The following is a 72,089-nucleotide window of genomic DNA, read 5'->3' as shown; positions in this document are numbered from 1 at the left end:
ACTGAGAGAATGTTGCCTAGCCTCTGCCATTACTGTGAACCTAGTCATCTATCAGAAGATTATCAGGGAGTTCTGGGAGACTGCTAAGATGACAAAAGACAATGGCATGATTACCGTTGAAGCTGTGGTGAAAGGATGCAAGATTATGATCACTGAGCAGTACATCAGAGAAACATTTCTGATTAATGGTCAACCCGATTTTCCTACTGAAATCGGGATTGAAGATGTGCAAAAGATCCTCAAGAAAATGGGGTATGAAGGCATCTACCCTCCCACGGTGAAAAAGCTTCTGCCACCCTACTGGAGATTCTTGGCGCATGTGTTCGTGAGCTGTATCTCGGGCAGAAGATCAAGTGCTGATGAAATCTCGCTCAGGAACACAGGGGCAATTGTTTCACTGGCTGCTGGTATCAAATTCAACTTCTCAAAGTTCATATTGGATGAGTTCTTAGTAAACCTCAATGCTATAACCCGGGAGACCAGAGATTCTTTCTTGCTGTATCCTAGGTTTATTCAGCTGTTCATTGACAACCAATTTCCGGAGATGGTCAAAGAGGGAGACACCCTTGATATGAAATCATTAGGTCCCTACACTATTGGTCTCATTAAGCAGAATCGCAAGGGCAAGGTCGTCTTCCAAGGATTACATCCTCTTGTGAAATTCGGAAAATTTGCTGAGATAAATGAGTCCTCCGAATCTCATGGAACGTCCGATAAAGCATCTTTTGAGCCCACTTCCTCCGAGAGAGTTATTTCTGAAGATGTCATCATAGTTTCGGATCATGATGAAGAAGAAACTCCAGCTCCTAACGCTCAAGTAGCTAAGGAACATGAACTAACATCTGTCCAGGTCCAAGGTGATTATAATGAGGGGTCTTCAAAAAGTGGAACGGAGACTGATGTGTATGAAGACCTCGATCTCACAGGGTTCGATAAGGATGAAATTCCTTTAAATTTTGGTAGTAATGAAGACTTCATGACCGGTGAAAGCCTCAACACGTTGCTTGACAATATCGATGAAGTTGCTCATCCAGCAACAGAGATAAGGGAAAATGAAGACGTTCTCGAAGCCACGCCTCCTCTTTCCAATCCAATGGCAGAAATAGCAATTCCTATGGTGACAGTGTCAGGGATTCCTCCCCTTGATGTTGTTTTACCTATATCTGAGCCATTGGAAAGTGATCGCACAACTACACAGGCCTCTCAACCTCCAATAAAAAGACGAAGACTTGACCCTAGACATGGAATCCTTGATTTAAGTGCATTTCAAGGTTTCTCAAATTCACTAACAACAACTCCTGTAATCGTTTCATCTGAACCTGTCAGTGAAGGTCCTAGTACCTTCTATGAAGCTGGTGGATCTTCCTTCCCAATAGGTTTCTCTCCTCCCAGGCCAGACCATGATGTTGCTTCTGTGAGGCTAGCCAGGCATTTGGCCGAAGAACAATTCACAACGCCTCCCTCACGTGGCAAAGGAATTTCTATTGGGGATGGCAGCTCAGGAGAAGAGAATCCTTCAATACTTGGACTTCAGAAGGAGATCGATGCACTGAATCAGAAAAATGTTGATTTAGATTAGAAAAATATTGAGCTGGATATCAAGGTTGCAGACCTTCAGACTGAAAATGCAAAGCTCAATATTCAAGTTGCCGAACTTATTGAAGATAAAGCTCTGAAGACGAAGCAGATTACTGATCTTCAGACACATTTTGGCTTATTGACCGCCAGCTACTACGATCTAAAGAAGAAGCTGGAAGAAGATTTTGGCGACAAATTCAAGTCATCTGTTGATGAGCCAACGATCTATCTTCCTGATCAAGATGCTCCCATAGTTCAACAACCTACAAGAACAACCACCATCATTGATCGTTTTGACAAAGAACCTACACAGGCTCCGAATGTTGTAGCATTGAAGCGCGCTAAACTTGCTAAGTCTGCTGAGAAGGGTCAGCTTTTGTTCAAGAGGAGCTCGGATCAATTTGCTCCTGGGGATCAACCTAACATCACCGTTACGGATCTTGGAAAGAATCGCTTCAGGGACGTATATGGTGATAGGTCCGGGATCATCTCATGGGGATTCCATGACACTCAAAATATGTGGATCGTGAGAAGAAAGAGTGGCAATGCCGAAATGTATAAAGATGCTCATGACTTCCAATCTTGGACCAGGATTGATCTTACAGAGTTATCTAAAGCTCCTTTTTCAAATCCGTCAAATGATCATAAGGCGACTCATTTCAAGCTATTTTTGGAAGATCAAGTGGCAAAGGGCTTTCCCTCGATGAAGACTGCAAAGTCGATTATCAAGATTTACCCAAGTGTCATTGATCCCAAAACAAATCAGCCATTTCGGTCAGTGATGTGGCCCGCTACCGCTCAAGTAAAGCAGATTCCCGTACTTCAGAACCATCCAGATGGATCTCTACAATCCATGCTATACTGGGTGTTTGATGAAACTTCTGCTTCTGCTGTCATCAAGCTTAAAGAGGGTTGTATCTGCTTGTATGATAAGAGAGATCTGCTACAGTTCGGAACGTGGGATATACATCAGCTCTCTCTTCATCAGATCAAGGTTGCTGAAGACATTTTTGAGCCCATTGCTAAGGAATACACTGCTATGGTTGCTGACATTATCGAAAAGGAGATGTGGTATGGAGCTATGGGAAAATCTGATGTGCTGGTGGTTGACAAAAACTGAGTCCAAGCTAGCACCAAACCAAGGGGGAGATTGAAGGGTCCAGTTAATGGTTTGGTCTAGGCTTTCATTGTAATAGTTCATTAATGAGTTTTTAATGTGTTTTGGGTGTTGTTTAGCTGTTTACGGCCCAAGAGTGAGTTTACGGCCGTAAACCCGTTTACGGCTGTAAACCCAGTTTGCGGCCCAGTCAAGTATAAATATAGGAGGTGTAGGTCTTTGTCTAGTTGTTGATACCAGAGAGTTTACGGTGTACTGTGTCGAGTTGTACCAGACGTTTTATGCAATAAACGTGTGCAAGCTTGATTTCTTTTCTTCTTCTACTTCTATTGATTGTTAGTTGCTTGATCATTGGTAAAGATCCGTTTTCAGGACCTTACAGTTGCGGGTAATCATCATAGTCTATTTGAAATACAAACACATAAATCATCAGGGACTAGCTCAAGTGCACACTCAATTACCCACCCCTACATGCTCCTTAGTATCCTAAGGTTCTTACTTGGGTCGCATACAGATCCGGTGCTTTCAGTAGTACGGTCCCTATACTATCTTCCACACCAACCCATTGTCGCTCCAAGTCCTCTTCCTAGGATCCTAATTCACAGGTACTCTATCCCTTATGGATCTCAAACTACTCTCTCAGTAGATTCCTCAAATGCACATCTAGGTATCTCTTAGATTACCCATTGACTCAAAACTCTCTCTAAAAGATTCCTACCTTGTACCCCTACTCAGCACGCACACAGAGGAAATAGCAGTTAATGTCAATAAATAGCATCCCCCTAGGCTAAGGCATCATGAATCATGCAATGCTAGCTCTAAATTCCTGAAATACCTAGCATATCATATAGCATGCAACTCTATTATCTCATAAATATCTCATAATATAAACAAGTGTGGTATTTTGGGAAATCACCATTCGGGCTCTGGCTGATTGTACAAACTACTTCATCTTGTTTCCGCTTAAAATCTTTTACTCGTTTAGAAAATCATTTCTTTTTAGAATTTTTTTCTCAAATCCTCAGTTTGAGTCCAGACATACCCGATGGTACATCCGAATCCCTCAAACCAAGGCTCTGATACCAACTTGTAACACTCTAAATTTTCAAACAAAATTTTCATTTTTAATTCCACACAAAACACGGTTTAATATCTCATACTCAAATCATAATTGTCTCAAAACAAAATCACAAAAACTGTTTGACTCATATCCCAGAATCATCAAAACATAATTTAGTAAGTTGGTGTGTATAATCATGTCGGCGCCTTCCAGCGATCCTGAGATGTACCTGAAACACATTTACACAACACTGTAAGCACGAAGCTTAGTGAGTTCCCCAAAATATCACATACAAATAATTAGCCTCTCATGGCTATATCTCGATAAGGACCCTCCGGTCATGTGTCTCAGTGAGGACCCTCCGGTCTCACAGCTCGGGTTGGACCCTCCGGTCCTAACTCAATAGGGCACAGAATAATATACAATATAAATCACAAATACATAATGCATAATATATCACATAGCTCAGTATAAGCACATAAGACCCTCTGGTCAATAACTCAGGCAAGACCCTCTGGTCACACAGTATTACCACTCAGGTAAGTATAGTGAGAAGACTCACCTCGTAAAGTAAAGTAGTATATCCCGTACCCGAACTGCCGGTCTAGACTCCGCCTAACATATATCATATTTCCCTCTAATTAATAATTAATATTAACAACTCCCAAAAGGTGTTAGGCTAAATTCCTCTACTAAACCCTGGAAGGGTAAAAGACCATTTTATCCCTCCATGGTCTCCAAAGTCCACAACTTGACCAAAACCCTAAAAGTCAACAATAATCAACACCCAGCGCGTACGCTGGGCGTACTGTGACATCCCCATTTTTACGGCCAGAAAGACCGATTCGTTTATGCTTTATTTTCAAATCAGAGTAACCTTTTAAAAAAAAAGTGTTGCGGAATTTGTTCGCAGAAAAACAGGATAAATATGTTACCAAAGCATTTCCGAAGAAATGTATTTTATTCATTTTAAAACTTTGGGATGTCATCGTCAATACAGAAACATAAGCATAAACAGACCTTACATTCATTTACACTAGTGATCTACATATCCTTAATCTCTCGGTGTAATGTAGCTTCATATCGACACTTGTGATACAAATAAACTGAGTGGGTCAAGTTGGAAAACCTGGTGAATACATAGGGTTTTCAATCCCACAATGTTATATCATATATATATATATATATATATATATATATATATATATATATATATATTAGAACTCACAAAGTATACAATTTCAACATATATAAGCAACTCTTACCCCACCCTATCGATCCTCACAGCGACATTATCCATACTCTTGGACTTTAAAATTTATCTCTTTACTTAATCCATACTCTCGGATCTAATCCATGCTCTTGGATCAATAACTATGCCTCTTCCATACTCTCGTACTAGGTGCAATTGTCTATGTCTAAATCTATACTCTCGGATTAATGTCAAATAAGTATGTCCTATACATACTCCCCGACTAAGGACAACTGACTATGTCTTAATCAATACTCTCAGATTAATGACAAGTGAATATGTCTTAATCCATACTCCCGGATTAATGACAACTGACTATGTCCAATCCATACCCTCGGACTATGGACAATAACTGTGTCTAATCCATGCTCCCGGATCAATGACATATTTTAAAGTTCTATTCTCTGTGTATAACTCACTCGTACTCATAAGAAGATACTACCCAATATTCCTCATAATTAATTTTGGTTTACTCTTTATCCTAAATCATCATATATAATCAGGTATGTTCTTTAACACGTATTTCAGGCAACATCAAATAACTCGCACATAAACATATATATTTAATTAATACTTGTATTAAAATCATGTTCATGAAAGGGACTATGCAGTCACTTGTTAAAGTGATGATTCCAAACTCGAGCAGCGCTTCGCTTCTAACGATTCCATTTTCCTTCGACGAAACCTATCATTATTATCACTAAGTTTTAGTCTAATATTTATTGCGACTAATTATTAGTCTAGATTCATCATTAACTCAAAGTCTACTTTCATGATCTATCAAGTAAGGAACAACCAGACAGGATCATATCGGAGGTAGGGTCCGTTTGGTATACGAAGTATACTGTTTGGAAATCCCACTTTAAACACCTCACTAAATCATATCCTAAACATCATCCCCATAAGTAGATTAATAAGTATAACGACTTGGAATCACAGATAAATCTTGTTTATAGGTTCATAATAACGATAATGAACTTAAACATAAGTTATACTTAAAGTAGGGTAAGCATAACTCAACTTACAGGGGCTTTAGCTAAAAACCGGGCTCCGCTGGAGCAGATCTTCTGAGCTGAAAATATCTTTTTCTCGGAGCCTTCGGGTGCTCCGGGGCTTTCTTCTAGTGCTAGGGGAGCTTCCTAGGGCTTAGGGGTGTTTTGGGAGGGTTAGAGAGAGTTTAGAGTGAGAAAGAAAGAAGGGAAGGTGTGAGAAATGAAGGCACTCTCGCATGGTATTTATAGGCTGAATTTTGGACCTACTCGTCGAGTTTTAGCCTCTAACTCGTCGATTTGGTGCCACATGTGACCATCTGGTGGCAAGACTTGGGGAGAAAGCAATGGCCCAGATTCAGCCACGTCACCCCCTTCGTAGCAGCACCCTGCTAACTTCTAAACCCCGTAACTTTTGCATACGAGCTCCGTTTTCGACGTTATTTATATCCACACATAGGTATTGACAAGATCTACATCTCTCCTTTTGACTTCGTCGGCTAAATCTGGACCGATATTAAATTTAACAATATGAGAAGATTACACTGTTAAATAACCATGTAAAATTCATAACTTCTACATACGGACTCTGTTTTCGTCTGTATATTTATTGTTGAGCTCCTATTAATGAGATCTTCAATTCTTATTTAGGTTGCATTGGCCAAAAGTCGATCGATCTAATATTCGAATTTCGGGTTATGTATTGTTATGCGAAATCTTAGAAAAATCACAACTTCCTCATATGAAGTCAGATTTTGACGTTATTTTTATATACGCTCTAGGTTTAACGTATACTACAACTTTCATTTAGATCCCTAAGGCTAAAGAGTAATTTATCAAAAATTCACATTTTTACGTTACGCGGTGTCGTGCCGGTTTAGCCGTAAAACTTCGACGGGTCATAACTTCTTCGTTATAACTCGGATTTCAGCGTTCTTTATATGTACGAAACCCTTGTGATATATACTATAACTTAGTTAAGATTATGCCTTCTAAATAATCTTCCATCAAAAAGTCATTTTTGACGCTTATTGTCTCTAAATTGACTAGCCCGAATCTTTCGCGTTATAATTATCTCCCATTAGGATGATTACGTCCCAGAATTATCAATAAAACAGGGCTTGTATAATGACTCGATACGTTATCTCTTCATCCTAAGTAATAACCGTAACTTCTATGTTCCTTCGAATGAGTATCTAACTTTTGGACTCCTTGACTGCAGGCGGTGCTCAATCTTGCACCCGCTCTCTATCTCACGTTGGGATTTCAACTGTAACCTTCGAGTTACAAAATCAATCTATATTGGAGACTCCTTCTTCTTAACAGACTTAATCTTGAGAGAAGTTCTTTACTTCGATTATCATGAAAGACCGACGGGTCATGTTCTAATGACCTAATGTCATATGATGCAACGCTTAGACTCAGGTCTTTTAGAGTCAAATTCCGGAATGGAAGTTTCCTTCCTTCATGTTCTAATGCGATATAATCACATTCTAGTGCGTAGTACTTCTAGCTAAGAGCTCTTACTTTAACAACGATCACGATACTTCTATTGATCACTTCGCTTACCTTTCACTTCAATCTTCTGGCTTAAGTCAGATGCTACATCGAACTTGGTTCTCTGAACCATGTAACACACTCATCTTAGTCGGACTCGATTTGATATGACCACTAGGGTCAGAATAACAATCATTTTCTTAGTCATTACTGAAACGATGGTAACGACAGACATGAATCAAACATAATCAATTAATAGCGCCTTGGTAACCTTGTGACTTTCCCTAGTCCAAGTGTGAGTCATGTGCTTCCGGTAGTATAGGCCTCTACTACCATTCACACCTACTCAAACTCATCCCAAGTATTGTCTCACAGTTTTCCAAGTCACCATACAATATTTTCACATAGTCATTTAACACATTGGATAACATAACTAAGGTTTATATTACTTCTCGAAACGATTACATGGGTATTCAATTTCACCCTACACTTTGCCTCTTATAATAGACTACACCACATGATCCTATCTATATGGCTACTTTATATCCTGATATGTGGATATATATGGATCCTCACTCCTGATCCCTTGCATCCTCGCCTGCTTCATTAAGGATCATCGGGAATGCTCTTGCCTTTAGCTTTGGTGGTACGTTTGGCTTCGTAGCTCCTTCCCTATTTGGGCAGTCTTGCTTGAAGTTTCCTTCTTCACCACAATTAAAGCAGACTTCTCTCTTAGTCATGCATTCTCCGGCATAGTGACCAGTATTCCCACATTTGAAGCAGTTCACCTCTTTAGAGCATCTCCCAATGTGTTTCCTTCTACACTTGTCACACCACTTTTCTTCATTGTTATCCCCATACCTCTTGTTGTTGGGGTCCGACCTTGGGAACCTATTTTTCTTTTCGGATCTTGAAGACCCATCAAACTTCCTTTTCTCGCCAACTTCTACCTTATTGGTGGTTCTTCCTTTGATCATTTCTTCAACAGACCTTGCAGTCCACATGTCCGCCTCGAGAGTAGGTGCCCGGCGCACTGGCACATAGTACTCCCATGGTAGTCCCTTTGTATACTTATCAATTTTTGTCAACTCGTCAGGGACGATGCGCAAAGCAAACTCCATCTTGTCTGTGAAGGCATTGGTATACTCATCAATGGACATGTTGCCCTTTTTCAACGTCAGAAACTGATTCTCCAGTTCTAGCATGTTTTGAGCTGAGCAGAACTTGCGTTTAAAGTGTACCAAAATTTATGCCCATGTCAGTTGTAGTGGCTCATTGGGGCTTATTATTTTTCCCAATGTGTTCCACCAGCGAACAACGCCACCTCTAAACTGACGTACTGCATAAGTGGTTTGTAGCTTGCCCTTGCAACCACACGTTATGAAAGCTAGTTCCATCTCAGAGATCCAGTCCATAACTCCGATTGGATCTTCTTTCCTAGTGAATGTTGATGGTTTGCAAGTCGTGAAGTCTTTATACTTGCATCCATTTTTTTCAATCCCTTCATCTTGGTTATTTCTTCTAACCACTGGCGGTTCAACTTGGCCAACGGTTCTACTATAGTTTCCTTCTTCTGACTGACCCTCATTTATTTCAGTCTGGTCAACAAGCATAGTAGGTTTATCCCTATTATTCTATAACATCTACCTCATATCTTCCATTTGTTCGGCCATCATAGCCCGAATCATTGCTTGGACTCCTGCCATCTTGATTGACTCGAGAGTAGCTACTACCTATGGTGCATGCTTAATCACTCGTGGCTCAGGCTGCAGGTTACCATTTCCCAATCCACTTCTAGTTCTCACCATGTCGATCTATACACCAAATCAGACATTCGGTGTGCAGTGACGATAATTTAGATAGGAAATCTTTATTTACGATAGACGTATAAATCCCCTTATCTTTTCGAAATGTTACATGCCAGTTCTAATACCGTAATTAAACGTTTAGAAATCTGAACACATAAAGTTTCCAGATCCGGTCGGCAACAGACTATAGATCCGATCAAACGATAGCATAAAGCATCACAAATCATTTAGCACCTAAAGCATTTCAGGAATCTTCCCTAATTAAGCTTAGTGCTTGTGTCTATTCATGTGTACTTCCTAACATATATTAGACACACTCCTCACAATCGTCGCTTAGCATTCTAAGTTTAAGTCTAGAAATAAATCATTATTCCTAGTTCGCTTAAACTAATGCTCTGATACCAACTGTGACCTCCCCATTTTTACTGCCAGAAAAGACCGATTTGTTTATGCTTTATTTTCAAATCGAAGTAATCTTTTAAAGAAAAGTGTTGCGGAATTTGTTCCCAGAAAAACATGATAAATATGTTATCAAAGCATTTCCGAAGAAACGTATTTTATTCATTTTAAAACTTTGGGATGTCATCGTTAATACAGAAACATAAGCATAAACAGACCTTACATTCATTTACACTAGTGATCTACATCTCCTTAATCTCTCGATGTAATGTAGCTTCATATCGACACCTGTGATACAAATAAACTGAGTGGGTCAGGTTGGGAAACCTGGTGAGTACATATGGTTTTCAATCCCACAATGTTATACCATATATATATTTTTTAGAACTCACAAAGTATACAATTTCACCATATATAAGTAACTCTTACCTCACCCCGTCGATCCTCACAACGACACTATCCACACTCTCGGACTTTAAAATTTATCTCTTTACTTAATCCATACTCCCGGATCTAATCCATGCTATCGGATCAATAATTGTACCTGTTCCATACTCTCGTACTAGGGAAAATTGTCTATGTCTAAATCCATACTCTCAGATTAATGTCAAATAACTAGTCCTATCCATACTCCCGGACTAAGGACAACTAACTATGTCTTAATCCATACTCTCGGATTAATGACAACTGACTATGTCTTAATCCATACTCTAGGATAAATGACAATTGACTATGTCCAATCCATACCCTCGGACTAGGGACAATGACTGTGTCTAATCCATGATCCCGGATCAATGATATATTTTAAAGTTCTATTCTCTATGTATAACTCACTCGTACTCATAAAAAGATACTACCCAATATTCCTCATAATTAATTTAGGTTTACTCTTTATCCTAAATCATCATATATAATCAGGTATGTTCTTTAACACGTAATTTAGGCAACATCAAATAACTCGCACATAAACATATATTTAATACTTTAATCAATACTTGTATTAAAATCATGTTCATGAAAGGGACTATGCACTCACTTGTTAAAGTGATGATTCCAAACTCGAGCAGCGCTTCGCTTCTAACGATTCTATTTTCCTTCGACGAAACCTACCATTATTATCGCTAAGTTTTAGTCTAATATTTATTGCGACTAAATAGATTCAACATTAACTCAAAGTCTACTTTCATGATCTATCAAATAAGGAACAACCAGGTAGGATCATATCGGAGGTAGGGTCCGTTTGGTATACGAAGTATACTGTTTGGAAATCCCACTTTAAACACCTCACTAAATCTCAGCCTAGACATCATCCACGTAAGTAGATTAATCAGTATAATGACTTGGAATCACTGGTAAATCTTGTTTATAGGTTTATAATAATGATAATGAACTTAAACATAAGTTATACTTAAAATAGGGTAAGCATAACTCAACTTATAGGGGCTTTAGCTAAAAACCGGGCTCCATTGGAGCAAAGCTTCTGAGCCGAAAAGCTCTTTTTCTCGGAGCCTTCGGGTGCTCCGGGGATTTCTTCTAGTGCTAGGGGAGTTTCCTAGGGCTTAGGGTTGTTTTGGGAGGGTTAGAGAGAGTTTAGTCTGAGAAAGAAAGAATTGAAGGTGTGAGAAATGAAGGCACTCTCGCATGGTATTTATAGGCTGAATTTTGGACCTACTCGTTGAGTTTTGGCCACCAACTCGTCGAATTGGTGCCACATGTCACCATCTGGTGGCAAGACTTGGGGAGAAAACAATGGCCCAGATTCAGCCACGTCACCCCCTTCGCAGCAACACCATGCCGACTTCTAAACCCCGTAACTTTCACATATGAGCTCTGTTTTCAACGTTCTTTATATCCACATGTAGGTATTGACAAGATCTACAACTCTCCTTTTGACTCCATCAGCTAATTCTCGACCGATATTAAAGTTAACAGTATGAGAAGATTACTCTGTTAAATAACCGTGTAAAATCCATAACTTCTACATACGGACTCCGTTTTCGTCTGTCTTTTTATCGTCGAGCTCCTATTAATGATATATTCAATTCTCACTTAGGTTTCATTGGCCAAAAATCAATCGATCTAAAATTCGAATTCCGGGCTATGCACTGCTATGCGAAATCTTTGAAAAATCATAACTTTCTCATATGAAGTCATATTTTGACGTTCTTTTTATGTACGCTCTCGGTTTAACGTATACTACAATTTTCATTTAGATCTCTAAGTCTAAAAAGTAATTTATCAAAAATTCACCTTTTTACGTTACACGGTGCCGTACCAGTTTAGCCGTAAAACCTCGATGGGTCATAACTTCTTCGTTATAACTCGGATTTCAGTGTTCTTTTTATATATGGAACCCTTGTGACATATACTATAACTTAGTTAATATTATTCCCTCTAAATAACCTTCTATCCAAAAGTCATTTTTAACGCTTATTGTTTCTAAATTGACTAGCCCAAATCTGCGGGCGTTACACGTACGTCCCTCTACGTTGGGCGTACAGTCAGCCATGCATGCATCGGGGTGGCTCAGGGCTACGTTGCGTGTAGCTGGGAGTACGCACGGCGTACTCCCCAGATTTCTTCTTTTCATTCTTTTAGTCTTAATCTGTTAAGACCATTGCTACTACTTCAGATCTGGGCTGAATAAGGTCCATTACTCCATAAAGTTGGTGACTTTAAGCCTTAACATGGCTGGACAAGTCTAAATCTTATAAACTCTCATCCTTTACTCACAAAGGTCCTCATATCTCATGCATGGAGAGATCTTGACGACCAAGATCTCATTTTTATGAGTCCAAACAACTAGAAACACTTAAATGGGCATGTATTATGCTCTGGAGTTCACAAAACTCATAAAGCTTCAAGCTTGGGACATAAAAACCCTAAGAATGGACCAAAACATGAACTAATTAAACAATAAGAAAGCTTTGAACTTGATACCTCCGAATGGTGCTCCAACCACAGAGAAACTTAGATCAAAAAGCTTGGACACCAACTCTTCTTCCTTCAAACTCCTTCTTCACAAGAGAATTGCACAAGAACACTCAATAAGCTCACAATTGCTCTCACAAGCTAAGGAAAAAGGATTTAGGGTTTGAGGGAAGTTGGAGGCTGGAAATGGAGGCTGGGAATAAGGCCATCATGTTCCTTAAATAGGGACACACAACACAATTAGGGTTTTCACTCTGAGCCTAGTACACCCAGCGTACTAGGTGGCCTCCGCGTCCATAATACGCACATGAGTATGCTGAGCGTACACACGCGTACGCCCCGCGTACTCATCTGCCACCTTTTTCTCAATTAAGGGCTAGCTTTGGCAATTCAATAAAAGTAAGGGTTATCGATACATACCTTATTTCGGGGTGTTACAAGTTCGCCAGAAATCCAACATCTTAATCCATCAAGTCGTCCTTAACGAAACTAAGAGCTTCATGACTAAGATCTTAACTTAAATGGCCTCAAGAAGGGTTAAGTTTCCAACTTTACCCCTAAGAACCACCAAAATGGGTTCAAAATCCAAACCCTAGGCTTAAAAGGGTAAGGACTTAATCATTAAGCACTAAATCACCAAGGGCATAACCCCAAACTGTAGATTTGGCCCTAATAGCTGAAATACCACGTAAAGTTTCCAACTTTACCTTCAAGTATACTTAGAAGAAGCTCAAATTCTAAAAAGAAGCCATAATATGGACTTAATGAATGCATGGAGCCCTTATGACCATAAAGTTGGCACCTTTATGCCAAAAGAGCTCATGAGGATCATAGATCTGAAAGAATAGCACTTGGGACGTCCTACAATCCCATCAACCACCCAAACATGACTAAAAAGCATCTAAACTAACCCAAAAAGAGATCTAATCAAATATTAAGCAAGGTTAGAACTTTATACCCGAAATATGTTGTAAATGGTGCAAAGAATCAAGATATGAAGGCTTCTACTTGAATCACCACCTTGCACCAAGCTTCTCTTCCTTCCAAGAGCTTCAAACACACTAAAACACACTCAGAATGAGCTCAAAACACTCAAAGAGGCTCTATGTTTTTGAGATTAGGGTTAGGGTCTATGGAGGCTGGGAATGAGGCCAACACCTGAGACTTAAGGTGTTTAAATAGGGTGCAAAACCCTGAAATTAGGGTTTCCTTCTGAGTGGCCAACTCGCCGAGTTGAGGCCCCTCAACTCGTCGAGTTGCCTCATGAAACCCCACGGTCAAGAGAACTTCTACTCGACGAGTTGAGGCTTCCAACTCGCCGAGTTCTCCAATAAATATAATCAATTGAAAAGATAAATTCATACCGGGAACTAGGCGTTACAGAAATTGAAAAAATTAAGTCAAATTTTCGGACCCCGTTTTCTAGGGTTTTTGAAAAAAACTAAAAATAACCATTAAAATGGTGTTTTGAAGCTTCTTGAGTGTAGGGAAGAAGAAGAAGGATGAAATACATACCTTGTTTGCTTAAATCCATGGAAAAATCGAAGTCTTGAATGTGTATGTGTGTTTTCGATGAAGTGAAAAGAGAGAAAACTATATGGAAGGTGTGACTAAGAAGAAAGAAGGAGTTGTATCCATTTAAATTTAAAAAAATTCATCAGTACCCGTTAAACGGCCCGTATTCTGAAATGCACAAATTTTCTCTCAATTTTCTTATCCGCTCGCTTTCGTTCCTCATAAAAATTATTTTTAGACTCCCCTAATTACTCTAAGAACTTTGGAACATAAAAACTTGAAAGAAAATGTATGCATGGAAATTTTACAAAAATGAGAAAAATACCCCAGAGTTGCCTCTCGGGTAGCTGCCCTTGTTTAAAGTCGGTGGCTCGACATGGACCCTAATGATTTGTCAATCTTGGTACTTTGGATCCACGAATTCCTCCACTTCCTTGTTCTTGACTTCAAATCCTTCATAATAAGGCTTTAAACGATGCCCGTTTACCTTAAAAATATTCCCGGCTTTCTCATTTGGGATTTCTATTGCACCATGTTCAAAAGCATTAGTGACAACAAATGGTCCCACCCAACGGGACCTTAATTTAGCAGGAATTAATTTAAAACAAGAGTGGTAAAGCAATACCTTTTGACCTTTTTCAAATACCTTGCAACAAAACATCTTGACATGGTATGCTTTTGTCTTTTCTTTGTAAAGAACTTCATTCTCACAAGCTTCATTGCAGATCTCCTCAAGCTCTTGTATGTCAAGCTTTATCTTCTATCCCGATTCATCTATGTCCATATTGAATTTCTTAACTGCCCAATAAGCCCTATGCTCCAACTCAACGGGTAATCGACATGGATTTCCAAAAACAATGCGGTAGAGAGACATCCCAATTGGAGTTTTAAATACAGTGCAGTATGCCCACAAAGCATCATCAAGACGGGTACTCCAATCTTTCCTTGTTGTGTGATTGTTTTCTTCAAAATACCCTTGATTTGTCGATTGCTCACTTTGACTTGTCTATTCGTTTGTGGATGGTATGATGTGGAGACTTTATGAGTAACACCATACTTCTTCAAGACACTTCCAAGCATACGATTGTAAAAATGTGAACCACGATCACTGCTTAAAGCTTTTGGAACTCCAAATCTAGAAAAGATGTTAGCCTTCAAGAAATCTATCACAACTTTTGAATTGTTAGCACGGGTGGCTTCCACCTACTTAGAGACATAATCCACACCCAAAAGAATATAAGTAAAACTCGAATAAGATGGGAAAGGAACCATGAAATAAATGCCCCACACATCAAAAATTTCACAAACTAAAATAGGGTTAAGGGGCATTTTGTGACATCCCCATTTTCACGGCCAGAAAACACCGATTTTGTTTATGCTTTGTTTGAAAATCAGAGTAACATTTTAAATAAAAGTGTTCCAGAATTTGTTCCCAAAATAAAATATGATAAAGATTTATCAAAGCATTTCCAAAGAAATTTATTTCATTAAAACCTCGGGATGTCATGTTTGATACAGATCAAAATCATAAACAGTACAATATAAGCCTTACTACATTTATTCATATCTACAGGCCTATATTCGTAATCTCTCATCCCAAACATCATATATCTATGCTCGTACGCCACTATCTGTAATACAAGAAACTGAGTGGGTCAGGCTTGGGAGCCTGGTGAGCACATAGGGTTTTCAACCCACAATAAATAAGTTTATTATTTTCATCAACCAAACAAACCCGATTACCCGTTCCCGTTATCCTCACTTTACGTCCCTAAAACATCTAACATAAGGGACCTAGCCTAAGGATTTTCATCGGGGCGACAACACATGCTTTGGTGGTTCCTCAGCAATTCATGTCAAATAAGGTAACCATGTGGGGGATGGAGTACTGCTGGTGAGCACACAGTTCAAATAAACACCTACAGGTTGCGAGCCTGCTAGCGTTCCACCGGACTGTCTATAATAGTCTGTGATCGTCATCTATACTCCGCTAGATGACTAGATCATCAATAACATCTATAACGAGGCATCTCATATTTTATTTTGTCACACAACAACTATTACATCTAGCCATGTTTTACCCAACACATTTTGTAGATATAAAATACATATACAGTTTAAATCATTTAAAACATCTATAAAATCATTCATCCAACATAGATATCAAGTATACAGATAATATGCACACGTAGCACGTAATTTATATAAAATAATTCATATCTATGTGTAAGATGAAAGTAACTATGCACTCACTTGTTAAGGTGGTGATTCCGAACTTGGACAGCACTTCGTTACTCTTAAAACAATTTCCTCCGACAAAACCTAGTATTATTACCACTAGGGTTTAGTCTAATATTCACTGAGACTAACTAATAGTCTAGCTATTATTACTATTATATAAGCGTTAAACAATACTCTTCACCCACTATTTACAGACAGAGGCCAGACATAAAACACCGAAGGGCAGGACCATTTTGGCATATAACACTTCTGAAATCCAACAACCTTATGCGGCCCTTTAAACCAGATTCCCAGTACCGCGAGTGGTTAAAAAGATATTATAACGACACTTATATAACTCATAATAATAGCCTAAATGATTATTATAAGGTCCTAATAATGTTACTATAATTAATTAAAAGCTATATTAAAAATAGCGTAGGCGTAGCTCACTTATAGCGGGTGGTAGGTAAAAACCTTGAAGGTTTGGGGGTATTTGGGAGGAAAGAAGTGGAGAGTTGTGAAGAAAATGGGAGATTTGCGCTTCTATTTATAGGCTACCAGCGCCGAGTACACTGAGCGTACTAAAAATCACGCTGGGCATAATATGCCACGTGTCACCATCTGGTGGCTAGCCTTGGGGAGGAAGCAACGGCTGTGATCGCGCAGCGTCACCAAAACTCGCACAGCACCCTCCCGACTTATAAAAATCATAACTCTCGCATACGAGCTTCGTTTTCGACGTCCTTTATATCCACGCGTAGGTAAAAACAAGTTCTACAACTTTCATTTAGACTCCTTTGGGTAATTCTCGACCGATCTTAAATTTAATAGTACAAGAAGATTATACTGTTAAATGTTCGCGTAAAATTCATAACTTCTACATACGGACTCAATTTTCGTCTGTCTTTTTACCGTTGAGTTCCTATTAATGAGATCTTCAATTCTCATTTAGGTCGCATAGGCCAAAAACCGCTCGATCTAAAATTCGAGTTTCGGGTTGTGCACTGTTATGCCAAATCTTAGAAAATTCATAGCTTCCTCATATAAAGTCAGATTTGGGCGTTCTTTTTTTGTATATTCTCGTTTTAACGTATACTACGACTTTTGTTTAGATCACTAAGGCTAAAAAGTCATCTATCATAAATTCACTATTTACGTCTTCCCGATGTCGAGCCGGTTCCGTCGCGAAACTTCGACGGGTCATAACTTCTTTGTTATAACTCGGATTTCGGCATTCTTTATACCCCCAGAATCCTTGTTTCGACCACTACAACTTTATGTAAAGATATCGGATTTATCTCACACTTTAATTTTGACGCTTATTTTTATTCTTTATTAATTATATCTTTATAATTAAAAAAAACATATAAATTCACATAATTCACATAATACTCAAATAATTCATTTTTATTACTTCAAAAAGAGTTACAATAGTTGACCTGGACTATTACATCATCTAATAATGTTTAGCCCCGAAACACGGGCGTTACACATTTGATATCTTTAAGCTTAAAGAACCCATATTTTGACACTTATCACAGCTTGCACAAAAAACATAAGATTCGTGGAAGATACTTGGCCAGTAAAATCCACTCTCTAATACTTTTCTTGCAGTTATTTGAGGACCAAAATGCCCTTTACAAGAATAAAAGTGAAAAAATGCTAAGATAAAAGATACCTCATGTTGTTCAATGCATCGTATGATCATTTGGTCAACACAATATTTCCACAAATATAGCTTATCTCATACATACCTCTTGGCTTCTTTCTTGATTTTATCTTTTTTTCCATCAATTCAAATCTGGTGGAAATTGATTTGTGAGGATGTAGTTCACAATATCGGCGTACCATCGGGCAACTTTTGCTGAAAATAGATTTTCATTCAAAAATATGTCACGGATGGGAGTTGGTTCATCGGGAGAGATAATCCTACTGAGATGACCAGCCACAAGGTTTTCTTTTCCGCTCTTGTCCTTGATTTCAATGTCAAATTCTTGTAAGAGCAAAATCCATCGGATGTGTATAGGCTTCGAATCCTTCTTTGCAAGTAGGTACCTAAGAGCTACATGATCAGAATAAACAATCACTTTATAACCTAACAAATATTGACAAATTTTTCTAAAGAAAAGATAATAGATAGAAATTCTTTCTCAGTTGTCGAGTAATTAGCTTGTGCACTATCAAGTGTCTTTGAGGCATAATAAATGACATGAGGAACCCGATCTATTCTTTGCCCCAACATTGCACCAACCACATGATTTCTAGCATCACATATGATTTCAAATGGCAAACTCCAATCCAGTGATTGAAGTATTGGTTTTGAAATTAACAACTCCTTCAGCTGATCAAAAGCTTGCTTGCACTCCTTGGAAAATTCGATTCTGCATCTTTTTGTAGGAGCTTACACATGGGACAATATATCTTGGAAAATCCTTGATGAATATTCGAAAAAAATTTGCATGGCCAAGAAACGAGCGTACCTCACGAACACAATTGGGATAAGGTAAAGACTTAATGATATCAATTTTTGCTTTGTCTACCTCTAGACCCTTACAAGACACAATATGACCAACTATGAGACCTTTGTCAACCATAAAATGACACTTTTCATAATTTAAAACAAGGTTGGTCTCAATACATCTTTGCAAAATATTTTTTAAATTACCCAAACATTCGTGAAAGGAATTACCATAACAGTGAAATCGTCCATAAACACTTCAATGATTTCCTCAACATATGCCGAAAAAATACTTACCACACACCTTTGAAAAGTGGCGGAAGCATTGCAAAGCCCAAAAGGCATCCACCTATATATGTAAATGTTCCGAAAGGACATGTGAAGGTGGTTTTTTCTTTATCCTCGGGTGCAAGGGGTATTTGGTGGAAATCAGAATACCCATCCAAGCAAGAACAGTGTGTTTTTCCCGCTAGCCTTTCCAACATTTTGTCGATAAAAGGAATTGGGAAATGATATTTTCGGTTCGAGGAATATTTACCTCAACTTTTCTAAACATCTCCATGATTTCATACTATTCTCTCTCGCTTTGACTTGTTCAATCTTGTAGGAAAAGGAGGTGGAGTAACTTTCACTTCAACGTGTATTGGCTTTGAGGATGCTTTTGAATTCTCATATTCTTTCTCTAAGTCCATTTCTTCATCGTCTTCAACCATCCTTGGACCTTCATATTCTTTACAATTCCTCAAAGTGATGACACATGCATTATGCTTTGGGTTCTTCTCGGTTTGTGCGGGTAGCTTGCCTTGTTACTCCAATTTACTCATAAAAGTGGCGAGTTGAGTCATTTGCTACTCCAAAGTCTTGATACTCACATTGGTCTCGTTTTGAAATAATTGAGTACTTGTATCTAAACTCTTGACAATGTCTTCCAAAGACATTCTCGAACCACTTGAACTACTTCCTTGTTGCATGTTTTGAGGTTGGAATTGGGATTGATAAGGAGGTTGATTGGGCTGGAAATTTGGTTAGTGATACATTTGATTTTGAAATGGAGGTCTAGGTTGATAAGGTGGCGGCCTTGGCTGAAAATTAGCATTAGGTTGATGCCAATTTGGATTGCTTCTTGGCTAAAATTTTCCTTGTTGTTGACTGGAAAATCCCATGGCTTGCACTTCTTCCATGTCCTCTTGTAACATAGGACACATATCACTGGGCTGTCCTACTTGGGTACAAACACTACAAGGTCTAACTGCCGGTTGCACACCCTTATCTTTTGCAAGCATTATTATAACTTTGGTCAACTCGGAAAGTTGACTCTCGGTCTTTGGTGTGGAATTTTCTTTCACTCCTCTTGGTGTGTCAGTATACCATTCTTCTTCTTGAGTTGTATTTTTGGACTCTTCAGCCATATTCTTGACAAATGATTTTTGTAGGAGTCTTATCCGCTGTTGATCCACTACTTGATGCATTGAGTAATCTTATCTCCCAAGGTGACATCCCTTCACAAAAATATTGCAATAATTGGTATTCTAAAATTCCATGCTTTGAGCATCTTGAACACAACTTCTTGAACCTTTCCCAATAAGTGTGCAAAGCTTCTCTTTTCTATTGCTTAATACTAATAATTTCCATGTGTAAGGCAAAAGCTCTCATTTCTGGAAAATATTTGTCCAAAAATATATGTGCAAGCTCATTCCATGTTGTAACGGATCCCGGTGGTAAGTCATATAACCACTCATTGGCTGAATCTTGTAAAGCAAAGGGGAATACCCTTAACTTGATTTGATCTTCAGTGACTTCATGTGGCTTCATACCCACACAAACAACGTGAAATTCCTTAAGGAATTATTGTGGGTCTTCATTCTCAAGACCGTAACAAGTGAATGAGAATGAATTTAAGTTCAAAGTTTATTGTTGCGGGATAATTGATGCACAAAGGTTGTTGGGTAACATCTTGGGTTGCCCATTATCGAAATCTTTGTTCAGGAGGTGGATTTAGAGGACCTTGATTGCCTCAATGGTTGTCTCCTATGGTAGGAGTAGGGATAAAAGTTTTAGGCTTGGGTAAAGGTGAAGATGGTGGTGTGGAATTTTTATATGATGGTGAAGATGTGCTTGAAGGATTTGATGAATAAGCTTCGGATTGTTGTTTTTTCTTTAGAAGTATAGCTTGTTTCATTCTTTGCTTCGCAAATTTCTCTATCTCCAAATCGACTGGTAAAGGTGTACTTGTGCGAGAAGATCTTTGCATAAACAATTAGGACTATCGTATCCCCGACAATAGCGCCAATTTGTTTGGATGTCAAACCAACAAATTAAGGGATATAATAATAACAATTAAACACAAATCAATGCTACTATATACTATATGATAATATAGAGCAAGTAGGGTCAGTCCACAGAGATAAGAAACTTAATGTTTAGCCATGTATTCACACATACACATAATCATTTGATAAAGTGGGTGTTTTGTTTGTAAAATTTAATTTCAATAATAAACAACTTAAAAACTAAACAAATTAAAAACTAGAATTCAAGATTTAAAACACATTTCCGATTCTGATTCCTTGTCGTCTATTTTTTTGTAAGATGTGGTATAACTTCAATCCATGTTCACTCTAGGTTGGTAAAAAATATATTAATAAGCTCCAATATCCAAGTTAACAAAGAAGCTCTTGAATTAAATCACTAGAAGGCTTTGAGTTCATGTAACAATTACCAACAATTTTCAACACTGTTCATATGTTCGTGAATGTAAGAACATTTAATCTTTGATTACACTAATTTTGATCTACTTGAAACCAATTAAGGGCTTGTTACCAACATCAAATCATAAAACATATATGAATTTTACAATTTGATTAACTAGAATAATAAGAACCCTAATTCCATTGATCAAGTGAAATTGAGTACAAATCAAACTTTTTAATGAAGATCAAACCATATATTACTAGATAGAAACATGAAATCAAGTGCATATCACCATCTAAACAACAAATACATAGGAATCTAGAACCGGAAATGATGGAAACGTTAGCTACACATGGCTAAATCAAAGCATAAATTCAACAAGTTTTGATCTTCAAACAAACTTACAAATTCGAAATCTAAGTTTTTCCAAAGTGCTAAGTGGTGATATGATCTCCCCAAAATCGCCCCTTGAAGTATATGGTCGAAGTCCCCTTGAATAATCCCAGAAAACTCTCTTTAATTGGAAGTTGTAAGTAAAAAAAAAAACTATCAGACCTTGTTACACAGCCCGTGTAACTTAAGCCTTGCCATGGCACGGCCATGTAATGGTCTTGATATGCTAAAAGGCTTCCAAAGCGTGCCCGCATAACGTATGTCTTGTTAAAGCGTGGGCCGTGTAATAAATTGCAAAATGGTCAATTTCCGATTTTCCAATTTCTTCAATTTAACTTCGAAAATTCCAAAACTTCACTGAGTGCTTCCCTCGAACATCCTAAGCATACTCCAATATTTAAATCACCCTAAAACATCCAAAAAAATGGTGAAAAATAGATAGATCCTTGATAATAACCGAATATGCAAAATACATGTAAAATTACACTAAAATGCAATGCAATGCTATAAACAAACATGAGATAAACATGTGAGAAGGTGCAATTTATGCACCAAAAATAAAGTCTGAGCATGTTACGGAAAATTGTCCATGTAGAGCGAATTCGAAATAAAGCTCCGATTCAACAAACATTGTTGTTTTTAGATATGATATCATTTCGATATTTCATGTTACAAACATTGTTGTTTTTAGATATGATATCATTTCGACATATATGTAAGATGTATGATGGAAACTAATATTGATCGATAATGAACTTTTATGCATGCAAAAAGGATAAGTTATACCATAAATTCCTTTTCAACAAGTTTCTAACATCTGGTGAAGTAAATCCTTATAGGTGATAGGTCTAAATTGTTGTTACATGTTTATAATGAAGTATGATAATAGTTAGACTTAAAGAATATATGCTTAATGGTTGAAACCATGTTTTCTAGATGTGACAAGTTTTCCATTTTTAGCTAAAGTTGAGATTTGTTTGTTAGATTAAAGTGAGAAATTTGTCCCACATTGGTAGCGTGTAAAAAGCTAAAGCGGTCTTCATGCCTATAAAAGAAATCAAAGACTCCAATTGTAGAGTGTCCCACTCAAATATATCTTATTTATTTTATTATTTGATTATTTCTCTCTTTTTTTGTGTAGCAATGTGAGGTAAATCGTTGGTCTAAGAGATTATTCAATGTGATCATGATATAAGTCATACGTTGGTCTTTCTTGAGAGATTGTTGGGCTTTTATTATTTTTTAATGTTTTAAATGTATATTCTTGTATATATTGTTCTTTATTATTTTTTAATATTCAAGTTTTTGGGGATTTTTGAAAAACATTTTCTCGACACTCTCAATGATGATGCGATGAATTAGATTTAAAAGAGCGAAAAACATTTTGGGAATTTTTTAAAAAACATTTTCTCGACGCTTCCAATTAATTAATTATAATAAACAAACATTCACATTTCATTTTTGAAATTATGAAATGCAAATCCTTGTGAAAGTGGGTTTTCACCCAATTGTTATATTCTCTCGTCTCAAAAGTTAGATGCACCGCATCTCGTCTCCCTGGTGCAATATGTATATATATTTCTTTGAAAACATATACACAAAAAGGTCTTAGCAGAAAACAAATGTTGAATATATAAAAGCAAATTTTAAAACAATAATTTGATGTTCTTAATCAGGTTATTCAGTTAAACAGAATTAGCAAAAAATTAACATAACCCAAGCCACATAAGGTTATCTTTATTCCATTAACCCAACCGAATAACTTGAACCAAATAACCCAAATCTTATCTGTAGGGTTCGAAATGTCTAGTGAGGTGTCGAAGTCCTATTTGGTATGTATAGTGTCGAAGTCCTATTTTGTCCTAATTGATTGATTTGTTTCGATTATGCAATCAGTTTGATAGATCGAGTGTTTTCTGATCAGTTTCTGGTTGATTCATACGTTAGATCTCTTTTTCTGAATCTTATCATCACTTTTGTCCGTATAAAAATGGTGAATTTCAACATGAACACTATGTCAAGCTTTTTTCATCTGCTTGGATCTTCCATGAAGATTCCAATGCTCGTTCCGAAGTATAATGAGCAATGGGCAGATCGTATGGAGGATTATCTCAATGGAATCGACGAAGATCTTTGGCGATGTGTTACTCGTGGAAATTATCGTTCGGAAATGTTTGCTCAAACTGGAAATGCAGGTTCCTCCACTGGTATGGCATCACAAAAGGAAAAGTATGAGGCTAATGATAAGAAGTGTCTTCGTGAACTTCGTGGTGCTCTTCCACCGGTTGTTTACAACCTTATTCGAGGATGCAAGACTGCAAAAGAGATTTGGGATACTCTGAAAGAAAAGAATCAAGGAAGTGAAAAGACGAACAAGATCTATGTGAAGCCATTTTTACTAGAACTAGGTGAATTCAAGCAAAAAGAGAGCGAAACCATCGAACTCTACTATGATCGCTTGAATGTGTTGATATTCAAGTGCAACCGCTATGGTGTTACACACTCAAATCTTGAATACAATCTTACATTTCTGATGGGATTACGAAAAGAGTGGAGGAACATCAGCCTAATGATAAAAACTCAGCAAAGTTTCGATGGCTATTCATTGGGAGATTTGTAAAATGTGCTCAAAGCTCATGAGAGCAAAATCAATGAAATTACAGAAGAAGGAAAGATGAGTCTAGGAGGTCCTCTGGCCTTAATGTCGAAAGTGTCAGCAAAAGACTCTGAGATCGAAACTACTGAACAAGATGGTTATGAAGATGAAGAATTTTTGGTGGGTTCAGAGGATGAGGTTGTGACATATTATTCAAACAATAAAGTGAAAAGGTTCTTCAAGAAACCTTTCAATCCATAATACAAAAGCAATAATGAATTCAAGTGTAACATTTCATCTAGCAAAGGAAAAAGAGTGGAGTCGAAGGAAGAGAAGAAAAAATGTAAGAGTGTTGTTAAGAAGAGTGAGAAAAAGTTGAAGGGAGATTCAGGATTTGATTGTAACTACTGTAATGGTGCAAACCATCTTGCAAAAGACTGCATGCTGAGAAAGAAGGAAGAAAAGAAAGAGAGAGTAAAAGATGAAGCATACTATGTTGAAAGGTTAGAGGAGGTAAGATCGAAGACCAAAGGTTTGTCATTGGTCTCGAAGGGAAGAAACGAAGAGGATGAAACTTACCATATATGGTCATTTGGTTCAGATGATGAAGACATGAGAAACCCCACCCATGGTGCGATGTTTGCACAATATGAAGAGGACAGTTCGAAAGAGGAAAAAGTCACTGGGAGTGTAAAGGTCGAAGTATGTTGTAAGGTGTCAAAGGTTAATGTTATTTACAAAGTCATAGTTGTTTTTGAAATTGTAATGAAGTAGTCTTCTGTATTTTTTGTATGCTTTCTATTTCCTATAAATAGGGAAGGATACTTAGACTAGATAGAACTTTTGCCATATTTATGTCTGTATCTCTTTGTACCTGAAAGCATAATATGAGCTGAAAAAACATTATATTTACTCTCGTAGTTCATATTTAATATCAATTCTGATCTCATTTCTTTACACGATAAATCAAACCTCTACAATTGGTATCAGAGCAGGAATCATATTGTAATGATCTGATTTTCATTTTGTATCAATCGTATTTTGAGTCTCATCTTGGATTCAAAAATTTCCGCACCTTTGATACTAAAAATCATCCTTGATCTTCAGTTGTGATTCAATTTTGCAACTAGTTTGTTTAATCGAGTGTTCTGCTTGTTCTTTCTGTTCAATTCATCCAGTAATTCTCAAATTTCTGAAGTTTTTCTGAGAATTTGTCCGTACATCAATGGTGAACTTCAATATGAACACGATGACGTCTTTTTCTCATTCGCTAGGATCTTCAACTAAGATTCCTATGCTTATTCCAGAATATTATGATCAATGGGCTGACCGCATGGAAGATTATTTGAATGGGCTAGAAGAAGAGCTTTGGGATTGTATTACTGGAAATGTTCTTCCTCCAGTAAATTTTCAAGCTATTGGTTTATCTGCTTCAACTCAAAGTGTTTCTGATCAATCAACAAGGCTGGAGAAGAATGGGAAGAGGTGTATCAGAGAGCTTTGTGGTGCTCTACCTCCGGTTGTCTATAACTACGTTCGTAGTTGCAAATCTGCAAAAGAAATCTAGAATACTCTCAATGAGAAGTTTGAAGGGAGTGAAAAGACTAAAATCAATTATGTGAAGCATTTTTTGGTGGAATTGAAAGAGTTCAAACAAAAGGAAGGTGAATCTATCGAACTTTACTATGATCTCTTGAACCAACTCATCTAAAAATGCAATCGCAGTGGAATAACCAGGTCAACCATGGAGTTTAATCTCACTTTTGTTATGGGGTTACGAAAAGAATGGCGAAATGTGAGTTTAATGGTGAAGACTCAACAGAGCTTCGATACATCGAATCTGAATGATATCTACAACTTACTGAAAACTCATGAGTCGGAAGTTCTTGAGATGGCTGAAGAATCGAAGATAAGCTTAAGTGGACCACTTGCTATAGTATCGAAAGTCTCTGAGAAAGAAGAAATTGAAAAAGAGAGTTCTGATGATGAAGGCTTGATAGTTAACTCGGATGACGAAGCCATTGCTTTTTACTCCAATAACAAAGTGAAGAAATTTTATAAAAATCCATTTGGTTCGAAAGCAAGAACTGGTGAAGCAAAAGTGAGTTTTGCTGGAAAAGTGAATGAAGAGAAGAAGTTCGAAAAGAAGGAATCAAAGTTTGAAGATTCGAAAGTGGAAAAGAAGCTCAAAGGCGATTCTAGAGTCGACTGTCACTATTGTCAAGGCGCAAATCACATGGCAAGTGACTGTATGCTTCGAAAGAAAGAGGAGAAGGAAAATAAGATCAAAGATGAAGCATATTATGTCGAACGACTAGAGGAAATGAGAGAAAAAGAAAAAGGGTTGTCTTTGGTGGCGAGAGGAGAGGATGATGATGAAGGAAAGTATCAAGTGTGGTCATCAGGCTCTGATGATGACGAAATGTGTAATCGTACACATGGGGCGATGTATGCAAAGTTTGAGGAAGGAGATGAAGAGAATGTTACTGGTCGATGTTTTATGACGAAGAGTGGAGAAAAATCACCAATGACCACGAATGTACGTTCTATACTTCAATCTTTTAATATTCCTTTGAATGCTTACGATTCTGAACTGACTGCTTTTGATGATATTGTTGCTTATTTTGATAATTTGGTTATCTCTGCTAGCAATGAGGCTAAGAAATATAGTACACAATTACTAAAGACACAGAAGCAGTTGGATTCTAAGAAAATGAGAGTAGCATATCTTGATTTGCAAATTACTAATCTCATGTGTGATAGGGACAATTTGAATAATGAGGTTCGAATGTTGTTAGCTCAGAGAAACATTTATTGTAATTCAGCTAAGAGACTATATGCAAAATTAACTGCTTTACATCATTCTTCTGATATAAGCAAAGAGTAACATATGAAGTTATTATCATTCTTAGCTTTCGAAAGAGAAAATATTGATTGTGTGTCCTATGATTGTGAAAAGACTAGCTAAGTTTGATAAAGTTCCTGATAATAGGTTTGCTTATGGAATTGTGAAAATAGATGAATATTTGGATGCTAATGAATTAGTTGAGATTGTGAATGAAACCTTAACCAAAAATGAACAAATAAAGATTTTGAAAAGAACTGAGAATTCGACATCTAATTCTCAATCCAATTTTGCTGATATTGAAGATAATTCTGATAATGTTAGCGAAATTAGCGAAATTGAGGAAGAAGAATTTGTCGATTGTTCTCAGTTGTCTATCATTAATGTCAAATCTTTGAGTAAAGGCAAAGAAAAATGTAATGATTCGTTTGTTAAGACTGACACTGATGAAGCCTCCACTTTGAAAGTTTGTGATTTCGATAATGTAAGTGTCGGAGACAGTCAAACTGACAGTAATGATGATGAGAAGGACTATGAGGAAATTTTGAAAAATACAACCTCAACAACTGATGTCGAAAGAAAATGAAATTCCAAGAGTTGTTGATCAGGTGTATGGGGAAACAGAAAATTTCGACAAAGTGTTAAAAGAAAAAGGTGCTCATTATCTTGAAACAAATACGGTTGTCTATCCAAATTTCAAGTGCTCAGATGATGTCATCTTTCCAAATCAAGTATTTGTTACTACTGGGAATGTTGATAACATCAAGCCTGAATTTAACAAATTGGTAGAAGAAGATAATAAGCAAACTTCAAAAGAATGTTTTTTCTCTAATCAAAGCACTGTAGAAAATAATCTAACAAAGAATTTATATACTTTTCAAAGACAAAAACCTCAACGAACTTGGGTTGAAAAATCAAAATTTTCAAAAGAAGTTGAAAAGCAAGTGGAAATTGAATCATAAAACGTGAAAATAAATTCAAAAGAATTTAAAGATCAAATTGACAATTTTTCGAAAAAAAAATGGAATTTCAAAGAGACAAGCACGAAAGAAAGTCTTTTGGCAAATTGTTGAGTCTCGAAAGAAACCAAATGATTTGAAAAAGAAAACAACTGAAAAGACAATGTCTGAAAAGGTTAAGACAACGTCTTCATCAAGTTCAGTTATAAAGAAAAATTCCGCTCTGTCTAAAAAGCATTTGTCTCAATCAACTTCACACAAATACTTTTCGAAAATCAAAAATCAAGATACAAAGTTTTTGTCACGAAATCATAGTCAAACAACTCATGAAAAGAAATTTTCAAATTCGCCAAAATTACCATCTTTGAAGAAGTGTCCTTATAACAATCAACCAAGGTTTTTCAATAATGGCTTTTCAAAATCATTTCCATCTAAAACCAACTCATCATCTTTTCAACGTCGAATTTTGCTCAACAACGTTTTGAGTCAAAGGTTGAAAATCACAAGTTTGATCAAGTTCATTCAAAACGAAATGTCAAATTCACACCTCAACAACCAAATTTTCCCAGTCTGCCAGCGAAACAAGCTTTCAAAGTTTCGTATGTCAATGGTAGATCAAATGTGCAAAATATCGATCATTGGCTTGAAGGCAAAGGGAAGTCTTATCAAACAGGAAAAATACTCTCAACAACAAATCAAAACTGGTTATGAAAAGTATTTGAACGAAATGTCGAATGTCAGTTCATCATCGAAAGACTCGACATATTCAGTCAAGGCATGGCGCCTTGTTTCGAAAGAAAAAGCAACAAAACCACAATCTGAGAAGAAAAAGGAGAAAGTTAGTGAAAGTCCTAAACTTTTGAAAAGTTATATTTCTTAGCCTTTACCAAATGAAATGGACTTAATTGATAGTGTCAAATCTAAAGTTCGTAATTAGATTTTAGGATCTTCATTTCATAATGTGTTTCAAACTAATCATAAAGGACCCAAACACCCTTGGGTACCTAAATTCTTTCACTGATGGCAGGTTCTATGTGACGAGAAATATGATGAAAAATGGTATATCGATAGTGGTTGCTCTCGTCATACGACTGGAAGGAAAGAGAATTTGCGTGATTATCGAAGTTTGGAAAATGCTAGAGTTGTGAAGTTTGGTAACAATCAAAAGTGTCAAGTCAAGGGATATGGTAAAGTTACAAATGGGAAGTTCACTGTTAATAGAGTTGCTTATGTCAAATGTCTTCAACATAATTTGATTAGTGTTTCACAACTTGTTATGGGCACTAGAAATCAAGTGGAGTTTAATGAAGAAGGAAGCATTATTTCGAATGTCAATACAAACGAAGTTTTGCTCAAATCTAAAAGAAAAGGAGATATGTTCACTCTCGACATAAAGCCAATTGTTGGAGTTCCCTCTGTGTGCTTACTTTCGAAAGCTTCATCTGATGTTAGCTGGCTTTGGCATCGACGTCTTTCTCACTTGAACTTTCGAAATCTTAACAAATTGGTGGTAAATGATCTTGTTCGAGGCTTACCTGTATTAAAATTTGATAATGATACTTTGTGTGCAGCTTGCGAACAAGGGAAACAACATCGTCAATGACATCCAATTATCATCGATTCAAAAATCATTGAACCATTGGAACTTCTTCATATTTATCTTTGTGGACCATCGACTGTTGAAACTCTCAACAAGAAACGGTACATTTTAGTCATTGTTGTTATTTTTCTCGATTTACTTGGGTTTATTTTCTCAGGTTAAAATCAGAGGTTGCTCAAATAATGATTGATTTTATAAAAAATATGGAAACAAGTTTGAAGAAGACAGTTCGAAGAATCAAGAGTGACAATGGTTCCAAATTTAAGAACAATGTTCTTGATTCGTTTTTAATAGAAAAAGTAATTTCGCATAATTTTTCTTCACCCTACACACCTCAGCAAAATGGGGTTGTTGAAAGGCGAAATCGTTCTCTTTGTGAAGCTTCAAGAACGATGCTCACATATGCGAATCTTCCTCAATATCTTTGGGCAGAAGCAGTCTCTACTGCATGTTTTACACAAAATAGATCGTTCATTCATCGAAGATTCAACATTACTCCTTATGAAATTATCAATAACTGAAAACCTAATGTCAAATTCTTTCATGTTTTTGGTTGCAGGTGTTTTATCATGAATCTCAAGGATAATCTGTCGAAATTTCAGTCCAAAGCTGACGAAGGAATTTTCGTGGGTTATTCTCACAATTCAGCTGCATATCGAGTGTTGAATAGACGAACTCAGAAAATTGAAGAAACATTCAATCTTACTTTCGATGATTATTATATCAAACAAGTTGAAAAGTGTTTCGAACAAAAACCAATCATTAATGAATCAAAAGATGAATCTGAAAGTGTTAAATTCGTCTGATTTTGATTATGATTTAATTTTTGGTGTTCCAGATAGGGCTGCTGATGCTAAAGTCAATGCTCCGGATAATCAACTTCCTGAATCATCAAAGCATTCTGACTTTTCGACACTAACTCAAGATGCTGTTGATTTAAACTCGACATCACATTTTCCTGGAGATAGCGAAAGTATGCTAAATGATCAAGTGGAAGGAGAGCACTTGCATTCGAATTCTCATGTTGAGGGGGAGCATTCTTTCGAGGGGGAGAATAGGAGAATGAGTGATGATGTTGAGGGGGGAGCAACCTGAAAATGAAATTATCGATGGGGAGCTAAATATGTCGAATAATAATCAATATGAAACTTTTCATGATTTAAACGATAATTTTGTTGCAGGATCAGAGAATGATGAAATGTTCGAAGATGCGTCATTGGATTTTGATCCAGCATATCCACCATTGGACAAATGGACAAGAAATCATCCAAAGGAACAAGTTCTTGGTGATCCTCAAGATGGAATTCTGACAAGAGCTTAACATCGTGCTAAAATGAGGTACTCAATACTCATCAAGAATTTTGTATGTTCAATGTCTTTATTTCGAAAATTGAACCAAAATCAGTCAAGGCTGCTATGGAACATCCTGACTGGGTTGTTTCCATGCAATCTGAACTTGCTGAATTTGAATGAAACAAAGTTTGGCGATTGATTCCCAAACCCAAAAATGTTTCGATTGTGGGCTTAAAGTGGATTTTTAAAAATAAAACTGATAAAGATGGCAATGTTGTTCGAAACAAAGCTAGGCTTGTAGTTAAAGGTTATTCGCAACAAGAAGGTGTCGACTATGAGGAAACCTTTGCCCCTGTCGCAAGACTCGAGGCTGTTCGAATATTTTTGGCCTATGCAGCACACAAGGATTTTGATATCTATCAGATGGATGTCAAATGTGCTTTTCTTAATGGAGAACTTGATGAAACAGTATATGTTTAACAACCTCGAGGTTTCATTAATGAAGAATTTCCTAATCATTGTTATATCTTAGATAAACTTGTATATGGGTTAAAACAAGCACCAAGAGCATGGTATGCAACTCTTACCTCTTTTTGAAAACAATCGAAATTTAAACAAGGATCAGTTGATCCCACACTCTTTCGAAAGAAAGTTGGGGATCATCTTATGCTTGTTTAAATATATGTCGATGATATTATTTTTGGCTCGACTGACCCTGCTTTGTCTAGAGATTTCGAAAATCTGATGAAAAGCCAATTTGAGATAAGCATGATTGGAAAAATAAAAAACTTTCTAGGATTGAATATTCGTCAAAGCAGAGAAGGAATTTTTATCAATCAAGAAAAATACACAAAGAATCTGCTTGAAAATTTTGGCTTGACGAATAGTACGAAATTACGAGTACCAATGGCGGTTGGAACAAGGCTCTCTCCTTCGTTAGATAAACCAGCTCTTGATCTTACTTTATACAGAAGCATGATAGGTTCGTTACTTTACCCTACGATAAGTAGACCTGACATTATGTTTTCTGTTTGTAATTGTGCTAGATATCAATTGAATCCCAGAGAACCACACTTAACATCAGTGAAAAATATTTTTCGATATCTCAAACGCTCAATTTCGTTAGGATTATGGTATCCTTCGAAAACTGGATTCTTCATGCAAGCATTTTCAGATGCTGGTTTGGGGGGTTGCAATCTTGATAGAAAAAGCACAAGTGGTGGATGTCAACTACTGGATGGGAAGTTAGTAAGCTGGCAATCGAAAAAGCAAACATGTGTTTCGATTTCCACAGCAGAAGCAGAGTATGTTGCTGATGCAGCTTTCACTTCACAAATCATATGGATTCAAAGCCAACTGCGTGATTATGCAATCAACATGAAGAAAATTTCGTTGTATTGTGATTCATAAAGTGTCATACGCATTTGTCACAATCTTGTGCAACATTCAAAAACCAAGAACATTGCTCTTCGCTATCACTTTATAAAAGATCATGTTGAGGATGGCAATATCGAAGTTCACTTTGTGAAAACCACTGATCAACTTGCTGATATTTTCACAAAGCCATTAGATGAAAAATCATTCGTGAGAATTGTGGGGGGACTAGGAATGATCGAAGGAAATTCAGTTCATGGATTAATTTCGAAAGAATGACAAGAGAAAAAGGTGCAAAAGTGTCAATTCAGAGGTGCTAAGTGTTCGTTCAGAGGAGATAGCATGTCATTCAGAGGTTACTCTTCACGTTCAGCGCTTCGACACGCTTCAATTTCGACATTAAGTACAAACCGCTTAATCACAAATTTTCGTTACTTTTGTACATAATTTTTTTTCGTTACTTTTCTGTCGACAAATCAAAAACACCAAAAATATTTTCTTTTGTTTTGTTGTTTTTCATTTCGAAAAATCCAAAAATACCAAAAATATTTTTTTGTTGTTTTTCATTTTGAAAAATCCAAAAATATCAAAAAAGATTTTCTTATTTTTGTTGTTTTCTTTTTATAAAATAAAAATTCCAAAAATATTTTCTTTTTCTTGTATATTTTTTCACTCTGTGTAGATGTCGCGAAGTTTATACTCACCATTATCGCAATTGGAAAGTGTTCGTGGTACTTGCTTGCTGCTTGAGGGAAGGTATACATTCGAAAATTTTGTACTAGTTAAGATTTCCGTAGAAGCATGTTGCAACATGTTGACCAAAGCCTCAATAATGCTATGAGTTTCGAAGCCTTAATGGTTTTCTCATTTCGAGAATTCCTTCCCAATTAGGCTATATTCTCATTCATTCAAGAGCTACCTTACTCTTCTCATATGAGTTAAGAGTTTACTGCATGGTCAAAATAAAATCAGAGGTACATTCGTTTCTTTTTACGCAATCTTTTTCATCCCAAAATTCTTACACTTTCACACACAATGACATATGTCCAAGAGATCTCTGGTAAAAACCAATCAGGGTCTAGACATATCGAAACTCTGTGTTTATGATCTAACATCATGAGACTGTGATGAAAGTGAAACCCCAAATGTCGAACCACTTTAAGGAATTGACGGGGAACTTTGTTCCAGAACTCACGAAACCTTTGTTTCAGTACCTATTTTCGATACTCAAAATCATACTCTTTTCTTGAATAGTAATCTTGATCAAATGTTCGAAACCCACGACATTTGTTTCCCAACAAGATTTAGGTCTAATTTTGGTTTCAAGAATATGATTTCTTTCTGAGTATCTTTCTTAACCTTCGTTACTTGATAAATTTTTCAACGCTTACTTGTCACTGACTACACTGGTCAAACAGGTAGTTTTGTTTACAACTTGTCATACTTATGTTGAGTGTGCATTGTAACGAAATATTAAGCCACCTTTGAAGCCATAATAAAAGAAGCCCTTCGATACTTCTCATCAAGTATTCGATTGTAATTCACGGGAAACCACACAAGCTGTTGATCATCTCTCTTGATGATTAGTGAAGCAATCTTTGCCTGGGATTTATCTGCTTTTATGTCGAAATTATATTTTTGACATCACAGATCCATATTTTTCTTACTTTGCTTCTTATCTTTTTCCTTGACACACCGCACTCACGAAATCCTTGAGGTTCTGAATATTACCAACTCAGGATGATGATTTCGACATTCTGACACATGACTTCATTTTCAAACCCAAAAACGAAAGAACCCAACCTCCATTCCGAAGGTTTAGATCCTTATCCATAAGTACTCTCGAAGAGACTTTTGATGTGACGGTTTGGTAACTGTGCACGTTTCTTGGAACCTGTTTTCATCCCTTTTTCTGACATGGCGTGTATGACGGCTAGTGGTGCGCTTTTCAAGGGACACGTGTTATGCTTATTGATAGTAACCGTTTGAAATTTAAATCATGGATACATATAAAAAGGACAATTGGGTATTCATTCCAACTTTACGCTTTCCAAACTTACTCAAAGACGATCTGTGCCCTCTTTTTCTCTCTGTTCTTCAAAGCTTTCAAACAAACCCTAGCAATGGCTGCTCCTCAGTCAAACACTACTGAAGATGTATCTTCTCAACCCATAATGAAGATTCAGAGTACGAATTATCAAGTTGATGGTGATGTCATTGTTTATCTGGAAGAACTCAAGATGTTGATTATTGCCCTGAAACATTCAGTTTTATCAACTGCAATGTTTAGTTCGTTTGAAGTTTCAATGTCTTGGTTGTCCATGGCTAGTTCCACTGCTTCCTACAACAAAACGATGAACATTGTTACCTTCAATCTGATCAATGACAAGAAGTTTTGTTTGTTCAAGAAGCTGTTTGCTAAGATTCTTGAAATCCCTAATTCTCCACCTTTCTTTAAGGTCACTAATGAACAGGTCATACACATGTTCAATGAGATGGGTTATAAACCCCCTCTTTCCAAGATTAGTGAGTTCAAGAAATCAGGCCTTCCTTGTATCTGGAATTTTCTATTTGGAATTTTTCTTCGATGTCTCACTGGTTGAAGTGTTGGTTTAGATAAAGGAAGACTGGAGGTGTATGCTATGGTGGTTGGGATTTACTATGACCTAGCAGTTGATTATGCTACTCAGGTGTGGAAAGAATTCTTAAAAAGTGTGGAGAATACAAATGCTATGGATGGGGTATCTTGTGCTGGATATTGGAGTTTCATTCTTCAATTTGCATATGACAAGGAAGGTATTCAGGTTCCTGCTGATGAACCAAGGGCGGAGTTCGTGAAGTATCATTACCCAAAAGTCATTGAAGATGATGTCAATGTGTTTCCTTCAGTTGCTCAAATTCCAAATGGAATGCTCAAGAAGGTTGATCCATCGAATCCAGTATTGATAGTGTATTTACAGACTATTAATCCCAATGATGTCACTGGTGTTTTACTTCAACCTGCTGATGAAGGTTCTTCCAAGAAGTCACGAAAGCCAAAGAAGGTTGATGAAACTAGTCCTTAGAAACCAATTCAGGAGGAAATTGTGTCTAAGTCCCCACATAAAAAGGTTGGAGAGGGAGCAAAAGTTTCGAAGAAGTCAGCAAAGCCTAAGGAGACTGAAAGAATTGATCCTACAAAGCAGATTGTTCCTACGAAATCTGGTGTGTTAAAGCGTCTTAAAAATATGGCTCATCGATCACGAAAATCTCCTGAAAGGCCATCCATCTTCTCACCCTCAACGATTCGAAAGCCTCATGTAACTCGGAAAGGAGCTGTTCTTCGTGTCATTCATGTACCAGTTTCTCCATCCTCAAAGAAGCGAAGGGTTGAGGATGTTGCAAAGCATATTTCAAAGAAGACAAAGAAGCAAAAATTGATTCTTCAGGAAGATAAAGAAGACGAAGGGGTTCCTGACTCACCAATTGGTAACGTTTCGCCTAAGAGGAAATCACCTATCAAATCGACTTTCGAGAAGATAGGAATTTCAAGTAGCTTTGTGAAAACTTCGACAGTGGACACATCTACTCTTCATGGTGACTCAACAAAAGTATCGACTCCTACAATGACTTTCGTCATAACACCCGAGGTTTCGTTAATCAAGCCATTTACTGGGGAGGTTCGAACCTCAGGCATTATTACACACGTATCTAATACGGATATCAATGTCAACATGGGTGAAGGAGTCTCGACCACAGAAAATCCAGTGTCTACTCAAGGTATTTTTGAAACCTCAATTATCACTACCAATACTTCTTTACCACCGTTTATCACCACTATTTCTACAACCACACATTCACCAACTTTTGATCAAGTCATAAATCAACCCATCACTTCTCTTTTCCCGTCTCAATCAACTGATCCACCCAAACCTGTGAATGATGATGACACTGATGATGGAGGATTTGGAGGATCATTTGCTGATCTCGAATTTGATCCTGAAGAAGAAGACATTCCAAATCACATGCTTATGTCGGGGAAACAGATCAAGATTGTGACATCCCTAATTTCACGGCCAGAAAAGCCCGATTTAATTTATGCTTTTAAAATAATTTCAGAGTAATCATTTGATTAAAAGTGTTGCGGAATTTGTTCCCATAAAAACATGATAACTATGTTATCAAATCATTTCCGAAGAAATGTATTTTATTCACTTAAACCATTGGGATGTCATTGTCAATACAAAAACATAAGCATAAACAAAACTTACATTCATTTACACTAGTGATCTACTTCTCTTTTAATCTCTCAGTGTAAAGCAACTTCGTATCGATACCTGTGATACAATTAAACTGAGTGGGTCGGGCTTGGGAGCCTGGTGAGCATATAGGGTTTTCAACCCACAATAAATAATAAACTTATTAAGTTCTCAATCAATAAATTTATTAATTTCATCAACCAAAATAACCCTAATTACCCATTCCCATTATCCTCACTTTACGTCCCTAAAACAACTATCACAAGGGACCTAGCCTAAGGATTATCACTAGGGGTGACAACATTGCCTTCCCTCAGCAAGTTATGTCAAACAAGACATCCTAACATAAAACAACCAATAAGGTGACAACATTGCTTCCTTCTGCAATTTATGTCAAATAAGACATGAAGTCACATCGTCGCCATGTGCTAAGTCCATAGCTCTTATTCATCGACAGTATTTCCCACGGGAGTTCCCCCCCGCAATACATGTCAATGGGTTTTTCCATACACTAAGTCCATAGACGGTATTTCCCACGGGAGTCCCCCCCCCCCCCCCCCCCCGCAATACATGTCAATGGGTTTTCCCTATGCTAAGTCCATAGCTCTTATTCATCGACGGTATTTCCCATGGGAGTTCCCCCCGCAATACATGTCAATAGAGTACAGCGAATGAACACTCAAGTCCATTAACACCTACAGGTTGCGAGCCTGCTAGTGTTCCACAGACCGTCTAGAACAGTCCATGGTTGTCATCCCTACTCTGCTGAATGACGGGGGTCAACGTTTGGGTAAGGGCTTTTCTCATATTGCACCACTCACGCCAACGTTTGGGTAAAATCTTTTCCCATATTTCACCACTCACTCTCAACTCATGATCTATATCACTGATCATCTCATCTATCCAACTCACCTTTCATCACACACCCACTATTTAACTCATGATCTATATCAATAACTCATGAAGCTAGTCCGATCACTTCATAAAAGAACAAAGACTCCAAAGCTCTTCCAAATAAAATTATAGGGAAAATATGTTGGATTAATGTCTAAGTCCATAACTATATTTGGTATGTACTTGACTCGACCCGGCATGGTCCATTTGGGTTGCACTTCACCGGCACAATTTATATGGATAGTCTTTTAAGAATAGTATATTTATGATTTATATTAATATATTATAAGTTCTAATATATTAATATGGAATCATATTATTTAATTAGTATTGATCAAGAATTAATTTAGAATTAATTAAGTGATCAAAAAGAACTAATTAAATATGGACTCTTATATATATGGAATGGGCCAAGTTCATTTAGGTTGGGCTAAGCTTTCATGGATGGTCCATGGAGCTTTTAACCCATGGATCCTATGTAAATGAAAGGTCATGGGTATTAGGGTTTACATGGATGTAACCCTAATCCTCCATAATATATAAATGGGTCCTTGGCTCACAAAATTGGCACAAGTGTGTGAAAATAAGAGTGGGCCGATTTTAGTGTGCATACATATTCTCTCAAGTTCTTCCAAGGTGTTTTGGTGATTTGTGATTCCATTTGAGGCTTCCACACTATTGGGGCTAAGCTCTTAAAGCTTGAATACATCAAGCTACATCAAAAGGTATGTCATCTAACTAGAACTTTGTAGTATAGGTGCTTCATAATATGCTAGTTAGGATGAAACCTTGGAATAGTTAATATTTGCATGTATAATAGAGAAAACATAGATCCAAGGTTTATAGGGTTGCATGTACATCATCTAATTCATCTACCCATGTTTTACCCAACATATTTGTAGATAAAAATATATACAGTTTAAAACTTGTATAAAACATCTATTCAACAGTCACCTTAATTAAACAATCAATATAATTACACATAGCACGTATTTTAAAGAAAATACTTCATATATATGTGTAAGGTGAAAGTAACTACACACTCACTATTTAACGATAATCGGGCAGCACTTTGTTGCCTAAAACGATCGTTTCTAATAAAACCGGGAGTTTTATTGAGAAACCGGGCTCTGCGAGGGTCGGGCTTCGAAACCGAAAAAATAAATTTCCCGGGCTTCTCGGGCACTCCGGGACGTGTTCCGGGCGTTGGAAATGATCCCGGGGCATCGGGGGAAGCGAAAATGGCTAAAATATTGAAAAAGGGGTAAAAATGGGCAATTTCCCAAAATTACCCGGGAAGGCCCGCATGCCTTCTATTTATAGGCTGCGAGGTCCGAAGTCGGTTGATCAGAAGGGCGAGTCAGCGAGGCAGGTGGCAGCAGCAGCGAAGGCCACGTGCTCGGATCCAGAGGAAGACACGCGTCGGACACGGGGCGCCCTCGGATTGGACCTGCGAAGCTCGGATACGAAGCGTCACTACACACGCGTCGGATGTGCGAGGGCCGAGACTTCGGTCGAATCAGGAAGCGACACGCCTCGCCAGCTGGCCTCGGGTGACTCAGCAATTCGGACACATGGCGCGCTACGAGCGAAGGTGACGTGGCATTTCCGGGTGAAGCTCATCCATGCGAAATTTCTCGAATTTTGTGCCAAAAACTTCTAAAATTCATAACTTTCGCATACGGCTCCGTTTTTGACTTTCTTTATATGCACGCGTAGGTAAAATTACGCTCTACAACTTTCGTTTAGACTTCGTCGGCTAATTTCGACTTTAATTTTTAAATTATTATTTTTAACAGACCGGGACAGGAAATCCGTTAAAAATTCATAACTTCTTCATCCGACGTCCGTTTTCATCAGACTTTTTACCGTTGTGCTACTAATGACGAGACATTCGATTCTCGTTTAGGTTGTGTCCGCTAAAAATTACTCGATCTATAATTCGAGTTTTTAGCTGTCTACTGCTAAGCTGAAACTTCGAAAAATCATAACTTCCTCATACGAAGTCAGATTTTGGCGTTCTTTTTATCGAACTTCTCGGTTTAACGAACACTACGAGTTTCGTTTAGATCACTAAGGCTAAAAAGTAGTTTATCAAAAACTCACTTTTTACGACATTCGGCTCCGTGTCGGTTTTGTCGCGAAACTTCGACAGGTCATAACTTCTTCGTTATAACCCGGATTTCGGTATTCTTTATATATCCGTAATCCTTGTCACGCCCACTTCAAGTTTCTTAATAAATATCGGCTTTATCTAATATTTAATTTTGACGCTCATTTTTATTCTTAATTAATTAAACCCTAATAATTAAGCATAAAACACATAATTCACATAAAATTCACATAATTCCCTTTCATTTCTTCAAAATGAGTTACAAAGGTTAACCTAGACCATTATGTCAATATTAATGCCTAGCCTTGAAACACGAGCGTTACAAAGATTCTCAATCCCAAGCTCAATTCCTTGTTACAGTCACAAGTAGATGCAGGAAGTAAACATTCTGTATCTGGAATTAAAGTCGATGTCATGCTCAAAGCTCAGGAGCTTCGACTTCAACACAAGTTGGATGTTATGGATAAAAACAATGAACTTCGTGTCAAAGCTCAATCTGACACGTTCAATAATGAAATCAAGGAGCTGAGGTTGGTTGCGAAGGAACGCCATGTTCTATTCGTTAAGGATGTGAAGACTGTGAGGGAAGATGTTAATGGAAAACTTGAAGAATTGAAAGTTGATGTGGCCAAGGAGATAAATGATTTGAATACAAATTATTCTTCTCTATTTTCGAAAGTAGACATTGTTGCAGGGGCTGTGACGAAAGTGGTGGAATGGTATTAATCTCTTCTTCCCAAGTTTGATGCTAAGGCAGTTGATGATCTTAGTAGTTTTGGCAAACTTGATACCATGCTGAGTGAACTCACAGAGGTGGTTTCAAAATCTGGCTCCTCATCTCTTTTAACTCTTTAGTTCTTCACTCATAAGTTTCGTTTGTTTGAAACTGCAATCCAGAAGGAGTTAGCCCCATTGTCTCAGCTGGTAAATCTCTTACCAACAAATGCCCCACCTGTTGTCATAGGGGTGCAAGGGGGAGAAATAAGAAATGTTGGTAGAGGAGAAGGTGCTTCTGGGATAACGAATGTAGAAGTAAAAGTTGTTGGCAAAGTGTTTTCAACTCATATTCCTACAACAAAACTAATAATATTGAAGGCTGATCCAGTGATATCAACTGTCACAACTACAAGGCCAATTGCTAAAGGCATTTTAATTGGGTCAACAGGTGAAGGAAGTGTTTCGAAACCTGAACAAACTACAACAAGTCAAGGGAGAGGAAAAGGGATTGTTGTAGAGAAATCTAAGGAAGAAAGAAAAGCTGAGATAGATGCAGAAATGGAGAAACAGCGTCAGATTCAAAGTATTTTGAGGCTTCGTCAAAATGATCCTCCTTCTTTGAACAAAGTAGATCCAAGAAAGTTGCATAGTTATGAAAATATCGAAGCCAAAGTTGCTTACAATGAGATGTATGAGTTTGAGAAGAAGCCAAGGAAAATTTATGCTATCGAGAACTGTGATATGAATCAACTTGATTTTCCTATCAATGAAATGATGTTTCTCACTGCTCAGTACAAGATTGTTGATCAATTCAAGGATAAAGATGACTTTATTCATATGAAGCTGAGATTTCATGTTGTGATGGGAAAGGATCAGGAGGAGGTATGGTCACTTGTGAAGATTGTTCGAGTGATAAGTATAACAAAGGATGTGTTATTCGAGAATATGCTACAAAACTTTTGATACCATGTTGTGAGGGCAAACAATGTTGCTCTTGACTTCTCAATTACTGATTTTCCTATGATGAACTTGAATGATCTTATTCAAGTTACGAACATACTCAAAGACATGGATGCTTCGAAACTTCAGGGAACAAGTAAAGAAGTGCTACATCTGGGATTGGGCCATATCAAGCTTTTCATAGACAATTACTATGATTGTCTAGCATTGACTGATGTTGATTTAGCATTGTCAATAGGAAAAGAAATCCCAGTTCCTCAATCAGTGTTGAAGAGTCAAGTTGATTTAAAGAAGTATGTTGATGGTGAGATATGTCTGAAGCCATTTGGAGTTGTTTTCATTGGAAAGAGCAAGAAGGGAAAACAAACGAAGTTCTAATTTCAATCAAGTGATGTTGAAAGATATACAACTGCTCAATATACAAACTTAATTGTGCGTATGAATAGTTGTAAGAAGAACAATTATGCTGATAAAGTTGAGCTGAAGAAACTCATGAACTGGTATGCAGCGGTTCGAAGAAATTTGCATATAGCTGCTCAAGTTTTGATAACCTAATTTCGACACCGCTTACAAAGGGGGAGATTGTAAAGGTCGAAGTATGTTGTAAGGTGTCGAAGGTTAATGTTATTTACAAAGGCATAGTTATTTTCGAAACTGTAATGAAGTAGTCCTTTGTATTTTTTGTATGCTTTCTATTTCCAATAAATAGGGAAGGATACTTAGACTAGATAGAACTTTTGCCATATTTCTGTATGTATCTCTTTGTATCTGAAAACATAATATAAGCTGAAACAAGATTATATTTACTCTCGTTGTTCATATTTGATATCAATTCTGATCTTATTTCTTTACTCGATAAATTAAACCTCTACAGCGAGGTGTTTCGTGTCAACAGGAGCTGATAAGTCACCTGTGACTTCGAAGGTACGTTCTCTTCTTGAATCTTTTAATATTCCTTCAAGTTCTTATCTTACATTTTTATCTGATTTTGATGATACTCTCTCATATGTTAATGATATGGTGATTTATGTTAGTAGCGAAGCTGAACATTCGAAAACATTGTTGTTAGATGTTCAAAATCATTTGGAGTCTAAGAAGAGTAGAATTGATAGTCTAGAGCTACAATTGTGAAATATCACTCTAGATAGGGATTCAGTTAGAGTTGACAATATTTTGTTAGTAAAACAATGAAACATTTATTGTAATAGCGTTAAGAGATTGTATGCCAAATTAAATGAACTCCATCACTCTTCAGACATTTGCAAAGAGCAACATAGGAAATTATTACCTTTCTTAGAATATGAAAGTGAGAAAGTTGACGCTACTTCCTATGATTGCGAAAAGAAAATATATTAATTTGATAAAGTGCCTAATGATTCATATGCTTACGGAATTATTAAAACTGATGAATGCTTGAATGAAGATGATTTAGTGCATATTATTAATGAAACTCTCTCTAAAACTGAACAAATTAAAATTTTGAACATGAATGAGAATTCAACATTAGACTCTCAACAAAATTTTGTTGATCGAAGATGATTATGACAATATCAGTGAAATTGAGGAAGAGGAAATTTTTGATCGTTCTTAATTATCTGTCATTAATGTCACTTCGATAGCCGAGGGCAAAGAAATTTGTCATGATTCAATGGCTAAGGTTAACAATGATCAACCCTCTACATCGAAAGTTTATGACTATGATCAAGTTGTTTTAGAAGACTGTGATAGTGATGGTGATGAGGATGACGTTTCGACTGAAACAACTATTCCCAGAGTTGTTGTCGAATAGGTATATGAAGAAACAGAGCAGTTTGAAAAAGTGATGAAATACAAAGGTCCTCATTATCTTGAATCAAACTCAGTCGTCTATTCGTCCTTCAAATGCACAGATGCAACTGTGTTCCCAAATCAAGTGTTTGTCACTACTGGAAATGGTGACAAGGTGAATCCTGAAATCAACAAAATTGTTGAAGAAGACAACAAAGTTGTGACAAAAGAAGGTTTCTTCTCGAACCAAAGCATGGTTGAAAACACTACAAGAAAAACAGCCTTTTACGACACGTAATGCGTGTAGTAAAACGGTCAGACGATGTGCAAATGTGTGTCAAGGAAGGCCCCGTCATAACGAAAAACGACACGCTTTTGCGCGTCGTCTATTTACGACACAAATTTACGACGTGCAATTACGACACGCTTTGTGTGTCAAGGAAGGCCCTGTCATAAAGGAAGATGACACACATTTGTGTGGCGTAACCTTACGACACACATTTACGACTCGCATTGCGTATTATTAAAGCCCCTGTCAAGAAAGGCCATGTCATAAATGAAGATGACACACATTTTTGCGTATCGTAATTTTAAATGTTTAAAAAAATATTATTTATAGATTTACTAATTTTCAAATTAAATTTGTATTTAATGTCTCATAATATAAAATAAAATATCATATATACAATCCATTGCATAAAATTTAACGTCATACAAATAATCGTTCCATGGAAAGATAAAACAAATCAATAGAAGTTGTAACAAAAATTTACAAACTAATTGGATATACTACAACAAAAATACCCTTTAATGACATGCATTGCGTGTCATAAAAGCCACAGATGAGCCAGATAACGAAACTACCCCTTGAAAACTCTCTAATACTTGTGGTTGGGTGGCAACAGGCTTTTGCCCCTCTTCAGCTAGTTTTCTAAGCAGATTTGTGACTGTAGAAAGAAATTTTGTGGATAAAGACAGAATTCTTGGAAGTTGTAAGCATAAAAAAGGTAGAAGAAATAGGAAAAAGAAAGACAAGAAAACAAACAAACCTGATTTGATATATTTAGATGGAATGGAACTCCTGCAAAACAAGACAATGTGTGGTGTGAATTGTGGATTTGAGTATTAACAAGTTACTTAGAAAGACAAGAAAACAAAAAAAACTGAACAGGAGTTATGATTGTGTTTGTTGTTGGAACCTGTTTGCACGCACATAATACACAGAATGTAATTAAAAATAATCATTTACACAGCTTTGAGTACAATGTACAAATAATTACCTCTTCCCATGTGTTGGAGACCAATGGGTCCTGCATGGGGGTATTCTTGTCTTTTTCGAGAAACAAAATATTCCCACCTATAATAATAATAATCATAACACATCAACATCTTGCAAAATAAAAAGAAAACTGATATATATAGATTTCAATAGGGAAAACTCCAAGAAATAGCAATGTAATTTAGTCTTTTTAGTTTTTATCAATGTAGGCAGCACACTATATTTTTTACCCATTATAGCAACTTAGTTACATTTATTTACCATTAATAGTAAGATATAATTATGTTGGCGTTATCGGTAAACAAACTAGGTACATTGTTGTTATCGCTAAAAAATGTGAGAATAATGCTACTCGGTAAAAAAAATATATAAGTGCTTTGATATAATGGGTAAAACTTAAAGCAGTATATAAAAAAAATGTTGTTATTTCTCACTATTTTCCAAAAAATAAAAGCAGTAAGGGTGGAAACAGGAATAAGGGCATAAAGCTTCATAACAATTAACAATGATCATCTATTTCACCAAAATTAAATTAAATTACATTAATATTTTCTATATATGCAGCTTTTACCCTTGTAATAAATTGAAATTAAGTATAATTAGTGTTTCACCAAAATTAAATTAAATTAAAAATCTGCTTTAGAGTTTCCTAAAGCACACATAGAAGAAGGGTATAATTGTCATTCAGGTTATCCGTATTACCTTCATGGTGAAAATGCGATGAATCAGGTTATGATGCCACCATCATCATTAGCAAAATCAGCAATGTATCATGTTCCACATTATCATCATCAGATGCCTAGGATGACATCATATCCGTACTACCTGGTTAATCTTTGTGTACAAGCAGCAACAGCCGAGTACTACCCGGTTAATCTTTGTGTACAAGCAGCAACAGCCGAGGGAAATTTTCACCAAACCACAGGGACCATTTATGTAACTTATTATACATATTTTTTTTAAATTAAGAAGTGTTGGTGTACCCTAGAAAGCACTTTGCCTAGATGTTCAGAGCCCATTCTGTTAGCAAGATGTGAGTATTCAAGGGAATTAAATAAGTATTCACGTTCTTCCCTTCGAGCAACAATCATGTTAATATTTTTATTAATATCAGCTTGAGATCGATTCACAACACCAATCCATGGAAACTTAAGCCTATGCATGACCTCACCATGTTTTCAATATCTTGCACAATGCTATCAGATTGCCCCTCTACATATATCATATAGGTGAAAATAGATTACATAAATCACTAATCAAAGACAGAAGTTAACCAGAATTGCAAAATATTATAAATGGTGTAATTGTGTAAACTTACCAACAGGTATTTTTGTCAAACCAGGAAGATCAATGAGGGTCAAGTTCATAAATATAAAAGATCAGAAATTCAGACATAATAGATTGATTAGTAACTTATTATGTTTTCTAACATTTGATGTTCATGAAACATCTTTTGTTTATAATTATATCTTACCATTTCGAGAATAGATACTAAGATATATAAGAACAGATGAAATATGTTTGGTACGACTTGTCATCCATCTGAGGCCGACAACAATGTGTCGTCCATCTGAGGCCGACTAGACAATTGTAAAAGGGCCACTATGACCATTGTTTCATAAAAGTTCAAACGGGGTCACCTATTAGAAGCTTTATTTTTATCTACATCTATAAACCTACCAAAAAGATGAAAACCCACCAACCATTACAACAAAATAGCACCAGGGAACGAAATTTGTCTAATTTACCATATTGTTTCATAGCCAAGGCAACATAACAATATACTCCAAAGATTACCTTTCATAGCCAAGGCCTTAAAGAATAAGTGCCATGAACTCCCAAAACTTGATTGACTCCTTGTTAGTTATAAAATAGGCCTGAAATCAACATGAATAGATAGCTTTTTAGGTATGAAATTGTTCAAATCTACAAACTATACATGTGTTTTTTATCATGATTACTATAATTACCTGTGTCGAATGTGGAGAAAGTGAATATTTATTGGTAAAAGAAAATCCAAAGTTGTAGAACTAAATTAAGTATTACCTCGCCTGCAGCTCTCTTTGATACAGTACCTCCTGATGCAATAGTTCTTTCAGCACATATGTGTGCATGTGCCACATTTTCAACATAAGTGAATTCATAAATGTTCATTCCATCCCTGATCATAAACTGGTAGTTCATAATTCATAAATTAAGGATGTTTATATGTATTCCTGTAAGACCAAGTCATTTGTAGATAACAAGAAAATTGTAACATATTGTGCATAAAATCAAGAAGACAACCCATGTGCATAGGATCAAGTTGATATAAAAATGAAAAAGAAACAATGCCAAGGGTTAGGACGAATACAACATGTCAAATGTAATCTATTACCTTTGATTTTCCTGTTCATGCTGCGACAACTAATGATGGAACAAACCACTTGGGTTGTGGTGACTTGGTAAGACATGTGGAAGATATGGTGGATAACCTATTGACCCATGTTCAAATCCTGGCACTACTCAGCCCTTGTGGCCATGGAGGTTCGCCTGCAGTGACTCCAGGGCATGAGGCAAAGCCTCATGTTTGCAGCGGGGGATTAGTCGGTGCGCAAAAGCTGGCCCGGAAACCCTCGTTAGGGAAGTTCCCTTTCCAAAAAAAACTAATGATGGAACAAGCAACTTATCACCAGGACCAAAAATACTGCTAGGTCGAATACAGCATGTCAAAAGTCCATTTATGCCATTTGCCTTGATAACTAATGCTTCTCCTTCAACTTTAGTTGAAGAATATGAATCATTGTGCTGAAACATGAAAATGTACCTCATTCTAAAGCTAAACAAACATTAACACCCTCATTGTCAATTTAAATAAAAGCTTATGATTTTTCTTCTGGCATATAGTATATTGATGGAAAGAATACCTTAGCAGGATATGGCATTGTTTTAACCCCATCAAATATTACATATATCCCATCAAACACCACACTAGGAGAACTAGTATAGATAAGCCTTTTCAGATTTAAAACACTACAAGCATCAATTATGTTCTTTATGCCTGTAGATCATCAAACAACAAGAAGTCATTAAAAAGTAAAATGTATATATAACTCATACATATAAATATTAAAAGTGATTTACCATGAACATTGACTGGATAATACAGCTGGTGGTTATTGATTGATAAATATGGAACATCCATATGAAAAACAACTTCAACCCCTTGACAAGCTGAAAAGTGGTGACAAAAGTATAACAAATAGCACCAACCATTACAAACCTCATGTTGTTTCAATTATTTTTATCCTTGATACAGACGACACATCCCAATGAGTCACCAAGTCCAGTGAACTTCCCTGGATTTTTGGGATATGTTATAATCAAGTATTTAAGAGTGATGCATGGATTTTGAGTTAGGGTTCAAGATAATAGAAAGCACAAACCAACCTTTGTCAACTTCCCGCCAAGTCCAGTGAACTTCCCTGGATTTTTGAGGTACTCTACCACTTCCTCAAGCTCTTGTTTGGCGTCATTACAACCTTTTACATCCTTAAAGGTTTTCACATTCTGCACAAAATCAATTCACAACACAGAGCTTACAGACTTGTTCCGTTTTTACTTAATAAAGAAAGTCAGGCAATTGAAGCTTTCCGGATTAAGACCTGTGAATCAGAAAAGAATGGAAGATGAAGTTTTACTTTCTCGGGTGCTATTTCTTTATTTGATTCCTTTGGGTTGTAGGAAGAACTTGACCCAACATCGAAATACCTTTCTTTTTGATAATTTCTTTGACGATGAATATTGTTTAGGGCTATCATTAGCACCGTCTTCTCTGCTACCACTCTGTAATAAACAAAGCGCCTTTGAAGGCCCTTCAACATCTTGCACTGCCCTTACTTCCTTCAGTGACAATTTCGAACACGAAGGGGAAAGGCAGTGAGTCGCCAAAGAGAAACCCTAAATCACATATCTTTATAATTGTACGCGAGTGATGGGCCTATGTACACGTGAAGACACTGGTGAGGGATGGAGAAGGTGGCAGGTCGGAAATTAGGGCTTTTTAGAGAGACGTATTGAATCACATCCTAGGATTCGTCCACATATTTGGAATTATGTTTCACCCCATTGAGTCGTCTTCTTCTTTGTAAGACCCCAAACAATTAAATGAAACCAACCCATCGTTGCCATCTTCCTTCCTTGAAGCCACCGTCATGGCATCTTCCTTCTTTGGAGCCACCGTCGCCGCCAGAGCAATGGAGAAATGGAGATAGATGTGTGAAAAAAAAAGCCCTAGTCTCACTTTTGTGTCCAGGGATTCATGTATGTGCATTTTGTTAAAAAAAATATAAAACGACGTGTGTACACGACACGCATATTATGATGGGTGCCCTCCGTGTTTATAATTTCTTTTTGTTGGACGCTAATTTTAGGGCACGCACAAATGCGTGTCCTCTATCCTTCAAATATAGAAAGCCGACATTATTTTTAGGACACACAAAAAATGCGTATCGTAAATCAGTGTGTGTCATCTTTTGCGTGTCATTAAAGGGTTGTTTTCTAGTAGTTAAATAGTCTAAATAAGAACTCAACAACCTTTCAAAGACAAAAACCGAAACGAGTTTGGGAAGTAAAATCTGAAAAATCAAAAGTGGATAATCAAACAAAAGAATCTATTTCGAAAACTCAAAAGACAAAATCACAAATTTTCAATGAAAATATTCAAAAAGTTGCGAAAGAAGAAGGTGTTTCGATTTCAAAAGCTCGAAACAAAGTCTATTGGAAAAATGTCAAGGATTTTCAAAAACAAAAAGTTTTTAAGCAAAAATCAACTGAACAAGTTAAAAAAATTTCTAAAAAGAAGACATTTGTTCAAAAAAAGTCAACTCAAATGCAAAATGATTTTCCAAAAGGTTAATCTAATGTTCAAAAACAAGTTCGAACTCCAACTGTTCAAAAACAAGGAAATGAAACTTTTGCTCAAAACCAATGTCAAAGGAATTTTGGTCCACATCGTCAAAATGAAAGGTTTTCTAAAAACAAAATTCAAAGAAATGTTGTTCGAAGTAATGGACAAATAAATTTCAATCAAGCTCAATGTCAAAGAAGTTTTCAACATGAACAAAAGGTTTTTATTCGAACAACTGTTGGTTATAATAATCAATATCAAAATCGGTTTCAAAGTTCTCCAAAACAGTCTTTTCCAAAACGAAATTTTGAAAAATTGGAAGTAAAAGGGAAGAAACATGAACCGTTTAAGCCCACAAAACCTCACTTTCCAAATCCTGAGTCAAAGCAGAAAGTCAAAGCTTCTTTTGTGAAAGGGATAAATGATTTGGAGAATATCAACCATTGGCTCGAAGGCAAGGGGAAGCAATACCAATCAGGAAAGTATTCTGAAGAGCAAATTAAGTATGCTTACGAAAGCTACTTGAACGAGTCACAGAATGGTAGTTCATCATCACTGGAGTCGAATCCATCAGTGAAAAGGTGGAAAGAAATTCCCAAGACAAGGGTTGAAGGACAACAAACTGTAGATGATAAAGGGAAAGTCAGTGTTGAACCTAAACCAATTAATGATTACATTTCGATGCCCAAAACTATCAAAATTGACTTAAAGTCAAAGGTTCGAAATTGGGTACTAGGTTCATATTTTCACAATGCATTCCAAACTAATATCCAAAGACCCAAAAAGCCTTGGGGACCTAAATTCTTCTGAATGATCGCAGGTATTGTGTGACGAGCAATACGATGAGCATTGCTATATAGATAGTGGTTGCTCTCGTCACATTACTAGAAGAAAGGAGAATCTGCGAGACTATCGAAGTTTGGATAATGTTGGAGTCGTGAAGTTTGGTAAAAATCAAAATTGAAAAGTGAAAGGTTATGGAAAGGTAACAAACATGAAGTTTACTGTGAACAGAGTGGCATATGTCGAAGGCTTACAACACAACTTGATAGGTGTTTCACAACTTGTTGTGGGCACTGGCAATCAAGTAGTCTTCAATGAAGAAGGAAGTGTCATCTCTAACAAAGAAACGAAGGAAGTTTTTCTTAAGTCGAAATGGAAAGGTGACATGTTCACACTCGACATGAAGCCTATTATTGGTGTTCCCTCTATATGATTACTTTTGAAAGCTTCATCAGATCTAAGCCGGTTGTGGCATCAACGACTCTCTCATTTGAATTTCAAGAATCTCAACAAGATGGTTATACATGATCTTGTTTGTGGCTTACCTATATTAAAATTTGATAACGATCGTTATGTGCAGCTTGTGAACAGGGAAAGAAACATTGTCAAGGTCATCCCATTGTCATCGACTCAAAGATCATCGAACCTCTGGAACTTCTTCACATTGACCTTTGTGGACCTTCGACCGCTGAGACTCTCAATAAGAAGAAGTACATATTGGTCATTGTTGATGACTTTTCAAACTTGGGTTTTCTTTCTTCGTCAGAAGTCTGAAACTGCTCAAGTGATGATAGATTTCATCAAGAACATCGAATTAAGTCTAAGGAAGAAACTTAGAAGAATCAAAAGTGATGATGGTTTAGAATTCAAGAATCACATTCTTGATTTATTCTTGGCTGAATTAGGGATTTCGCATAACTTTTCATCTCCTTACACACCGCAACAAAATGGTGTTGTCGAACGGAAGAATAGATCTCTATGTGAAGCTGCAAGAACAATGTTGACATATGTGAATCTGCCTCAATATCTCTAGGCAGAAACAATTTCTACAGCGTGCTTCACACAAAATCATTCTTTCATCCATCTTCGTTTTAATATCACCCTTTATAAGATCATTAACAATCGAAAGCCTAATGTTAAATTCTTTCATGTTTTTGGATGCAGGTGCTTTATTATGAATCTTAAAGATAATCTTTCTAAATTTCAGTCAAAAGCTGATGAAGGAATTTTCTTGGGATACTCACATAACTCTGATGCATATCGGGTGTTGAATAAGCAAACAAGAAAGATTGAGGAAACATTCAATCTTACTTTCGATGACTATCACGTCAAAAGTGATGAACAGACTTTCACAAAAAATCCAATTCTTTCTTAAACGAATGTTGAGTCAGAAATTGTGAATTTTTTTGACATTGACTATAATTTGATTTTTGGTATTCCTGACAGAGCTATAGATGTTGAAATCCATGCTGATGATAATCGAATTCCTAAAGTATCGAAGCATTCTAATGATTCGATTGTTACTAGGGAAGAAGAGGATTCTCAGTCTACCTCAAATACACAAGTGCATGTCGAATGTCTACCTGGTTCGCAGGGTGATCAAGTGGAGAGGGAGCACTTGAGTTCGATGTCACAAGATCATATTCATGATTCTACTGTTGAGGGGGAGCATGATCAAAGTACACATCAGTTCGAGGGGGAGCATGGACAAAACAATGATGATGTTGAGGGGGAGCATCTTAATTCGAATCCATTAGTCTATGGGGAGCTAAATGGATCAATAGCTAATGTTAACACTGATCAAACTGACAATTTTCATGATGTTTCTGATAATGTGTCGAATGCAGGTGAAGGTTCTGAATCGGATGAGATATTCAAATATGCACCTTTGGATTTTGATCATGCATATCCACCGATGGATAAATGGTCACGAATCCATCCAAAAGAACAGGTTCTTGGTGATCCTCAGGCCGGAGTTATGACGCGTGCACAAATTCGAGCTAAGAATGATATACTGAATGTTCACCAGGAATATTGTATGTTTAATGTGTTTATTTCGAAACTTGAACCCAAAACATTAAAGGTTGCATTAGAACACTCGAACTGGGTTGTTGCAACGCAATCTGAACTGGCAGAATTTGAAAGTAACAAAGTTTGGAGGTTAATTCCTAAACCAGACAATGTTTCGTTAATTGGGTTAAAATGGATATTTAAAAATAAGACTGATAAAGAAGGTAATGTGATTCGCAATAAGGCAAGATTAGTTGTTAAATGTTATTCTCAAAAAGAAGGAATAGATTATGAGGAAACCTTTGCCCCTGTCTCAAGACTCGAGGTTGTTCGCATCTTTCTTACTTATGTAGCACACAAAGACTTTGATGTGTATCAAATGGACGTCAAATGTGTCTTCCTGAATGGTGAGTTAGAGGAAACGGTCTATGTCGAACAACCACCAGGTTTCGTCAACGATAAGTATATTGATTATTGTTATGTTCTCGATAAGGCAGTTTATGGGTTGAAACAAGCACCTCGTGCCTGGTATGCAACCTTAACCAATTTTTTGAAAGTTGCTAAATTTAAACAAGCATCAGTTGATCCCACATTATTTCGAAAGAAAGTTGGGAATCACCTTATGCTTGTTCAAATTTATGTCGATGATATAATTTTTGGTTCCCACGTTATTTCGAAAGAAAGTTGGGAATCACCTGATGCTTGTTCAAATTTATGTCGATGATATAATTTTTGGTTCAACTGACCCTTTATTGTTGAAGGAATTTGAAGAGTTCATGAAAAGTAAGTTTGAAATGAGCATGATGGCGAAAATAAATAATTTTCTAGGTTTACATATTCGTCAGATCAGGGAAGACATTTTCATAAATCAAGTAGAATATATACACAACCTGCTAGAAAGATATGGTATGACAAATAACACAAAATTGAAAGTACCAATGGTTGTTGGAAAACGCTTGAATCCTTCGTTGGACAAGCAAGTTGTGGACCTTACTACATATCGAAGCATGATAGGTTCGCTTTTATACTTAATTGCGAGTAGACCTGATATCATGTTTGTTGTATGTAATTGTGTCAGGTATCAATCGAACCCAAGAGAACCCCATCTTACTATTGTGAAGAACATCTTTCGCTATCTTAAGGGAACATTATCATTGGGACTTTGGTATCCTTCGCATACAGGATTCTCTTTTCAAGCCTTTTCAGACGCAGACCTTAGTGGATGTCAACTGGATCGCAAAATCACAACAGGTGGATGTCAGTTGCTAGATGGAAAGCTTGTAAGCTGGCAATCAAAGAAAAAACATGTGTTTCGATTTCCACAGTCGAAGCAGAGTATGTTGCTACTGCAGCTTGCACTTCTCAAGTCATCTGGATTCAAAGCCAACTTCGTGATTATGCAATCAATATGAAGAAGATCCCTTTATATTGTGACTCACAAAGTGTCATTCGCAATATGCCATAATCCGGTCCAACATTCAAAGACAAAACACATAGCTCTTTGCTATCATTTTATCAAGGATCATGTCGAAGATGGTAACATAGAGGTTCATTTTGTCAAAATGACGGATCAACTTGAAGACATATTCACAAAACCTTTGGATGAGAAATCATTTTTAAGGATCTTGAATGGTTTAGGAACGATTGAATCAAGCTCTGTTCCTGGTTCGTCTTTGTGATCAAAAAGACGTTGAATTACTGATGAAGTGTTCAAAGGTTATGGTTCACGGTTCAGCGTTCGCATACCTTCTCTTTCGACATTCCTCTTAATGGTTCAGATCACACTTCGCTTTATCGGGAGAAAAGTTGTTCGATGTACACTGTCTCTTGAAGTTGTTACTTCTTAGAAGTAGACAACAATTTTTTCACATTTCCAAGGAGAATGCATGATGCTGTAGGATTAACCATATAGTTACTTGATTCCAAATGTATCTCACCCAACTTGTAACACCCATAAAAATCAAGTCAAATTTAAACTTTTAAAATCGTTTCAAAACCATTAATCATTACAAAACTTGTTTTCAAAATGTATAATATCAGAGTATGCCATAAACATAAACATAAATATGAGGAGTTGTACGATCACGCCTTTGCCTTGCCGCGATCCCCTGATGTACTTGAATCAATAAACTGAAACTGTAAGCACGAGGCTTAGTGAGTTCCCCAAAATACCGATACACTGCAAATAACACATATACAAATAACACCATGTACTGGGTCCACAGCTTTACAGTCTGGATTACCCCTGGGCCCACAGTGTGAGTCAGGATTGCCTTCCAGGCCCACAACTCACATCTAGATTGCCACCAAGCCCACAGTACGAGTCTGGTATGCCCCACCTGGCCCTCAGCTCGTATCTGGAATGCTTCCGAGCCCACAGTACGAGTCTGGCATGCCCCACTTGGCCCTCAGCTCATATCTGGAATGCTCCCGGGTTTGTTGGTTACCGCACGGAGCAGCATCACCTCAACCCACCCCACGTAACATGTCGACATATAACACAACAAATGCACATACAAGTAATCACATAATAATCCAGGTAGTTCTATAGATCTACCTAACTGGCATAGCAACTAGCATGCAACACTAACTCATACTCAAGATACTACCAACTGCTAGGATATCATATCCAATGGGCCGGCCTTGGTGCCTTAGACCCCTTAGTATAGTGAGGTAGCTCACCTCGCAAGTAGTGCTGAAGTACCGAAAACCTCTGATCGTTGTCTCACCTGAAATCCCGAACTATCACATAATAAATACCAAGTCAATACAACACATAACAGTCTTGACTAAGGTCCATACAATCCATCATGTCCATTCTCTTTATTGGGCCAAAGCCCAATGCCAAGTCCATAACTTTGAAAGTCCTTATGCAAAGCCCATTATTGGCCCAATCTACCAAATTGGGTCCAACTCCCTAATTGGGCCTAATTCCAAAATCCATTATCCAAAGCTTGGCCCAAAACATCACATTTATAAAGTCCATCAAGGCCCAAATCCAAATAGTCCATAAACAGCCCAAAATCTGAAGCCCAAATGTCAAAAGCCCAACAGAGGACGTACGCGGGGCGTACTTATCTGGTACGCTAGGCGTACTACTTCTAGTGTTGACCACCATCGGGGTGGTTGACCCAGTACGCTGGGCGTACTGGATTTACGTTGGGCGTACGTAGCGTTTTGCCAAAATCTTAATAAGTGCTTAATGGCTTAAGCACTTAAGCCCAAACTTCAGATCCAGTGACCAAATGTGTCTAGGCCCCATAAAGTCACGAACTTTATCACTTTGGACGTCCATAAAGTTCTTAATAGTTGGTCTTAATCCATTAAGACCTTCCTACTCCATGCATGGGACATCTTAAGCCATTGAGACCTCATTTTTATCACTCAAAACTCCTTCAAGAGTCTAGAAGGACAGTTCATTTCGTCCAAATCACATCATGCACCATCTTGGGACTTTTTGGGATAACAAATGGTTCTTTAAAGCAAAATGGCTAGATCTATACATATATGCATAAATTTTGAAGTTTTTTACCTTCTGGAGCTTCTAGGGCACAAACCAACTTCAGATCTACAAGCTTGATCTTCTTCTCCAACTCCTTGATGCAACACCTTCTCCTTAAAACACTCAAGAAACACTCAGTAAGCTCACACACTCAAGAAAATGGCTAGGGTTTGGGGAAAACGACTTTAAGCAGCGGAGGTTGGGTTAAGGGAGAGTTTGGTGTTCATAATGTTGCTTATATAGTCTCCAAACCCTAAATATTAGGGTTTCATCCTGATATAAGTACGCCCAGCGTACACAAGTGTACGCCCAGCGTACTAAGGCGGACCTTAGTACGTTTAGCGTACTCTTATGTACGCTCAGCGTACTCCTTCTTGACCCAAGGTTGCAACCTTGGCCCTTATACTTAGTTTGGCTCTACACTTCCAACCCCAAGGTCTACAAATGACAAAGTAATGATAGAAGAGGGTTTGGAAATACCTGCAAAAATCTCGGGATGTTACAATCCTTAACCACCATGGGTTGCTTATTTATAGATTTATTATGATTCTCAAACACGACATATCATAAGATTTACGCACCCCTTCATTTCCATTTGGACCATCATTAGTACATACATTCGACTTAAATCTTCCACACAACATGCATGACATTGCTCATTTCATTCAAATCCAACTAACAAAGTGTAAAGCTTATAATTACCAATCAAGGATTGAGCATAAGTAAGGATGTCCGCATTTTCCATTGGTGGACGTTGTATAAAGCCAAAAAGTTTCCTAACTTCTACCTCTTTCAAGCAACGAAGACATTTGCAACTGTTTCATGTGTAGTACAGACATCCCACAATTCTAAGTACCCATGGACAATAGAAAACTAGTGACAAAAAAATGTTGAGTTGGTTTCCTTGAAAATATATTGTCGTATCTATGCATAATTTTGAGTTGTGTTTAAAGAACCCCTAATACGAGATTTATTAAATATCATTTATAATTTTAATACAAAAGAATGAGAATACAAAATAAGAAATATAAAATACTGAAAACTCACAAGATCAACTAAGATGATAAATGAAATAAAATTTGAGAACCCATGTTTTACGGAGAATACACAATACACGGGTAGAAAGTGTATTTTGAAGCGTGTTTAAACCAATAAACTTACCCCCCACCCATTTATAGAGGTAACATGTTAAAAAATGGTACGGATCATGTTCAAGAAACAAAGGTTGAGGAGTTACTAATGGCCTCACAAAACTTGAGTTAGGCAGAACCAAATAAAAAATTGATGCATGCAATTTTTTTGACTATGATGTGGTTAATTTGGCGAAACATGAATGATCGAGTTCTTAACAACAAACACACTTCGATTTCATCGGTGATTGATGAAATTAATGCAGATTCTTTCTTTTGGTTCAAAATAGGGGAAAACATTTTTATGAATTGGAGTTGTTGGGGTGTTTTCTTGTAATTTTCAGAACGGAAGTTTTTTTTGCTTTTGGTTCTTGGTTACTAACAAAGGGTGACAAATCTTCCAATAGGGGTGGGGTGGATCAAATTTCTCATAAATAGTTTGGCGTTACTTTAGTGTTAGCTGCTTTGAAGCCCTTTATAAATCGTTTGTTTGGTGTGTCTGTGTGTTTTTTTCGTTCAAAGGTAGAAAAGAATCAGGTGTTATGTGGCTGCAAAATTTTGACTTTCTTTGAGTAGTATTTTTTTGGTCCTATATGCTTTTTAAAATGTAAAATGTATACAAGCTATTCCATTATTAGAAAAAAATATAGGCTAAAAGTCTGCAGTCTAAAAAAAAGTACTACTTGTTTTTTAAATTTTACAAAATTTTACAACTACATAAATGATATTATATATTGATCATAGATAATATTATACAAATAAACCGGTTGATGGACGCAACTATGGTGGTAAAGATTCAAATCTCCTAGTGTTGTTTTAAGGTTATGAATGTTGGTTTTGGCCTTTTGGGAGCTCTTTGAAGTTTATTACACTTAAAAGGTTCATGGTGGGCTGAATTTGTTGAATGAAATCTCACTGTTTTGGTGCTCCCCCTCTTGGGCTTTTGTTGCTATCTCACCATTTTAAGACTTTAAGTGCTACTTTTCATTGAAATAAGATTTTAATGTATGTTTTTTTCTCTTCCCTTTTTGCTTTATTTGTAAGTTAAGACGTTTATTTTTTGTATCATATCGAGTAGGGAAGCTTCCCGCTGTTGTTCCCACAAGTAAAAGACAAAATAATGGTTCTGGGACAAAAAAACTGTTTCTAAGCCTGATAAACCGATCCTATGTAAAAGGAAAATTGATTCAGAATGATAACCAATTATTGATTTTTTCGCATTTTGTCTTTTTTTTTTGTAACGTAATATACATCGAACTTATTGATTGTGTTCATCATAACTCTTTTGACCATTTATCATAAGTGATAACCCTTTTGACCATCGAACTATTGAACAACTGTTGATTTTGATTGATCAAAAAGGTTATGGTGAACACAAACAACAAATTCAATGATATATTACGTACAAAAAAAATTACCAAACGTAAACAAAATAAACAGTTAATTATCCTCCCGAATTATTTTCCCAAGTGAAAACCCGGTTAATGTATTTGTAATGCACGGTTGGGGTACAAGTTTTTAATGCAGGAGATTAGTTGTATAGGGCACAAAGCAAAGCCAGCTGGATTCATGATAAGAAAGGTGCGTCAAGCGTGTGAAAGAGAGAAAGTGGGAAGAAGAAAATGGGGCCAGGGAAGGATGACATCTTTGACTTTTTTAGATGCAACTTGCAAGCAATACGCGTTTTGCTTTTGTTTTTTCTTTTCCTTATCTTATCATGATTTACAATTACAATCTCATTTTACTTATTATGTTTACGTCTTAAGTTTTTATCATCGAAATCGAAACAAAAGGGAACACATAGCAAAATCACGTAATTTTGAAAAATATTATAACTTCATTGGTCAAATTTCAAAAAAAATCATTATGATTTTTTATTTCCTTTGTCATCGTTTTTATTTTATGATTTAACTATTCGTATTTTTTTAAAATAATAATTAATATAAGTGTTTTCATGTGTGCACAATGTTGAATGTAATACTCCGTTCACGAGTAAGACTGGACTGTATGGTATCGATGACACCACATTCCATCTAGACTTCACATAAATACCTTCAATGACATCGTCTCCATCATGGTGTGGTGTTGATGGTAAGAAGAAGAGAGCGAGAAAAGAAGGATTGGCCGTTCTCGCATGTCTATGAACTTTGTGTATAGTGTCTGGCAATTGAGGTCACATCAGATATCGCTGACAGCCACCTAACTCATACTGTTTAGTTTAAGGATAAACAAATAAACAGTACGGTGTTGATGGTATAAAAGACACCTAGGCTCTACATAAATCAAATTGATCCATGCCAATTGGATGCCCTGATAATGGAGAGAGATAGAGAGAGAGAGAGAGAGAGAGAATTTGTCTCCGAACATTTTCACGTGCAAATATTTATCGGTCAACAATGTGTATGAATTTTGTGGCTAGTTGGAGTGGTGTGACAATAGAGGTCTCATCAAATACCACCCACAACCACCTCATCAACACTATTTAGTCTAATAGATGTTTTTTTGGGAAAATACCGGCAATAGTAAAAAAAAATGGGGGTATTTTCAAAATTTAGACATGAAAATGGACATTTCCAGGTATCTACTATAGCTCCGCGGAATGACAAAAAAAAAACTCAATATCCATTCCACGGAGCTACCTCCGAGGAATGGATCTTCAGATTTTTATTTTTTTTCACATCGGTTTTTCGGGGTTTATATTAATTCCCCAACTAATTATTTTCAAGAAAAGATTATGATAGTATGATAATCTTTTTTTGAAAATAATTAGTTGGGAAATGAATATAAACCCCGAAGAATCGATGTGAAAAAAAAAAAATTCTGAAGATCCATTCCTCGTAGCTACCTCCGCGGAATGAGTTCATTCATCGGAGGTAGCTCTGCGGAATGGATCTTGAGTTTTTTTTTTAATACACTTATTTATTTACGATTTTGTCATTCCGCGGAGCTACAGTAGATTTCGCGTAGCTACCTCCGCGGAATCCATATCTATACCCGGAAATCCAATTTTTTGTGTCTATATTTTGAAAATACCCCCCATTTTTTTACTATTGCCGGTATTTTCCCATGTTTTTTTGTTAGCAAAACTTTTAACTTTGTTTAAATACACATGTAATAGATAAAGTTTTGATTATATACGGTAAGTACAATGCTTTCATGAAAGCCAAAATTTAAAGCAGATTTGTTACAACTAAACGTATCAACTATAATTAGCTTTTGATGTTTTCTTAAGGCTGGAGGGAGTGGTGTCACTGAAACCGCACTCCCTCCCCCGCCACATAAGCGCCACGTCATTTTTTAATTTTTACCACACAAGTGTGGCTTCTTGTCACACCAAGGGGGTGGTGCCACACTTTTATTTTCTTTTATTTTTTTTTTTGTTAACTATTTTAATTTAATAAAACTTATTTTTTTAATAAAAAAAACATAATTTTAAAAAGATAATATTTCATTAATTAAAAATACAAATACCATACATTACTTAACTTAAAATACGGAAGCATACCGTCGTAGTGGTAAAACGGAGGTGAGGAAATCGGTTGATCAAATGAGGGTATTGGGGTGTTTGTGTTTCTGACTGGTGTTTTTTCTTTGCTAGGCCTTTTGGAAGAAGACATTTTTTCAAAAAAAATTGGATGAAAAGATTGTGTAAATATTTGTTTAAAGTTGGAGTGAAGGTGGTGAAATAGTTTAAATGGTAATATATATATATATATATATATATATATATATATATATATATATATATATATATAGATGGAGTAATGGTTAAAAAAAAACTAAATTACACGAATCTTCAACGGTCAAACATAGGGAAAAGGAACAACCAATCAGGCTTCGCGGTCTTGTATGGCCGCACTGCGGTCTTGGCCGCACAAAACCGTGCCCTGGGGGCGGTGTTCGCGGTCCACGTGTCAGCATTGCGGTTCCAAACCGCACCCACACCGTTTAGTCTAACTGCATTGGTTTTTAAAAGCTAAAGACATATAATGATTATGATGGGTGATCAATTAAGCAATGATATGGAAAATCAGCTCCAAAAATATTTGATACATATAAAACCTATATCGTATTCGGAAATAATTTTAAGTGAACATTTATTATGATAATGGATCTGTTATGGAATGATTGAGTAGCAAATAATTTTCGAATCAACTTAAACTAATAATAGAAGTTTTTAATAACCCATGTTCAATAACTTATAAAAAGCTTATAATATAATTAATTACAACCAATATGGAATTTAAATTCGTCAACTTTACCATTTGAGTTTCTTATCATCAAATACATTACAAAAACCATAATCATAATCTTTGGGAGATGCATCGGTATAACCGACGACTCCACAAGTTCTTGAGGGAAATCGGTCTAATGCCATTTTATTTCCAACTAAACTAAAATTGTGATTAAAATTATAAGTAGTTTATTACCTAAAAAGTTACAGACATATAGTTTTAAACTAAAACTGTGATTCAAATTATAAGTAGTTTATTACCTAAAAGTTATAGACATACATTTCTAGGCTTTTAGCCTTGTCAATATGTTTGGAGCATTTGACTTCAATCAAATACACATATACAAGGTTATCCATCCAATGTATTAATAACTAGGTGTAAGACTCATTTATTATATGGGTTCATTTAAAAAAATTAAATACAAATATTCTAAAATTTGAAAAAGTTTAAATTTATAAGAAAAATTAGAAAAATATTGAATTATTAAAATTAAAGTGTTTTTTCTTGTAAATTAAAAAAAAAATAATTTAGATAAATAAACAAAGAAAACTAATGAAGTTTTAATTTAGAAATGTTGAAATTAGAAGAAAAGTCAATTATTGCAATTATTACATTTAATATTATGTGGATTTAATAAAATGAAAAAAAACCACAAAATGCCATGTGGAGAAAATTTAATTGAAATTAACCACAAAATGACATGTGGCCAAATCAATGTAAGTGTGACATGTGGCAAAAAAAATTTCATTTATTAGAGAAGATTAAGACTACCCAGTATGGGTCATAAAAACGTCGTTATCGGCTGAGGTGGCACACAAAAACGGTGTTATAACGCCAGAAACACCATCTCCACCTCACGTTACGGCATCCAATGTTATAAAGCCAACGAATTGCAACGTCATTTCCAACCAATCAATGACTTTTTCTTTTTCTACTTTTCTTCACCTCAACGGGGTTGAGTAAATGGAACATCACTACCAACAAAAGTGGTGGAGATTAAGAAAACTTTTGGTGCTTACGTGGCCTCACCACCCCATTGACCATACCCATCACCCTAACATATAACAAAAATAAGTATATTATTTTTTAAAATAGAAACTTAATGTCAATATTTTACCTAAACTTAAAAAAAATGGTCATGATTTTATTGGTTTCAACTTCTTTAAAAAGATTTAGGTGTCGTTTGTTTTTTCGAAACGAAAATGTCTGAAGTCTGCGGACCATCTCTGCAATCCTGTGTATTAGAAGATGGGGATCAAACGGCTGCAACATGTAATAAAAATTTTGTTTGTTTTTTAACCTCTGCAGACTGTTGTAATAAATTAAAGTAAGGTGTGAAGATATCTGAAACAGGGGGTCAAGTGTTGCGACACGCAACACACGCGGATCAGTTTTTAAGTCAGAAGTCTTCTGAAAAACAAACAGTTGCAAAGGGTCAAATGTTGCGCGGCGCAGCAATAAATGGTTAGAAGTGGTTTTTTAGAAAAAAAAAGCAAACAGCACCTTAGTAATGGTTTTCTTTATCGGTAAAATTGAAATATATGGATTTGGACTATATATATATATATATATATATATATATATATATATATATATATATATATATATATATATATATATATGTTCCTAGGGTTTTTCCCTTGGATCCGGATCACGATGCTAAGACCGGAGTTGCGTACGGAAACAATCTTTTATTTTTTGTCTGCCACATCAGTTTTTTCTTTCATTCTTCTTTTCTTTACCAAAATTCAGGGTGTGTACGGGAACAATCATTCACTTTATTGTTTTTAAATAAAAAATAATTAAATTTTTAAGATTTATAATTTTTTTAAATGAGTAATAAACATAAAAATTAATTAAAATTAAAACTCCACTTCATTAATTAAAATAAAAATTACATAAAAAAATTAAGATTAAAATGACTAGAAAAAACAACCTACATTTAAAAAAAAACGAACCATTCTACGGGAAATATTTTTTCATGATGTTCTCTTTTTTCTTCAAAACTAGTTCGATGGCCGGACTCAAAAGATGATCGGTGTTTTCCATCAAGAACTTTATATCCTCCATGTTTTGTCTTTCCGTCCGTTCCTTCTTTTTTCCGGCTTCTTTTTCTTTGTTGAATGTCAAACGTTCAACGAAGTTCAGATTATATCGATCAAATGTCGCCGTCATTTTTCATATTTCATCCGCGTCCATGCTGAAATCCGATGCACTGGAAGAAGTCCCCTTCCCCTTTGTCCCTACCCATCGGTCGGACAATTTCTTCTAGCTCCAGTTCGTCCTCCTCATTTAAATCCAGCCCAACACGAGCATTAGAAGAAATTGTGTATCCACTGGAGCCCGTGTTTGTTCTTTTTGAGTGGCCTTATTATCGTAGTATAAAATCTTGTTCGTATTTTTTCCAAATTGGGTTAAGAATTAACAATTTCCAACACCCGTGCGACTTAAATGTTTTTCCCGTTTCCTTGCGAAAAAAGTGCAAAGCCTCTTGAAGAATTTCTTCATCTCCTTGACTGCTCTTCCTTTGAGTTTTTAGGTTGTTGTATAACTCGTTCATTTTTTAAACGGCTTTCGCTATTTCTCGAAATTTTGAATTCAGTTGGTGTTTGGTATGGTACTTTTCATCTTCTTTACCCAACTCCTTGCAAAATCTCTCAAGAATATGAATCCAAAAATGATCCGACGGTTGTGCATTTCCCGTCGCCGAATCATCTGAAATGTCAACCCAAGCTTTTGTCAAAACTAGCACTTCTTGTGGACTTCATGATATTGACCTCTGCCTTCCCTTTTGTGTCTTTTGTTTTCCTTTGCAGCGCTGGGGTGGTGTGGGTTGAGTTTCTTGTATAATCTCGTCATCCGACTCATCGACGCTTTGGTATTGTGGTTGAGAGTGAGAGGGTTTGTAACATCCCAAACTTCAGAAGTATGATTTAAGGGCTTATGTGTAATTTTAGGAGCCTACTCGTCGAGTCAGAGCGGGTTTTGGCCACGTGTTAAGTGACCAACTCGCCGAGTCGGCGGTTGGACTCGACAAGTTGGTGCTGGGAAGAGAAAAACCTAATTTTAGGGTTTGCACCCTATTTAAAGGACCTTAAGTCCTTACCTCATCCCCCTTATCACCCCTTGACGTCCAGAAGCAGCCCTAACCGATCCAAACCCCCATTTTGAGTGTGTGAAGGAGGGAAAGTGTGTTTTGGAGCAATTGCAAGAAGAAGGCTTGGAGTTTAAGAAGATTTGATCATAGAGGAGCTGGTGGATTCGATCTCTCTACGCAGTGGCATCAGTCTGAAGGTAACAAGTCGTTACCTTGACCTTGTTACATCTAGATCTATTCATGGATGAGATTTGGGGGCCATTTAGCATGTTTAGGATCCATTTCGGTTTTTGGGTCTAGATCTGAGGTTGCAACTTCAGATCTAGACTTGTCTTGGTCCATGAAATCATAAAGTATCAGCCGTTTAGCTTGTTTGTGAGCATTCTTGTCATAAACCTTCTCCCTAGCTTGTATTGAGCCAAAATCACCTTGCATACACGTAAAGTTTGCACTTTTACGTGAGAAGCATGCCCTAGAAGGTTGGATCTACAGTTTGGAACAATTTGTTAGCTTAGAATCGCTGGATTATGGATTAGGGCGAAGAGACTCGGCGAGTCGGGCCGCCCGACTCGGCGAGTCACATTAGGGTTACGAGTCGTGAGTTGCGATTCAACTCGGCGAGTCTGGGAGATAACTCGGCGAGTCTTCTGGGGTTTCCCCGACTTCTGGACACGTTTGAACTCGACGAGTTGCCTGGAAACTCGGCGAGTCAACGAGGGTTTCATAGCTCTGTGAGTTTTGGAAGAACTCGACGAGTCAGTATAGTGCACTCGGCGAGTCAGGTCAACATGGACTGTTGACCTCGGCTGTTGACTTTGACTTTGACCAAGGGTTGAACAGTTTGACTTCCAAGGGTATTCTGGTAATTGAGCACTTATAGATATGGTTCCATCATAGTGTTAGGTGGTGGAGTTCGTGGCTGTGATCGGAGGATTTGATCTTATCTCTTCAGTTCGACACTTGCAAGGTGAGTTATCCTCACTATACTCAAGGGTCTAAGGCACCAAGGCCGGCCCTTTGATTTGTTTTTAGAATTGATATTGTTATGATATGTTAGATCGGTATCCTGGTAGATAGGATGGTTGTATGTTGGTATGATCTGTTAGGCCGGTATTCTGGTAGACAGGATGGTTATATGTTGGTATGGTATGATAGATCGGTATCCTGGTAGAGAGGATGTGGTTATGCTTAGAGACCTGTAGTTGGTATGACTGTATGTATGCTGATAGGAGATTACCTGTTATGTGTGCACATGATTGATTGGTAGTTGAGGGTATTCCATCCCGAGGATGATAGGACCCTAGTATGTTATCTTTATAGTCTGTTACATGATTATCTGATATAGGTGCACATGTTTGATTTGTTGTGGGTCGTGAGTATTCCATCCCGAGGATGATTGGACTTGTAGTACGTTGGCATTCCAACCTGATGGTTGCTTGGACCCATAGTATGTTGGCATTCCAACCCGATGGTTGAGGGGCCTGGGGTATTCCAACCCGATGGTTGATTGGACCCATAGTATGTTAGCATTCCAACCCGATGGTTGAGGGGCCTGGGGTATTCCATCCCGACGGATGAGTGGACCCATAGTATCTGTGCTATGTGTGTAGTATGTGGGCATTCCAACCCGATGGTTGTGGGCCGAGAGTATTCCATCCCGAGGATGACTGGACTCGTAGTACGTTGGCATTCCAACCCGATGGTTGAGGGGCCTGGGGTATTCCATCCCGACGGATGATTGGACCCATAGTATGTTGTTTGTTATTATATGTGTATTGTTGTGTGTATGGGTTTTTTGGGGGTAACTCACTAAGCCTTCGAGCTTACATTTATCGATTATTGTTTTAGGTACAACGGCTGACCGCGGGAAGGCGAAGGCGTGACCGTACACTTCCTCGATTTATGATTATGATTTCTGGGAACTCTGATATTAAACTATTTTGGAAACCTTTTTGTAATAACTATTGGTATTTTGAATGTTTTAAAAGTTTAAAGTTTGGCATGAATTTTATGGGTGTTACAGGGTTGTGTTTGGGTTTGGGTTTGAGATTGATGTAGTGGGATTTGGGTTTGGGGTTGATTTGGCGAAAGTTGATATTGAAAAACAACAAAGTTTGGAAACATATTTGGAGGAACATTTGGAACTTGCATCGGGTAGAATTGTCTAACATTTTGGTATTGGAATTGTAGAAGAGATTGAATGGGGGCATCTAGTAGCCGTTACCTAGCAAAAAAATCAAATTTCTACCCTTTTTTAGCGATTACAAAAAAAATAATAAAGGAAAATGTTGGACGAATCACAGCCAGAGAGAGAATGTGGCAACCCCACCCCCACCCCTATCCCGCACCTCCATTCCCTCAGGGATGGTGTTGTGTTCCATGTGCGGGAATATAACATCCCAAAAATCACAACAAATTTAAGATTGATGGGTGTTACAGGGTTGTGTTTTAAAAGTTTAAAGTTTGGCATGAATTTTATGGGTGTTACAGGGTTGTGTTTGGGTTTGGGTTTGAGATTGATGTAGTGGGATTTGGGTTTGGGATTGATTTGGCGAAAGTTGATATTGAAAAACAACAAAGTTTGGAAACATATTTGGAGGAACACCCCCTTGAGATGAATTGATAGCGAAAATGTTTCGAGTTGGACGGCTTGAACTTGAAACATTGGTTTTTTTTCTTATATCGGAGTTTGGGTTTGATTGTTGGATTCATTTTTTTAAGAAAATAGAGAGAAATTGGTAGAAGAAGGTGTAGGTTTGAAGGTTAAAATGTGTGGGTATTTATAGATGTGTTAAAGGGTAATATATATATATATATATATATATATATATATATATATATATATACATACATATATATATATATATATATATATATATATATATATATATTGCAATTTTCGGGATTATAGCCGTTACCTAGCAAAAAAAATCAAATTTATACCCTTTTTTAGGGATTACAAAAAAAATAATAATAAACGAAAATGTTGGACGAATCACAGCCAGAGAGAGAATGTGGCAACCCCACCCCCACCCCTATCCTGCACCTCCATTCCCTCATGGACGGTGTTGTGTTCCATGTGCGGAAATATAACATCCCAAAAATCACAACAAATTTAAACTTTTAAAAACAACCCATAGTCATAAAATGTTTACAAAATCATTGTTTCCAAATTAATTATCCATATCAGAGTATCCCAAAATCATAAAGTCATAAACAGAGGATGTGTACGGTCACGTCTTCGCCTTCCCGCGATCATCAGAAGTACCTCAAAATAACAACTAAAAACCATAAGCCAAAGCTTAGTGAGTTCCCCCAAAGTACCACCACATACAACATATCAAACAACAACATGCATAACCGAGTCTTAAGCCTGACTAGACCCCCTCGCAGGGCCTACAACCTATCTTGTGACAATTGTCAAATTCTAGTCAAAGTCAAAGTCAAAAGTCAAAGTCAACAAGTCAAACCGGTCAAACCTAACTAGTACTTATATGTTGAAACTTATGCTATGTATAAAAATGTGCATTGTATGTCAAGAGTTCAAGTGTCTCGGAGAATCTATGTGTTTAGCAATGTAAAAACCCTAAAAAGGGAGTAAAACGCATCAAAACACGACTATGGACCCTTTTGGGAACTTAAAACAATCATAAACGAAGCATAACGGGGTTCACGAACCTTGCATTACGAGATTATACGATAATAATGGCTAAGATTAAATCTCTCCAAGTATGTGAAATCTCTCCCAAATCTCTCCAAGTATGTGAAATCTCTCCCAAATCTCTCCAAGTATGTGAAATCTCTCCCAAATCTCTCTCAAACTTTTTATAGTCATCCGGGTCATCCCGACCCTTAACTTGGCCAAAAACCGCTTGAATCGGGGAGTTATATCGAAAAACAGCGAATTAGGGCCGAAACACCTCTTAGGAACCGAAACCCTTCTTAGGAACCGAATCCTCTTAGAGGGAACCTCTTAGGGCCGAACCTCCTATTAGGACCGAAGGTCCCTTGTGAGGACCGAACTTAGTCCCTCAGGACCGAACTTAGCCTTTGAGAACCGAACATTGCATCTCGGACCGAAGCTCAGTAGACCGAAACCATGCAGGACCGAAACCTCCATGCAACCGAAATAGACCGAACCCTCGGTCCATTTCGCCCCTCTCGCACTCTCGGTCTCATCTCCCACCTTCGGTTCCTTCTCCCTTCCTTCGGTTCCCTTGTGCCTCTCTCGGTCCTCAGCAATAAGAATCGAACCCCTCGCAGGTTCGCTTCCTAAGCCCGATTTTCGACTACTTTCGCTTCCTAAGCCCGTTTTTGACGCTTTTGACGGGGATTTTTCACCAAATTCATATTTTTACCATTTTAAACCCCCAAAACTCATATTTTATTCATTTCTCAATGATTTATTAATTAAAAATCATTATTTTATATAGAGAGGAGTATTCTACCCCACAAGTGGGTCAAGTGTGCCCACTTGCCTCCATGCGTCATCCTCTCATTAGCCCAACCTTATCCACATCACACACATCAAGGTAAAAATCCCTTCACCCTAGCCACTTGCTCCATCAATCCTTCATATAAAGAAATGCCTGAGGATTTCCTTGATCATTTTCTTCTCCATAAAACACATATACACTCCTTAACCATCAAAAGAGCATTTTTTTTCTCTCAACTTCCAGCCACACTTTTGATGTGTTCTTGAGCTATTACTTCACTTTTTGGTAAGTATTCCATCTAAACTCAAGTGTTACTCCATATTTTCCTAACACTCTTGGATCATCTACACACATTTAACACCGAAAATCGTTCTTAGGATCATCTAACACTTCACGTGTTCATCAAGTGTTCTTGACTTGATACTCCTCGTCTCCGACCTTCCACTCTTCAAGAAATCACTCAAGGTGAGTTCATACCCCTACATTTTCCAGTTTTCATTAGTTTTCAGGGGGGGGGATACAAGTTAAAACACCAAAACATATTTATAACTTAACTTGACAGCTTACAACAGAAAAGTTGTGACCTGTTCACGAACTATTTTACCCAACTTAAACTTAATATCTTTCAAAAATGTTTAATATGCAAATAGTTCAGGTTCATACCTTTAAAATGACTACTTGCACATCTCCATACGATTTTTCTACAATTTATGGTGATTTTTACAAAACTGCCTAACATTTCAGAAACGAATTCGGACCAGTCTGTGAATATGAACCTTTTCACACAAGTTAGAGACTTCTAAAAATCATAATAAAAATTATGAATAAACTAGACACATTTTATAAACTCTCAGAGTTTACGGATTTAGTTTTTGACTTCGTATGATTTTTCTATGATGTTTTCAAAATAGTGCAGAAAGGTTAAAAACTAGCTACATAGCTTACCATATTAACAACACTTTGTAGTATGTTGAGCAAAGTGCATAACACTAAGTTCCTAAATGTTGAATATATTTATTGTTAGTTTATCATCATAAACAGAAATTAGTCATTCATAATAAGGTTTTCCCATTCATTTCGAACACATATAATAAACTAAAATAAGTATAGTTTATGGATTTTTCGATAAAAGCATCCTACATGAAAAAGGTTTTACTCTCAAAACAAATGGGTTTTTCATATATTACATGATAAACTATAATAGTAATAGTTTATGGATTTCATATCACTAATTTCTTTCATAAAAGGTGATTTCACTTCTACCACGGAAGAGGTTTTATACTCAAACTGTATGTAAACTAGTTAACGTAATTTGTGAGACATTCTCCTTCGGGGTACTCTTAAGTACCACAGAAAAGTCCTGTAGTTATAGCCATAATCTCTTGTAGGGAGAGCGTCATAGTTGTGTATAGATCTATATTGGGTCTGACAAACCCGCACCTGAGCTGCTTGCAACAGCTAGACCGGCAGGTCTGAGGTGACAAGTGTCATATCATTCCGACGCCTGAAGAACGTCGAGTACGAGGTCCTCGAGTCATAGTATGGTTATAACAACTCACATAGGGAGTTAACAATCTTTCAAGTTTACAGGTAAAATTCTATTTTGAATAGCGGTTTTATCTATTTAAAGACTATTATAAACATTATAAGTACAAAACCCACACACATTCTCGGTCTTGGGATTTAAGGCTACATAACTTTTTATAAGGAAAATATTGGATTTTCTTTGGAAACGCATTACGATTATAAACATTATAAGTACAACACACACACACATATTCTCGGTCTTGGGATTTAAGGCTACATAACTTTTTATAAGGAAAATATTGGATTTTCTCTTGAAGTATACATGAAAAAGTACTAGGTTTACACTAAATGGCTTTCATGATATTAATACTACGTTTCATCTAGAATTGTTGGACTTCAGCTATAATTTGCTAAGTGTATATGTTAGAGTTATCTAAGAATTTAGTGGAAATCGACTTGGAATTGATGGGTCCGCCTTACTTCCTGTTCCTTGTTTGGTTGTGGACCTAGGGCAGATCCATTATATTCGACGGTTTATTTAACTTAAATCTTATATAACTTATATACACTGGGTGATTTTAGAAGGAATCTACGGGTCTCTCTAGGGTACATTATTGCATAACATATGAGAGTTCATTTCGCGTTTAATAAAGAAATTATTGAATTTTCTGGAATCATACTCTATCGCTTTTTACAAGGAAAATGGATTCTTTCTCAAATAAAACTCTTATGAACTCACCAACTTAATTGTTGACACTTTTTCAAAACTACTTGTAGTCTCAGTAATTCAGTGAAACAGGAAATCAACAGCTTTTGAGGATGGGATGTTAAATCGTCAAACATTTCATTTTGTCATCATAGTGTAATTGATTTGAAACATGTAAACACATATTATGGTGTAACTTTTTCAATTATATCCATGATGGTTGTATTTACTTTAAGCACTATTATACTCGTTGTTGTGATACTATACATGAGGTCCTCCACCCCCGGACGTTTTCGTCATCCTTGGTTTGGGGGTGTGACATATCTGGACCGCTCCCAAGCCTTCGGCATGACTGGACCACCTCGCAGGGCCTACAGCCTATCCGGACCGCTCGTCGGGCCTTCGGCCTAACTGGACCGCCTCGCAGGGCCCACAGTCTATCCGGACCACCCTAGGTATCTTGGCCTTCAACACAAAGCAGGACCGCCTCAACCCAACCAACCACAACATGTCGACATACACATATCAGATAAACATATAACCAGGCATCAGACAAACATGCAGATTTACAGATCACTACCGCATGCTAACATCCTATATACCAGGATACGGATCTAACAGATCACTACAACATAACAACATACTATCATGTAATAGGATATACAATCCACTAGGCCGGTCTTGGTGCCTTCGACCTGTACGTACAGTGAGTAAGACCTACCTCACAGTCTAAACAATAGCTGATGAGGTATCGACTCCGAATCTCAGCTCTAACCGACACCTATTCATCCAAAATACCAATTCTCAAACACCATTCAAAATACCCAAAATACCCTTTGGTCAAACTTGGTCAAAGTCAAAGTCAAACTGGTCAAAGTCAACTGACTCAACTCAACCGAGTCAACCTAGCTGATTCAACACAAAGTGTGTACGCAGGGCGTACTCCAAATGTACGTGGGGCGTACTCGAGCATTTAAAGTCAAAGTCAACTGAGTTAACCCAGTCGATTTAACCCAGCCGATTCAACACAAAGTGTGAATGCGGGGCGTACTCCAAATGTACGCGGGGCGTACTCGAGCATTGACCACCATCGGGGTGGTTGACCACATACGCGCTGCATACTCAGATTACGCATGGCGTACGCCCAACTCATTAAGAGCTTGATGCCTTAAACTCTTACGTCCAATTTCTCAGATCCAAGGCCAAGACATCCTCAAGAGTCATAAAGT

At 36.9% G+C, this 72,089-nt stretch overlaps 1 pseudogene; it reads right to left on the bottom strand.

Moving 5' to 3' along the window:
* Positions 1 to 46,303: 46,303 nt before the first annotated feature.
* On the bottom strand, positions 46,304 to 48,858 carry LOC145139681 (3beta-hydroxysteroid-dehydrogenase/decarboxylase-like; annotated as a pseudogene).
* Positions 48,859 to 72,089: the final 23,231 nt, after the last annotated feature.

The sequence above is a fragment of the Lactuca virosa genome, chromosome 9 (genome assembly GCF_052849685.1).
Source record: "Lactuca virosa cultivar CGN04683 chromosome 9, Lactuca_virosa_CGN04683_v6, whole genome shotgun sequence".
In the NCBI taxonomy this organism is placed as follows: Eukaryota; Viridiplantae; Streptophyta; class Magnoliopsida; order Asterales; family Asteraceae; genus Lactuca; species Lactuca virosa.
Note: the sequence above shows the minus strand (reverse complement) of the source record. Positions and strands in the feature narration are given on the sequence as shown.